Source organism: Platalea leucorodia, assembly GCF_965183815.1.
Source record: "Platalea leucorodia genome assembly, chromosome: 27".
Lineage (NCBI taxonomy): Eukaryota > Metazoa > Chordata > Aves > Pelecaniformes > Threskiornithidae > Platalea > Platalea leucorodia.
This window is the reverse complement of record NC_138849.1, coordinates 51,095-116,205: the sequence shown is the minus strand read 5'-3', so window position 1 is coordinate 116,205 and position 65,111 is coordinate 51,095. Positions and strand designations below refer to the sequence as shown.

The 65,111-nt window shown below is 62.9% G+C and overlaps 9 protein-coding genes across 14 annotated transcripts in view; 4 read left to right on the top strand and 5 right to left on the bottom strand.

Annotated features, from left to right (window-relative positions):
* The window catches only part of LOC309600982 (uncharacterized protein), a gene marked incomplete at its 5' end in the record, with an annotated part of 16,394 nt that extends 15,598 nt beyond the window's left edge, over nt 1-796 (top strand). Inside the window, 2 exons of the mRNA XM_082333719.1 lie at nt 100-183; nt 422-796. Coding sequence (XP_082189845.1) covers nt 100-183; nt 422-468 — 131 coding nt within the window. The 3' untranslated portion in view covers nt 469-796. The remainder of the gene's footprint in view (nt 1-99; nt 184-421) is intronic.
* Nucleotides 797-11,713: 10,917 nt separating this feature from the next.
* Nucleotides 11,714-15,347, top strand: LOC309600998 (zinc finger and SCAN domain-containing protein 23-like). 2 transcript variants are annotated; one of them, XM_082333740.1, is made up of 3 exons: nt 11,714-12,157; nt 12,466-12,655; nt 13,607-15,347. In XM_082333740.1, exons 1-3 carry the CDS (start codon nt 11,774-11,776, stop codon nt 14,380-14,382), a joined length of 1,350 nt encoding a protein of 449 aa, XP_082189866.1. In that variant the 5' UTR covers nt 11,714-11,773; the 3' UTR covers nt 14,383-15,347. The 2 variants fall into 2 exon arrangements, with proteins under 2 accessions (XP_082189866.1, XP_082189865.1); XM_082333739.1 differs by having other exon boundaries at nt 13,604-15,347.
* A 2,509-nt stretch (nt 15,348-17,856) lies between these two features.
* Nucleotides 17,857-23,234, bottom strand: LOC309600995 (natterin-3-like). 2 transcript variants are annotated; one of them, XM_082333736.1, is made up of 6 exons: nt 22,502-23,234; nt 21,807-21,871; nt 21,446-21,570; nt 21,148-21,200; nt 20,661-20,772; nt 17,858-19,444 (listed from the first exon to the last, which is right to left on the bottom strand). In XM_082333736.1, exons 4-6 carry the CDS (start codon nt 21,160-21,162, stop codon nt 18,435-18,437), a joined length of 1,137 nt encoding a protein of 378 aa, XP_082189862.1. In that variant the 5' UTR covers nt 21,163-21,200; nt 21,446-21,570; nt 21,807-21,871; nt 22,502-23,234; the 3' UTR covers nt 17,858-18,434. The 2 variants fall into 2 exon arrangements, with proteins under 2 accessions (XP_082189861.1, XP_082189862.1); XM_082333735.1 differs by lacking the exon at nt 21,807-21,871 and having other exon boundaries at nt 17,857-19,444.
* Nucleotides 23,235-23,435: 201 nt separating this feature from the next.
* Nucleotides 23,436-29,748, bottom strand: CHMP2A (charged multivesicular body protein 2A). Its single transcript, XM_082333743.1, has 6 exons — nt 29,644-29,748; nt 27,731-27,912; nt 25,862-26,041; nt 25,181-25,311; nt 24,417-24,478; nt 23,436-23,802 (listed from the first exon to the last, which is right to left on the bottom strand). Exons 2-6 carry the CDS (start codon nt 27,896-27,898, stop codon nt 23,681-23,683), a joined length of 663 nt encoding a protein of 220 aa, XP_082189869.1. The 5' UTR covers nt 27,899-27,912; nt 29,644-29,748; the 3' UTR covers nt 23,436-23,680.
* Nucleotides 29,749-31,708: 1,960 nt separating this feature from the next.
* Nucleotides 31,709-38,918, bottom strand: UBE2M (ubiquitin conjugating enzyme E2 M). Its single transcript, XM_082333744.1, has 6 exons — nt 38,121-38,918; nt 36,042-36,136; nt 35,562-35,600; nt 34,674-34,777; nt 34,362-34,425; nt 31,709-32,011 (listed from the first exon to the last, which is right to left on the bottom strand). The coding sequence occupies exons 1-6, from the start codon at nt 38,227-38,229 to the stop codon at nt 31,871-31,873; spliced, it is 552 nt and encodes a 183-aa protein (XP_082189870.1). The 5' UTR covers nt 38,230-38,918; the 3' UTR covers nt 31,709-31,870.
* Nucleotides 38,919-39,416: 498 nt separating this feature from the next.
* On the bottom strand, nt 39,417-51,118 carry TRIM28 (tripartite motif containing 28). 4 transcript variants are annotated; one of them, XM_082333734.1, is made up of 18 exons: nt 49,734-51,117; nt 48,414-48,526; nt 48,179-48,311; nt 47,802-47,937; nt 46,607-46,723; nt 46,380-46,494; nt 46,149-46,295; nt 45,080-45,194; nt 44,510-44,610; nt 44,144-44,402; nt 44,024-44,066; nt 43,550-43,612; nt 42,721-42,922; nt 42,398-42,639; nt 40,927-41,035; nt 40,773-40,847; nt 40,542-40,676; nt 39,417-39,730 (listed from the first exon to the last, which is right to left on the bottom strand). In XM_082333734.1, the coding sequence occupies exons 1-18, from the start codon at nt 49,933-49,935 to the stop codon at nt 39,560-39,562; spliced, it is 2,478 nt and encodes an 825-aa protein (XP_082189860.1). In that variant the 5' UTR covers nt 49,936-51,117; the 3' UTR covers nt 39,417-39,559. The 4 variants fall into 4 exon arrangements, with proteins under 4 accessions (XP_082189860.1, XP_082189857.1, XP_082189858.1 ...); XM_082333731.1 differs by having other exon boundaries at nt 42,398-42,922; nt 49,734-51,118; XM_082333732.1 differs by having other exon boundaries at nt 42,398-42,922; nt 44,024-44,063; nt 49,734-51,118.
* Nucleotides 51,119-53,170: 2,052 nt separating this feature from the next.
* Nucleotides 53,171-55,500, top strand: MZF1 (myeloid zinc finger 1). The gene is made up of 2 exons (XM_082333741.1): nt 53,171-53,702; nt 54,894-55,500. The coding sequence occupies exons 1-2, from the start codon at nt 53,585-53,587 to the stop codon at nt 55,484-55,486; spliced, it is 711 nt and encodes a 236-aa protein (XP_082189867.1). The 5' UTR covers nt 53,171-53,584; the 3' UTR covers nt 55,487-55,500.
* Nucleotides 55,501-55,774: 274 nt separating this feature from the next.
* Nucleotides 55,775-57,898, top strand: LOC309601000 (uncharacterized protein). The gene is made up of 3 exons (XM_082333742.1): nt 55,775-55,906; nt 56,786-56,846; nt 57,314-57,898. Exons 1-3 carry the CDS (start codon nt 55,865-55,867, stop codon nt 57,895-57,897), a joined length of 687 nt encoding a protein of 228 aa, XP_082189868.1. The 5' UTR covers nt 55,775-55,864; the 3' UTR covers nt 57,898.
* Nucleotides 57,899-59,443: 1,545 nt separating this feature from the next.
* On the bottom strand, nt 59,444-64,623 carry ZBTB45 (zinc finger and BTB domain containing 45). Its single transcript, XM_082333738.1, has 3 exons — nt 64,570-64,623; nt 62,322-63,383; nt 59,444-59,809 (listed from the first exon to the last, which is right to left on the bottom strand). The coding sequence occupies exons 2-3, from the start codon at nt 63,325-63,327 to the stop codon at nt 59,451-59,453; spliced, it is 1,365 nt and encodes a 454-aa protein (XP_082189864.1). The 5' UTR covers nt 63,328-63,383; nt 64,570-64,623; the 3' UTR covers nt 59,444-59,450.
* Between the last annotated feature and the right edge of the window lie 488 nt (nt 64,624-65,111).

Sequence of the window (65,111 nt, the reverse complement as noted above, 5' to 3'; positions counted from 1 at the left end):
CAGGACATGGTGGGGATGGTCCAGGGCTTGGCTTTACCCCGCCTTGGCCCTGTGGGACGCAGTGCTCCTCCTCACCACCATCTGCTTGCTTTCTCCCAGGGCTGGGAGTCTCCGTCAGCCTGGCCTTTGCGGTCCTCTCCCTCCTGGCTCTGGCTCTGGGCATCCATCTCCTCCTGCAGATCGGTAAGAGAACCACCGGTCTCAGTGCGTGGTGCCTGTTAACTGTGCCGCCCATCAGGGATTCACGGGTGCACGTGCTAAAATTGAGCAAGATTAGGAGGCACTAAGTGAGCTTTGGGCCATCTGGGGGGGCTTTGGAAGCCCCCACCAAGGCATGGAGCTGTGTGCACCTCATGGAGGCTCCTCTCTGCAGAGATGGTCCAACAACACCTATGGATCCATCACTATGTCTTGCTTGCAGGAAAGCGAGTCCAGATGGCCAGGTTGAAGAGCTTCATGCCCTGGTAGAAGACCACGGCATTTCACAAGTGCTGCGAAGGAAGAAATGTTCAGGAGCCCTCGCGGTTGGAGGATGTGTTGCCAGACCAGGGAAATGCTCCAAGGTGCTGGGGGTTCCGTGGCAAGGACCACGGTGAATTGTCAGTTCCCCGTGGCTGTGGCAGGGGGGGTGTCCCCTGACCTAATACCACCTGCACTGCACCTCCAACCACTGCAAGCAGCTCTTCAGCATCCTGGGGACCCAACTTCTTCACCTACAGCCCCAGAGACACAGCCCTCAGCCAAAACATGCTGCCCGAGCTGCTTGCAGGAGAAGAGTTTGCTCCAGCTGTGAACATCGTGGTGGCTCTTGGGCATAAATTAATTAAAAAGGTCCATTAATTAAAAAGGTGTTTTGCCTCTGATTGTTGGCCCTTTGCATTGGTCTCTGAACATCTCATAGATGCTTCATCCTCCACCAAATGGAGGTAGGAGCCTGAGTCCTGTGCAAGCCTCAGCTGTAGACCTCACTTCCCATGGTTGGAGCCCATCAAGACATTGCCCAAAGGCACGTCCAGCACCGGGACCTGTTGCCAGCAGTTCCCAAGTATGAGAGAGGATAAATCTGGCAGGCCTTCCCATCAGGAAGGTCCACCAAAGGTCCCATCGGATCCACCAGACATTCAAGAAGGACTAATGGGTGAAGGGAAAGGGGAAAGCTTGTGTTTGGTCTTGTGTCACCCACCCCCTGTCTGGAGGAAGGGAGGCAGAGGGCGTGTCAGGTCATTGGAGAGGGGTGATGGAGACATCTCGGCATGGCTTTGCCCCATCCCACCTCTCAGCTGCATCTAACCCTTCAGCCAGCAACCAGAAAGGCTTCAATTTGCATTTCAGAGCTCCCTTGCACCCTTCTACCCCACAAAACCCAGCAGACCTCATCCTGCCCTCACCACTGCCTCAGCTACACCACAGCCCCAGTGACCCCCCATCCATCTCTGCTGCCCCACCACATTGCTTTTTTTCTCCTGGTTTGGCTGCTGCTGCCACTTCCACCCACAAAGCAGAACAAATTAAAAGAAAAAAAAAAAAAAAAGCCCCAGGTGAAATCTGTTCACTCACAGGAAACATCAAGCCCAGAAAACCTCACAATGAAATATGACACAGCTCATGGTAACCACCAACCTCTCATCAGATAACGTGGCACATGAAGAAGCCCAGAGCTGTTTTCTCCTCCTTTGCCGCATAGGAAGGAAAGCAGAAGAAAGGAAAGAGATTATTTTTTTTTTTTTTGGCCCAGAAGAGATCTGCCCCACTACTTCCAGTGCTTGGCTTCCAGCTGCACCAGGTTTTATCCCCAAAAATGTACCCCTCTAGATGGAGGGGTGGGCAGGCAGATGGATGGAGGGCACAGAGACAGGTTGGGTTAGGAGAGAGATGACTCATAGACTGGCATGACCACCACAGGAACATAGGGAAGGGAAATGGAGGGATGGTCCGATAGATGTAGGGTTAGGTTAGATGTTTTGAACCCAACCTCTAGGTAGAAAATGTAGTCCAAGGGACTGGAGAAGAGGATGGCCAGTGGGAAGGTGTCTGCCCCCTACACCAGGACCCCCAAGTGGATACCAGCTGGACAAACATCAAAACTAAACCCAAGCTATAATTCAAATCAGAAAGAGCACCTTCAGGAGAGCAGGTTTCCACCAGGCATTGATTCCAAGCAAGCTCCCAAGCCCCAGGCGCAGCACAGCCCACCCACAGGACCTTCAAACCACGCTCCCCTTCCTTACCGTTCAACAGGGAGTTCTCCAAGCTGATAAAAAAGGGGATTAGCAGATAAAAGAAGCATTTTCCATCCCACCTGGGCTTCTTCCTCTCCTATCTTAGGGCAACACAGCACGAGTTTGGACGCACAATTGCTTCACTCAACCATTTATTGAGGGCAGCAGGTTCTGCCTGGTGTTAACAGCAACACGGACAAGGTATGCCCACCCCTGCAGCTGATGCTGCCCAAGGCTAATGGGTGGTGCCACCTTTGGATTCAGAGGAGGAACTATCTTGATTCTCCATAATGACTCTGATGACTGACTTGGCAGCATTGGACATGGTGGCCGTGACCCGCACATTGCCAGCAAACACCGTGGCAGCCTCCTGGCAGGCGCCAAGCTTGACTCGGTGGAACATGGTGTCCTTGTCAGTGCTGGAAGGTTGACCACTATACATCCTGGTGTAGAGGTCCTCCAAGGGGCCGAGGTGGGCTTTTTTCAGGGAGATCTCCATGGCAAGCACCATGTAGAAAATATTGTAGTCGAAGGGGTTGGAGAAGAGGATGGCCAAGGTGAAGGTGTCCGCCTCGTACACCAGGAGCCCCACACACCCCTGAAAACGGACCACCGAGTTGGTGAACTGGCAACTCTCCGTGGCACCCGGCAGGATCCTGGGGTTGGGCGGCATGGAGCTATAGCCGCTGAAGCAGTAGCTCCTGGAAGGAGAGCACAGGTGAGGAGGAAAAGGGATGGAGAGACCACTTGGGCTTAGGAGGGAGATGGTTCAAGCATTGGGAGATGGTCTCACCACTGGGAAGTGGTCCAGCCACTGGGAGATGGTCCAGCTTGGACCTTCTGCCTGAATCCTGGGGGAGGTCTCCTCTGGAAAGGGGTCTTCCACCCTCTGCCCTCTCCTCATGGCATTACCTGGGGTTGTACAAGGTGACATCCTCGGTTTTGTTGGTGATCTGGATCTCCACATTCCGCTCAAAGCATTGCCACACCAAATTCCCATTCATCTCCAAATGTCTTCTCCAGAGCTCCAGGCAGCTCTCCGGTGGGAAGAAGGTTTTGGAGCAGAAAAATCAAGCTGCTGTCAAGAAAAACGACTTTCTGATAACGCCTGTGCAAAGTCCTCCTTGGATTTGATGATCCTTAGGGGTCCATATCTCAAGATATTCAAAGTCCTTGCCCGGGCAGGGTGTGCTTGTGTCAATATTATAACATGACGGTGCTGGATCCAAGGAAAAGGCATTTTTTGGATACCCGGTGCTGCTCTTGCGATCACAGGAGGAAAACTGCAAGGGAGGACGACACACATGTGAACATTGACAAATACTTGGGCAGGAGGTGAATATTAATGCAAATATTTCTTTTCTGTCAGCTGGGCACCTTATCTCTGCTGCATCTCCTGGCACGGGCAATAAATGCCTCAAGGTCCTCTGAGACAAATCCTCTTGCAGGTGATGAGGGGGTGGGGAGCATCGGGAGGAGGGCAGTCCTCTCTTCATGGCGGTTCTTCCTGGTGTTCGGCCTTGGCAGAGCCCTTCACCATCCCAGAGGAGATATTACAGGGCCATCAGTCTTACTTCAGCCCCTGGGAAAGGAACGAATCCTCCTGGGGGCTATCGCAAGCCAAATGAAGCATGTGATTGGGAAAAGCCAGCACAGAGTCACCGAGGGCAAATCGCGCTTGACAAACCTGATCGCCTTCTACGACAAAGTGACCTGCTCAGTTGATGTGGGGCGAGCGGTGGACATTGTTTACCTGGGTTCCTCCAAGGCTTTCAATGCAGTTTCTCACAGCCTCCTCCTAGAGAAACCGAGGCGTTACGGTCTAGATAAGTGGTCCGTGCGGTGGTTGGGGAGCTGGCCACCAGAGAGTGGTGGTAAAGAGCCCCTTTTCAAACTGGCAACCTGTCACAAGTGGGGTCCCCCAGGGATCGATATTGGGCCCAGCGCTGTTTCCTGTCTTCATAAGTGATCTGCATAACGGGATCAAGTGTAGCCTGATGAAGTCTGACGATGATACCAAGCTGAGCAGGGAAGCGGACGCTTCGGAAGGGAGAGCCACCCTGCAGGCAAACCTGGATAGGCTGGAAGAGTGGGCTAACAAGAACTTTATGAAGTTCAACCAAGACAAATGTAAGGCCTTGCACCTGGGAAAACATAATCCAGGAGTGCAGCACAGGCTGGGATCTACCCGGCGGGGGAGCAGCTCTGTGGAAAGGGACCTGGGGGTCCTGGTGGACAAGCTCAATAGGAGCAGACAGCGTGCTGCTGCGGCAAAGCAAGCCAACGGGATGCTGGGTTGCATCAACAAGGGCATCACCAGCAGAGATAACGAAGTCATTATCCCACTCTACTCAGCGCTTGTCAGGCCACACCTGGAATACTGTGTTTACTTTTGGTCCCCGCTATACAAAAAAGACGTGGACAGGCTGGAGAGGGTCCACAGAAGGGCCACCAAGATGATCCAAGGACTGGGAAGCCTGCCAGAAGAGGAAAGGCTGAGAGACCTGGGCTTGGTCAGCCTTGAGAAAAGAAGGCTTAGGGAAGACCTTATCGCCACATTCCAGTATTTAATGGGTGGCTACAAAGACGATTTTACGAGGAGTCACACGGAAAAGATGAGGGGTAATGGGTACAAGTTACTCCTGGGGAGATTCTGAATGGACACAACAGTAAAATTTTTCACAGCGAGAACAATCAGCCGTTGGCATCATCTCCCCAGAGAAGTGGTGGATTCCCCAATATTGGACACTTCTAAGATTCGGCTGGACAGGGTGCTGGGCCACCTTGTCTAAACTATGCTTTTGCCAAGAAAGGTTGGACTAGATGATCCCTGAGGTCCCTTCCAACCTGGTATTCTATGATTCTATGATCCCTGGGGAATTTGAGGCAGGCAGGCAGGTGACAAAACGTCCCCAGCTGGAAAGCTCGGGTATTTCCAGGTGCCTCCATGATGCTGCAAGAGCCTTCTCCACCCCTTAGGTAGAGCCAGGGCAGGTGGATGCAGAAGCTTGAGGTCTGCTTTTGAGGTCCAAGCTTGGAGACCCCAAGTGCATGGACAAAACTTCACCTTCCCTCTCTCCAACCCAAGAAATAAGTCCATTGAGTCCTGGGTGACTTTGGCCCCAAAAGCCATCTGACCCCCAGCCATCCCTCCAGTGCTCACAGATGACCAGAGCCCATGGCAGTATTTATTCGCACAAGAGCAAAGCTACTTCTCCTGCAGACGGCGTACAGCCTTGAAAAACTCCATTAACAAATCCTCCCCGGTGGGCTGATGTACAAAAATAGGAATCGGTAGGTCTATCGCTGCAAAAAAGAAGTCTTGACACGCCGCATGCTTCGCAGTAGCCCAGCCACAGCAGCACGGACAACAGATCCACGCCTGGTCCCACCAGCTTCACAGCAGAAAAAGCCCCCTGGGAAAATCGGCCCCGCAGGAGGGGATGGAGAAGAAAACCTGAGCCATCCTGAGGAGCTCTGAGTGGCCAGACAGGCTGCAGGAGCTGCCGAAGAAACGCACCCATTTCTGGTGGGTCTGGAGGGCACCAAAGTCACTGCCACTCCTGCAGTCCTTCAAGAAGGTGGTCAGGTAGCAAAATTGGTCGAAGCACTTGCTGTCATCCACCATGACCCCGTGGTCTGCCAGGTACTTGATGCACACCTCCACCTCCGCCCACGTTGGTGGTGCCCGTAGCTGCATCCACTGGAAACGGAAAAGCTCCCCAAACGGCCCCATCTGAGCATCCAGGTAGTCGAGGAATGCCACGTAGAGGGTCTGGACATGGCGGCAGAAGGTGTCGCACTCTCCAACCCTCCTGGCCCCCCGCTGCTCCGCCAGCAGCTCCCTCACCCGCAGTGACACGAAGCCATGGGCTTTGCGCTCCAGGAGGGTGCGGCGGACGGAGGAGAGGACGCCCAGCACCTCACAGGGTGAGTTGTCCTTTCTTGCCAAGGTCCTGAGGTGCATGTCAAAGACGGCCACCTGCGAAGCCATGTGCTGTAGGTAGATCTCACTGAAGTTGTCCTCGAAAAAGGTCCGGATGGCGAAGCGGGGGTGGCTGAGGGAGAGGAAGAAGGACTTCAAGGCTGGGAAGACTTGCAGCAAGCGGGTGATGGCCGGCAGCAGGAGCAACCAGGGCACCCTGGCATGGTGGAGCAGCCGCCGGTACTCCCTCTTGGCAAACTCCAAGAAGTCCTTGAGCGGTTCGGCGTAGACGGCGTAGGCAGAGACATAGGTGTAAATCTTCCAGACAAGGGACTGCAGGTCCACCTCCAGACTGTCTGCTGCGTGCTGGATGCAGTTGCTGAGGAGGTGCGCGGGGCAGTCGGTGGCAATGAAGACCCCTTCCAGCAGCTCCCGCAAGCCAGACGCCTCAGCTGGACCCTGGGTGCAGCACCCCAGCCCCCCCAGCATGGCGTTGGGGCTCTCACCTACAATGGCCACACACCGCTGCCGCAGCCCGTGACTCTCTAAGGCCTCCCATGCCAGCGCGGTGGCACTGGGGGCCGGTTCACCCAGCTGGGGCTCCACACCGATCACCCTGCTCTGCACACCACCCCGCTTCCAGTCGAAATAGCGGATCTGGATGGGGAAAGGGGTCCCCGCCTCGCCCGCACCCAGGGCCACCCCGCAATAGGGGACACCGTCCAGCGGGTCCGCCCCACAGTCCAACGTGAAGGGGGCCAGCGCCTCGTCCAGCCTCGCCTCCGTCTTGATTTGCAAGCCCAAGACATCTAAGACGGGGTCAGGCGTTTTGGGCAAGCCGGGCGAGCCAGCCAGCGGCTCACCGCAGTCCTAGAGCACAGCAGCGGCAAAGCCCAAAGGGGTTTCGGCAGCGGCAGCGGTGGCGGCGGCAGCATCAAAGGGCTGGAAGTCGGCGGGGAGGAAGCAGCCCGGCAGCTCGGCCGCCGAGGCATCCCCCAGCACGTTCCTTTTGTGTTTCATGGACTGGACGTGGGCCTCCAGGTCGAGCGAGCCCTTGTTGGCCACAGAGACGTAGGTGCCCTCCTGGCACACCAAACATTCGGCCTCCCATCTCTCCCGGCCCATGCGGAAGCAGGGATACTTTGCCTGGAGCTCGTCGGTGAACTTGCATTTCCGTTTCGGCATGGTACGAGGCAGAAGGTGCTCGGCCTGGGCGGGAAACCAGAGGAGAGGGAAAATTTGAACAATTTTTACGCTGTGCCAAGGATGCAAATATCCCAGAGGAGCTCCTCTCCCGTCTCCTACCTGTCACCCGGGTGGGGATGCTCGGATGCGCAGCAGCACCGTAAATGAATCCCAGATCCTGAAAAAGCCCGAACGTAAGAGCCTGTCCTGCAAGAGCCGTCCCTGAACAGGCGCGGGGTGCGGGAAGCTGGGGCGAAGCGGGGGAGCGTGGCTCAGTGCTCGCGATGTTCCTCCTGAAACGGGGAGCACGGCTCACAGCCCATAATACTGCCCCCCAAAATGGAGCCAGTGCTCATGATATTCCCCCCAAAATGGGAAGCACGGCTCAGTGCTCATGATATTCCCCTCCAAAATGGGGAGCATGGCTCAGTGCACACAATAAAAGGAAAAAAGAGGGGGAAAAATAAGAAAAAAAGGGGGAAAAGAAGGCGAGAAGGGGGGGAAGAAAGAAAATAGGAGGAAAATAAGGAAAACAGGGGGGAAAGAATAAAAATGGGGGAAAGGGGAAGAAAATGGGAAAAGAAAGAAGGGGGAAGAAGGAAAATAAGGGGAAAAAAAGAAGGAAGCAGGAAAAGAAGTAAAGAAGGGGGAAAAGAAATAAAATGGGGGAAAAGAAGAAAAATAGGGGGAAAAGAAGGGGGAAAAGAAATAAAATAGGGGGAAAAGAAGAAAAGTAGGGGGAAAAAAAGAAAAATAGGGGGAAAAGAAGAAAAATAGGGGGAAAAGAAGAAAAATAAGGGGAAAAGAAGGAAGGAAGCAGGAAAAGAAGGGGGGGAAGAAATAAAACAGGAAAAAAGAGGGAAAATTGGGGGGGGAGGAGGGAGAAAGTGGAAAAGAAGGAAAGAAGGGAGAAAAGAAAATGGGAAAAGAGGGAAAAGAAGAAAAATAGGGAGAAAGGAAGGCAGGCTGTGGGAAAAGAGTAAAAACGGGGGGGGGGGGGCAGAAAGAAGGGGGAAAGAAGGAAAATCGGGAGGGAGGAGAGGAGCAAAGAGGAGAGGGAAGGGGGGAGGGGGCCGCGGCGCTGCCACCCCCGGCCCCGGGCACCTCCCGGGGGTCCCGGCGGTGGGGGGCGAGGCCCCGGCCCCGGCCCGATCCGGCCCGGTGCTGGCGGGGGTGGGCACCCCGCGGCCAGCACCCAGCACCCGGGGGGGGGGGCACCCCCTGTGCAGCACCCAGGGGTGGGGGCAACCCCCGTCCAGCACCCAGCACCCGGGGGGGGCACCCCCTGTGCAGCACCCAGGACTCAGGGGTGGGGGGCATCCCCCATGCAGCACCCAGGGGTGGGGGGCACCCCTTATGCAGCACCCAGCAGTGGGGGGCATCCCCAATGCAGCACCCAGGGGTGGGGGGCACCCCCCGTCCAGCACCCAGGAGTGGGGGGCACCCCCATGCAGCACCCAGCACCCGGGGGTGGGGGCACCCCCATGCAGCACCCATCCCCCACGGCACATCTCTCCCCCCCCCGTGCAGCGCCGAGCGCCCCGCGCCCCCCCCCCCCCCCAGGCGAGTGCTGGGAGGGGGCGTGTCCTCCCGGCCCCGATCCCGCCCACCCGCCCTCTTCCCCTCGCCCATTGGTCCCGCCGCGCTGTCACTCCCGCCGCAGGGGAGGCGGGCCCGGGGCGCCGGCTCGAGGGGGCGGGGGTGTCTGAGCGTGATTGACAGCGCCGTCGCCCAATGGGGCCCTAAGGCGGGGGTTTCCCTCGCTGCCCCTCCCCCCCCCCCCGGCGGCCGAGAGGGGCCGGGGGAGGGGGCGAAGGGGGGTGCGGAGGGCAACGGAAAGGGGGGGGCAAAAGGGGGGGTCATGGGGGGTGATGGGGTGCGCGGGGCGGGGGGGCGGGGGGGAGGTGACATTTCGGGGGTGCAATGGGGTGCGCAAGGGGGGGTGCACAGTTTGGGGGGTGCAATGGGGTGCACGGGGGTGTGTGCACATTTTGGGGGTGCAATGGGGTGCACGGGGAAGGGGTGCACGGGGGGAGGTGACATTTTGGGGGTGCAACGGGGTGCACGGGGGGTGCACAGTTTGGGGGGTGCAATGGGGTGCACGGGGCGGGGGTGCACGGGACAGGGGCGACATTTTGGGGGTGCAATGTGGTGCGCAAGGGGAGGGTGCCCGGGGGGGTGCACATTTTGGGGGTGCAATGGGGGGGGGGGTGCACTGTTTGGGGGGTGCAATGGGGTGCACGGGACGGGGGTGCACCGGGGGAGGTGACATTTTGGGGGTGCAATGGGGTGCGCAAGGGGGGGTGCACATTTTGGGGGTGCACATTTTGGGGGTGCAACGGGGTGCACAGTTTGGGGGGTGCAATGGGGTGCACGGGGGTGTGTGCACATTTTGGGGGTGCAATGGGGTGCACGGGGAAGGGGTGCACGGGGGGAGGTGACATTTTGGGGGTGCATGGGGCGGGGGTGACATTTTGGGGGTGCAATGGGGTGCACGCGGGGGGTGTGCACAGTTTGGGGGTGTCAGGATGCACATGGGGGGGGTTAACCCTTTCCCCGCCGGCTCCGGGCTGCGGAGGGTTAAAGCCGGTCCCGGCGCTGAGTGACGGCGGCGACGGCCACGCGCGGGGGGGGAGGGGGGACACCGGGGGGGGCGCGGGGCCGGGCCCGGCCGCTCCGGCCCTTTGTGTCGGCGAGCGGGGAGCGGCGGGGCTGCGGCACCGGGACCCCAGGTCCGGGGGGGGCTGCGGGGCCGGGGGGGGGGGTGCAAAGAAAGGGGGGCTTTGCGTGGTGCTGGGGGCTTTGCATGGTGCTGGGGGGGCTTTGCAAGGCCGGGGGGGCTTTGCATGGTGCTGGGGGGGTGTTGCAAGGCCGGGGAGGGCTTTGCATGGTGCTGGGGGGTGTTGCATGGCCGGGGGGGGAGCTTTGCAAGGCCGGGGGGGCTTTGCATGGTGCTGGGGGGTGTTGCAAGGCCGGGGGGGGCTTTGCAAGGCCGGGGGGGCTTTGCATGGTGCTGGGGGGTGTTGCAAGGCCGGGGGGGCTTTGCATGGTGCTGGGGGGTGTTGCAAGGCTGGGGCGGGGGTTGCAAGGCCGGGGGGTGTTGCAAGGCTGGGGGGGCTTTGCATGGTGCTGCGGGGGGGTTGCAATGCCGGGGCGGGGGTTGCAAGGCCGGGGGGTGTTGCATGGTCCTGGGGCGGGGAGGGTGGGGGCCTTGCATGGTCTTGGGGGTGTTGCAAGGCCGCGGGGGGAGCGGTGCTTTGCAAAGCTCCCGGGGCTTTTGCAAAGACTGGGGGAGGGCACTTTGCAAGGCCGTGGGGGGGTCGGATTGCAAGGGCGGCCGGGGGGAGTATTGCAAGGCTGGGGGGGGGGGGGTTTGCAAGGTCCCTGGAGCTTTTGCAAGGCTGGATGGGGGGGGCTTTGCAAAGCTGGGGGTTCAGGGGGTGGGGACGCATATTGCAAGGGTCTGGGGGCTTTGCAAGCTGGGGGGGTGGGCGTGTTGCATGGTTGGGGGGGGATTGCAAGGTGGGGGGGTCTTTGCGAGTTTCCCAGAGCTTTGCAAGGTGGGTGGGGGGCACATTGCAAGGCCTGGGGGGCTTTGAAAGGCCTGGAGCTGGGGGGAGGCTTTGCAAAGGCCGGAGGGGGGAGTTGCAAGGCGGGGGGGGGGCATATTGCATGCTGCTGGGGGCAGTTTGCAAAGCTGGGGGTCCGGGGGGGGGATGGGACGCATCAGAAGGAGCTGGGGGTTTTGCAAGCTGGGGGATGGGGAGGGGGTATTGCATGGGCCTGGGGGGGGGATGCAAAGCTGGGGGGGGAACGTGGCTTTGCAGGCTTTGGGGGACTGTTGCAGGGCTGGGCGGGGGGGGATGCGCTGCAATACCCGGGGGCTTTGCAAGAGCCTGGGGGCTTCGAAAGTCGGGGGGGGGGGGATATTGCATGGGCCTGGGGGGGATTTGCAAAGCTGGGGGGGATTTGCAAAGCTGGAGGGTCTCTGCAAGGGGCGGGGGGGCACATTGCATGGGCCTGGGGGAGCTCTGCAAGGGGGGGACACATTGCATGGGCCTGGGGGGGCTCTGCGGGGCTGGGGGGGGCCCATTGCATGGGCCTGGGGGGGGGGGGCTCTGCAAGGCTGGGGGGGGGCAATTGCATGGGCCTGGGGGGGTTACAAAGCTGGGGGCCTGGACTGGGGGGGGGTCTTTGCAAAGCCATGCCCTGCTCTCTGCCCCCCCCGCAGAGCCCACCCCACCGGCTGCTTTGCAAAGCCCCCCCCCCATCACAGCCCCCCGGGAGATTTGGGGGGGGCCACACAGCAGCGCCGGAGCCAAGCAGCATGGAGACCCCAACAACGCGACCCCGCTGGCGGCTACAACCGGAGGGGGGCCGCCAGCGTCCCCCGGCCCCCCGGCCCCCCTCGCCGTGCCCGGAGGAGGACACAGAGGGGTCCCCGATGGCCTTGGAGTGGGTGGCCGAGAGACGCCGCTGGCCCCGGGGGGAGTGGGCACGGCGGTTGGTACCAGCGCTGCACGGCGGCGGTGCCGGCATGGAGATGCGTCGCTTGCGTTTCCGGCAATTCCGGTACCAGGAGGCGTCGGGACCGCGGGATGTTTGTCGGAGGTTACGGGAGCTGTCGCAGGGTTGGCTACGGCCGGAGGTGAGGAGCAAGGAGCAGATCATGGAGTTGCTGGTGCTGGAGCAATTCCTCAGCATCCTTCCCGAGGAAATCCAGAGCTGGGTCTGGGTCCGACATCCCGAATCCTGCGCCCAAGCCATCGCCTTGGCTGAGAGCTTCCAGTTGGGACAGGGAGATCCCGATGGGATTTGGGAGCAGCAGGTGAGAGCAGCGGCCGGATCCTGCCCCAGGAGGGGGTTTGCAAGGAGCTCCCACCCTCAAAAAGGAGCTCCCCCCCAAAACTGGGCACAACCCCCCCATTCCTGCATTGCTTCCGAGCTCATTCCCATGGGACACCCCCAAAACCAACCCTGGAAAAGCAGGAGGGATGGGGGTCCCGGGCACCCAACTCCCCTCTGCAGCCCCTGGGGGTCCTGGGCACCCAACTCCCCTCTGCAGCCCCCGGGGGTCCGGGGCACCCAACTCCCCTCTGCAGCCCCTGGGTGCCCCTTTCTCCTTGGGTCCCCCAGGTGACGGTGCGTGTGAAGGTGGAGGAGGTGGCCCCAGGGGACGCGGAGGACCCCGAAGCGGCGGGGGAGCCACCGAGCCCCCCATCAGAGTCCCCCCAGCTCCCCTCTGGGGACGGCTGGCGGGAGGAGGTGGCCCGGGGCAAGGTCAAGTTTGTCCCCGAGGAAGAGGAGCGGCGCCTGCAGGAGACAGGTAACGGGGCTGAAGGAAGGAGATCCTTCACACCCACCCACCCCCCAAAAAAAGGGGTGAAGGAGCTGCTGTAGGAGCCAGGGGGCTTGGAGGTGGTGGGGTGTCTCCTGCGATGGGCTTGGCCCCACCTGGTTCCCCCCACAGATGCTCCCATGGTGTCATTGCTCTTTTTTGGGGGGGTTTTGTTGCTCTTGGTGGAGGATGAGTGAGAGCGAAGGGGGGGGGGGGGAAGGGCCAAAAATGAGGTCTTGGTGTTGGGAAAACTCTTGGGGTATTGAGAAAGAAGAAAGATGTGACCCCAAGAAGGATCCAGATGGAGATGCCTGCAGTGGTGCCACCACATGGGACCTCGAGCCCTGTTGCGGTGTGAGAAGAAAGGTCTCCTTGGGCTCGAAAGCCAAACTGGAGCGAGAAGAAGGGCTGGGAGACCTATGTGAGATGTCCATGCCAGCATGGGAAGCTGGAAGACGGCCATCTCCTGAGTTGCGGAGAAGTTGGAGAAGGATGGAGATCTTGGAGCGAAGATCATGAGCGTCCGTAGAGAGCTCTTGTTCTCCCCGTTTGTCCTCTGGAAACCACGAGCCCCAAAATCTTGTTCCCTTCCTCCAGCATCGGCTTCTCCTTCACGGCGATGCTGCAAACGCTGCTTTGAGGAGTTGTGGTGGTTTGGGGATGGTGGTTGGACATGGTGGGCTCCTCTCCAGGTCCTCCTGCAGCCGTCCTTGCCTGTTGGACCGGCTGGGCTCCTCTGCTGAGGTGGCCTCATCTTCATCCCCGTCCCAGCACAGCCTGGTGGCCATCCATGGATGGATTTGGCATTTGGCTCAATGGTGGGAGCTGGACCATCTCCACCATTGCTGGAGGAGATCAAGGGCGGTGGGGTCAGAGGAGAACGGTGGTGTCCTCCACTGAGAACCAACTCATGAAGCATCTTCTCCTCCCCCCCAGCAGGTCCCACCGTGGTGAGCAGAGACCCGGAGGCGTCCATTTTGCAACAGCAAGACCCCCCGCACCCACCCAGCACCCTCCAGGGCATCCCGGCAGTCGGGACCCCCGCCCGGAGAGGGCCCCACCGGCGCCAGATCCCACAGGATCCCACCACCTTCCCACAGCCCCTCGCCCAGGCTGCGCCCGGACCGGCGGAGGACACCAGGAGCCCGGAGAAGCCCTGGGTGAAGCGGGAGCCGTCGGCACAGGGGAAGGACCGTCCGTACCCCTGCGGCGAGTGCGGCAAGAGCTTCGGCCGGTTGACCCACCTGAAGACCCACCAGCGAACCCACACGGGGGTGAAGCCCTACGCCTGCGGGGCTTGCGGCAAGAGCTTCGGCCACCTCTCCACCCTCACCACCCACCAACGGTTGCACACGGGTGAGCGTCCCTACGCCTGCGGCTCCTGCGGCAAGACCTTCACCAACCCGTCGGACCTCAACAAGCACCAACGGTCGCACACGGGCGAACGACCCTACCCCTGCACCGCCTGCGGCAAACGCTTCAGCCAACAGTCCAACCTCACCATGCACCAACGGAGCCACACCGAGGAGCGCCCCTACCCCTGCGCCGCCTGCGGCAAGAGCTTCAAGTACTTGGCAGACCTGACGGTGCACGAGCGCTCGCACACGGGCGAGAGACCCTTCCCCTGTCCCCACTGCGGGAAGAGCTTCAGCAACAAGTCCTCCCTCGCCCGGCACACGCGCATCCACGCCCGGGCGGCTGCCAGGGACAAGTGATGGGGTTTGGTGGTGGGGAGGATGAGGAGGGCGGCACTGCTTCATCCTGGTGGTGGAGGTGGTGATGGGTGACCACCTGGAGGGACGGTTGAGGTTGGGTGGGTGAGGTGGAGCTGGTGGCTGCCCCGGATGGCCGGCGCTGGTTTCCTTGCCAGCCGGAACCACGCGGTTGTTGGGGATGGATCAGGCAGCCTGGAGGAGATGCAACATGGCTGGGGGTAAAGACAAGGTGGTGACTGATGTCCCCCATGAGCCTGGTGGCTCCAGGATGCAGCTCCTGGTCCTAGAGGAGATGGTGGGATGCTGAGCTGGTGCTTGATGTCTTCCATGAGCCTGGTGGCTCCAGGATGCAGCTCCTGGTCCTAGAGGAGATGGTGGGATGCTGAGCTGGTGCTTGATGTCCTCCACGAGCCTGGTGGCTCCAGGATGGCGTCCCAAAGGAGATGTAACACGGACAGGGATGAAGACGAACTGGTGCTTGATGTCTTCCATGAGCCTGGTGGCTCCAGGATGCAGCTCCTGGTCCCAGAGGAGATGCAGTATGGATGGTGGGATGCTGAGCTGGTGACTGATGTCCTCCACGAGCCTGGTGGCTCCAGGACAGTGTCCCAAAGGAGATGTAACACGGACGGGGATGAAGACGCACTGGTGCTTGATGTCCTCCATGAACCTGGTGGCTTCGGGCACGTCCATCCCCCCTCCACCCTGACCCCGCCGCCGGGACGCCCCATCTCCCCTCCAATTGCAACTCACCTCCCCCCCGCCCTTTTTGGTATTTATTCATCGCGGCGAGCGCCGTCCCCTCCCCTCATCCCCACGCGCCGGGCCTTAAATTTCGGAGACCGACCTACCTCACCGGCCGCTTGCCAGGATGCCCGGGGCTCGACACGGGCGCCGGGGTGGCTCGGGCAGCCCTTCGCCGCTCTGCTTCCCTCGTCCCGGCGGGTTCGCCCCCCAATTTTGGCCCTCCCCCCTTTGCTGTAATGAGTTTTAGCCACCTCGGCGCTCCTTTGTGGTTTTTTTTCTTGCGGCGTGCGTGGGGCGAGAGCATTTGATGGGGGAGGTTGCAACCCAAACGCATCCCGGGGCTGTTTTGCAGCCTGGCGCGCGCAGCGGTGGGACCTCGCAGCGCCGCTTGCAGCTGTGCCCCACGCTGCGGCGCTGCATGTCGCGCTTGCAGCGATGCAAGGGGGGTCGTGGCTCTTGCCATGCGCCGTGCTGTTCCTGCTGCAGCTGCAACGGGGCACTGCAGCTGCAGATGTGCCTCCAGTGCACCGTGCACAGCCTTGCACTGCATTTTGTTGTCCACGGCCCAGTGCGTTGTGCTTGCGCTGCAGTGTTGCATTTGCATTGCAGCGCCAGGTTTCCACTGCAGCGTTGCATTTGCATTGCAGTGTAACACTTGCACTGCAGCGTTGCATTTGCATTGCAATGCCAGGCTTGCACTGCAGCATTGCATTTGCATTGCAGAGCCAAGCTTGCACTGCAGCATTACATTTGCACTGCAGCACCAGGCTTGCACTGCAGCGCCAAGCTTGCACTGCAGCGTTGCATTTGCACTGCAGCACCAAGCTTGCACTGCAGCATCGCATTTGCATTGCAGTGTAGTGCTTACACTACAGCGCTGCATATGCATTGCAGCACTAGGCTTGCGCTGCAGCATTGCATTTGCACTGCAGCACCAAGCTTGCACTGCAGTGTAGCATTTGCACTGCAGCATTGCATTTGCATTGAAGTGCCAGGCTTGCACTGTAGCTTAGCACCTGCACTGTAGCTTAGCACCTGCACTGCAGCGTTGCATTTGCATTGCAGCACCAGGCTTGCGCTACAATGCAACCCTCTAAATGCAGCGCATAGTTTGCCCTGCAGCACCGAGCTTGCAGTGCGGCGCAACGCGGGCCATCCTGCGCCCGCCTTGCACTGCAGCACAGCATGTGCGCTGCGGCGCGGGCACGTGAAGCGCAGCGTAGGGTTTGCAGCGCGGCGGGGGGGTTGCAATCCAGCGGCTCGTCTGTGCTGCAGCCGGTCGCTTCGCAGTGCGCTGCAGCGTGTGCAGTGCCCTGCAGCGACTGCATTGCGGTGCTTGCAGTGCAGCACGTTGCATCGCAGTGCGGTGCTTGCAATGCATTGCACCCCCCCCCCAAGCAACCTGGGGTCTCCCAAATCTCTGCCCCCCCCCCCCGGCCTTCGGGGACCCCCCAAATTCCTCCTGGACGCCCCCAACCGTCCGGGGAGCCGCCCCCGCCCCTCCCGGGAGCTCCTCCCCCCCCCCGCCTCGGCGCCCAGTGGGCGGGGCGGCCGCCCTGCCCGCCCACCGATTGGTCGGCTCCGCTGTCACTCCTGCCTTGGCGGGAAAGTGGGGGGGGGAGGGCGAGGAGGAGTTTAACCCCTTCGGGGCCGAGGGGGGGCTTTGGTCCACCCTCATCCTGAGATGATGCCACCTTCAAGGGTGTCCTCCAAGGACACAGCCCCCACCATCATCTCAAGATGATGCCACCTCCATGTGCATCCTCCATCATCATCCTCAGATGATGCCACCTCCATGAGCCTCCTCCAAGGAACGGCCGCCACCATCATCTTCAGATGATGCCACCTCCATGACCGTCCCCCACCATCATCCTCAGATGATGCTACCCTCCATGAGCCTCCTCCAAGGACACAGCCTGCACCCTCATCCTGAGATGGTGCCACCTCCTTGACTGTCCCCCACCATCATCCTGAGATGATGCCACCTCCATGTGCATCCTCCAAGGACACAGCCCCCACCATCATCTGAGATGGTGCCACCTCCATGTGCATCCTCCACCATCATCCTGAGATGACACCACCTCCATGAGCCCCCTCCAAGGAACAGCTCCCACCATCATCCTCAGATGATGCCACCTCCATGTGCGTCCTCCACCATCATCCCGAGACGATGCCACCTCCATGACTGTCCCCCACCATCATCCTCAGATGATGCCACCTCCATGCGTCCTCCACCATCATCCTGAGACGATGCCACCCGCATGAGCCACCTCCATGACCATTCCCCACCACCATCCTGAGATGACACCACCTCCATGAGCACACTAGCTCCCCCCCCCCCAAGGACGCAGTCCCCACCATCATCTCGAGATGATGCCACCTCCACGAGCACCTCAGTTTCCTACTCCGCCCCACCAGCGAGTGGGCCGGGGCTGGGCAAGAGGTTGGGAAGGGACACAGCTGGGACAGCTGACCCGGAGCGATCAAAGGGATACTCCATCCCATGTGACGTCATGACAGCCAATAAAACGGTGCAAGGGGGTTCGGGGGAGGTAGCCATTGCTTGGAGGCCGGTTGGGCATGGGTCTACTTGTGGGTGGGGGCAAGCGGTTGCCTTCGTATCCCTTATTTTGGGTTTTTTTCCTTCTTCCTCACCCCTTTTCTTATTAAATTACATTCTGGGAACGTTCTAATGAACCACACACCTCAATTTGTTTGCTCTGCAAGCATTTTTTTTTTCATGAACCACAAGAGGAAGACAACCCGGGCGTCGCGGCAAGAAATGACATCCACGGAGCTCTGGGTGGAGAGGGGCTCCTGGACGGGCGGCTGCTCTGCCGGGTCAGAGAGAGGCGCTCGATGAAGGGTTTGGTGGGAAAAAGGAAAAATAGAGACTGCGAGAAACGCGTTTTTCTGCATCCTGCGCTGCTGCTGCCCCGTTTGGGGGCGAGAGGGAGGTTATTGGGGAAAAAAATAGACACTGCAGACTGTAAAAATAGCCTTTTTCTGTACTCCATGTTGTTGCTGCGTCTTTTTGGGGAGAGATGGAGGTTATTTTGGAGAAAATAGAAAACGCAGACAGAAAAAACCCACGTTTTTCTGCACTCCACATTGTTGCCGTGGCATTTTGGAGGGATGAAGGTTATGCCATGAAAGCAGAAAATATGGAAGGCAAAATAAATGCATTTTTCTGCATTCCAGGTTGCTGCCATCCCATTTCGGGGTGAGACGGTAGTTATTTGGGGGGAAAAAAAAAAGAAAAAGTAGATTGCAAGAAGCAGATACACCGATCCACCTCGCCGCCCCTACGCCTGGCACGGTGGGATGTCAGCGATGGGCCAGCACTCCTTGACGCCGGCCCTGACACCCACCACCGCCCGGCTACGAGCCCACCCCGTCACGGCCACACGATGCGGTTGACCGTCGCCAAAATCACGGATCAGCCGCGCGGTGAAGGGGACGTGGACGTCCAACCGGCGTCCCTCCAGGGCCACCTCGCACACCGTCCGGGGCTGCACCTCCTTCTCCACCACGTGGCTATGGACGATGTACTCACTGGTGCTGGCTCCCCCCACCCAGGGGATGCTGGTGACGTTGGTGACCTCCCAGCCCATCCCACTGAAGACCAAGCGGCCGGCTCGCAACACCCCACGGATGGTGGCGAAGACCCTCTGGTCCATCTGCCAGTCGTGCTCCATCTCAGTGGCCTCCTCCAAGGTGACAGCTTTACGCACCCCTCGGCAGCCCTCGTTCCTCACCGTCGTCTTCATCAGGGTGACGTCCTCCCCGTGCTCCACCACCCCACTCATGTTGTAGCGGACATCAGAGATGGTGACATCTGCCGGGCCCTTCTTGACCACCAAGACTTGGTACCACTTGTACCAAACCTCCTCACCATCCACCATCATGAAGGCAGCCCTGTGCACTTTGGAGACCTTGCCCAAGCCATAGCGGTTCCTCCCAATGAAGACATCAGTGGATGAGCAGCCCTCCACGGCGTTTTCGGGTACGTTGCCGAAGGAGTCGTCCACCCAACCCAGCGCCTCGAAGTCTCCCATGTTGACCAACACCTTGAACCTGTGGGTGTTCCGCTCCCATTCTCCATAGGGGAAGAAGCAGAAGGGACCTCGGTCGGGGACGTAGGCACCGATGTTGCAGCCAAGCGTCGTCGTTGAGCAGACATACTCCATCCTCTTGGCGTAGTCGTTCCAGTTGGAGACGGCATCGGCGGGCAGCTTGCCTTCAAAAGCCACCCACTTGAGGTATGAAGGTGGCTCTTCATCCCGCTTCCTCCGGGGAAAGCTCCAGCCAGAGGCTACGGGGAGAAAATGGGGGATTTTGGTGAAATGAGACGCCTCCACCCTGCCCCACCATCTCAAAGCTACCGGAGCAACATCTTGCAGAGCCCCTCCTTGTTGGGGAAGCTGCCGGCGCGCAACGCCCCGCCCTCACCCTAGCATGGATGGCCAAGAAAATGGTAAGACAGACATCTCAACCAACCCTTCTTAAATTTTGGGGGGCAAAATGGAGGGCAATCCTGCTTCAAATCAGTAGAGCAGAGACCTTCACGCGTTGGAGGATGAGACCGTGTACGGGGTTTAAGTGGCAAGGTTTTGGGTTGGTGGGGGCTGCAGCAGTGGCCTCTGGGACAAGAGTCATGGAGCTGCCCCCCGTTGGACACAGCTGGGGCCAGCTGGCTTCTAAATGGAACCACAGCTGGCCAAAGCTGAGCCCATCAGCGACGCTGGTGGTGCTCCTCTGATAACGTATTTAAGAAAGACTAAAAACAACTGTGAGAGAGAGGAGTGAGAAAATGGGAGAGAAACAATCCTGCAGACACCAAAGTTGGTGAAGAAGGAGGGCGAGGAGCTGCTCCAGGCGCCGGAGAAGAGGTTCCCCTATAGCCCTTGGAGAGCCCACACTGGAGCGGGTCCATCCTGAAGGACTGCAGCCGGTGGAGGGGAGCGGGTCCATCCTGAAGGACTGCAGCCCGTGGAGGGGAGCGGGTCCATCCTGAAGGACTGCAGCCCGTGGAGGGGAGCGGGTCCATCCTGAAGGACTGCAGCCCATGGAGAGCCCAGGCTGGAGCAGGTTGAACCTGAAGGACTGCAGCCCATGGGAAGGACCCACGTTGGAGCAGTTCATGAAGGACTGGATCCCGTAGGTGTTACGAAGTGACCACAACCCCCATTCCCCTACGCCGCTCAGGGTGGGGAGAAGAAGGTAGAAGAGTCAGGAGCGAAGGTGAGGCTGGAAAGAAGCTGGGGGAGGCGGTGTTTCTAGTTTTGTCTGTTTCTCACCATCCTACTCTATTTTTAATTACCAATAAATTAAATTAATGTCCTCCAAGTCGAGTCTGTTTTGCCCATGACGGTAACGGGTGCATGATCTCCCTGACTTTACCTCAACCCACGAGCTTTTTTGTCTTATTTTCTGCACGTTCCAGCCAAGGAAGGGGAGAGAGAGCGGCTGGGTGGGCGTGGGCCAGCCAGCCAAGGGCCAAGATCAACCCACCAGAGAGCAAGACTCACCTGGGGGCTGCAGAGGTCTCCTTCCCATCACTCCCACCAGCGCGGTTTCAGCAGCTCCGTCGGCCCCGCTGCTTCCTCGGCCGAGGAAGAGGAAGACGGCGGTGAGGAACAGCTGTGGGAAAGACCAGGGGAGGTGTCACCCCTCCGAGCACCCCAACGGTGACTCCTGGCCAGGAGTCGGGTTGTGGCCGTATCCCGACGTCCCTTTGTCCGTCTGGTTTTTGGGGTAAAATCCCGCCTGGCCAGGACGCGGCTTTAATTTTTAACCAGCCCAGAGGGGAAAGGCTGGGAAAAGGGAGAGACTGGGAAATGCAACACAGCACCCACTCATAATAACTCTCTTTTTTTTTTATTACATTTATTTTATTATTTTATTTGATTTTTTACATAATTATTTTCTAGGAGCTAGGAAGCATCCCCTTTTTAGCCCTGAAGCAGTTAAAAATCCCCCAAATAACCCCAAACCGTGCCCCAGAAAGCGCCATACCTCACGTGTTGGCATCCCGCCGGCCACCTCCAGAGACTGCGATCTAAAAATGGCTGTTCAATAAAGAAACGTATTCATTTTGGCAGCCCCACGGCCACATCCTCCCCCCGACCCGGCAAATCGGCCCCAACGATCCCTTGTTTGCTGCTACTGGGCTCCTAAATTCCCCAGCTCCACATTTTGGGGCTAAAAGTAACCGGTTTGGGGTCTGCTGGATATTTTACCCACGAGCCGTGGGCTCGATGTAAATCCCAGCTGGTGTTTGCCCACATTCACCGCCCCACGCCGCGTTCCCTACCTCGCCTCTGCTCCCATTTGGACGTAAATCCCTTTTTTTGGGGTGTTTTCGGTCCTTTTTGGGTCACTTCTAGACCGGAGCGGTGTTTTCTAGCACAGCTGAGCTCGGCCGGGGATTCGTGAGCCCTGGAAAAGGCCAAAGTCTGAACGGGAAGAGAAAGTGCAAATAAATGCGAAACACAAAAAAAAAAAAAAGGGGAAGGACAACTATTATCGGAAATTTAGCTATTTTTCTGCTTTTTGCAGAAATCTAGCATTACTTTTTTTTTTTTCAATCAGAAAAAACGTATTATTGACACCCAAAAAGCACCCGCAAACAGCACGAAAAACCCATCGCCAGGCACCCGGGAGGTTCAGCTCACCTCAAACCGCCGCTAAGAAATCGGTATTTTGGGAAAAATCACATCAATCCCTATTTTTCTCCACGCTGAGAAAAAAAAAATCCCCTTTTTTTAAAAAATAATCGACATTTTCTGCTTCAAACCTGCAAATCAAAGTGACTTAGAGCCAACTCAGATCACCCACGCGGCTCTAGGACACGCAAAAAATCAGCCACCAGCCCCAAAATCCGCACGGGTGCTAAATTTGGGGCTTTCCCCCCCAAAAAAGGGAAGTTTTTGCAGCGAGGACCCAGCAGTTTGGGGAGGTTTTGCCCCAAAACGGGGGGTGGTGGCCGTGCCCACGTGGCGTTTTCTGCTCTGCCCCCAAAATCCCGGTTTTTAGCGTGGAAATGGGATGGCCGGTGGTTTGGCGTCGGGCGGGACCCAGGCACCCAACCCAGCCCCTCCCCCCCGCCCCCAAACCAGGGAGGGACCCAGGCGTCCTGCACCCCAATCCAACCCCCCCTCCTTCCCAGTATCCAGAGCCCCAAACCAGTCCCCAAACTGGGAAGGAACCCAAGCATCCCGGACCCCCACTCCAAAAGGACCCAGGTGTCTGGGACCCCAAACTGACCCCCCCACCCCCACCCAGGCGTCCGGACCCACCCTCCCCCACCCCAGTGAACCCAGCCACCAGTGAACCCCCCCCTCCCTCCCCAGTGCTCCCAGTTCCTTACTGGGTGGCACTGGGCGCCCCCTCCCCAGGAAGCAGCCGGGGGGAGGCAGCAGGTACCAACATGCGGCCTTTATTGCCCCAGTTCAACTGCCCCGGGGGTGCGGGGGGGGCAAATACCCCCAAAAAGGGGCAAATACCCAGGGGGGGGAGTGCAAATACCCCAAGAGGGGGCAAATAATGCAAAGAAGGGGGCAAAGAGCTCCCGGGGGGGGCAAATACCATGAGAGGGGGGCAAATACCCCAAGAGAGAGTCAATAACCCAGATAAAGGGGGCAAATACCCCCGGGGGGGCAATAACCCAGATAAAGGGGGCAATAACCCAGATAAAGGGGGCAAATACCCCCAGGGGAGCAATAACCCAGATAAAGGGGGCAATAACCCAGATAAAGGGGGCAAATACCCCCGGGGGGGCAATAACCCAGATAAAGGGGGCAATAACCCAGATAAAGGGGGCAAATACCCCCAGGGGGGCAATAACCCAGATAAAGGGGGCAATAACCCAGATAAAGGGGGCAAATACCCCCGGGGGAGCAATAACCCAGATAAAGGGGGCAAATACCCCTGGGAGGGGGCAAATACACCCGGGGGGGGCAAATGACACAGAAGAGGGGGGCAAATATCCCAAGAGGGGGGCAAATGCCCCAGAAAAGGGGGGCAAATAACCCCAGACGGGGGCAAATACCCCCGAGGGAGGGGCAAATAACTCCAGAGGGGGGCAAATACCCCCGAGGGAGGGGCAAATAACCCCCAGGGGAGGAGCCGAGGTCCTGTAGTGTGTCTGAGATGCCCCCCCCGACCCAGAGAGGGTTGGGCAGGGTCAAAGGTCACTGGGGTCAGCCCCAGGGAGGTCACAGGTCACCAGAGGTCAAGGCTGGAGGTCAAAGGTCAGCCATAGGGGCACGAGTCACCAAGAGGTCACGCAGGGATCGGGGGGGGGGGGGGGGGGTTGCTGTTGGCCACGGTCGAAGGTCACCGCTGGGGTCAGGGCGGTGAGTGGAGGTCGCATGGGGTCGGAGGTCACCGTAGGGCAGCTCCGGGGTCGCAGGTCATGGAGGTCAAGCCTGGGGTCGCAGGGCGCAGGGGGGTCAACCCCGGGGTCGCAGAGCAGCAGGGGTCAACGCCGGGGTCGCAGGGTGCCGGGGAGGGGTCAAGTTGAGGGTCAGGGGTCGGAGGTCAGGGGTCAGTCCCGGCGCAGGTTCTTGAGCCGCTCCTCCAGGTCGGCGTCGGCGTCGGCCAGCGCGGCCGCGGCCTCGGGTGCCCGCCCCTCCCCCGCTGCCAGCGACCCTCCAGGCGGGGGCAGGGCTGGGGGCAAAGGGCAGAGGTCAGGGGGGTGCCGCCCTCTGTCACCCCCCTCCAAATGCCCCCCAGGCCCCTGAAATACCCCCCCAGGCACCCCAAATACCCTCCCAGACCCCCACCCATGCCCTAAATCTCTCTCCACACCCCCCCCAGGCCCCCTAAATACCCCCGGGCCCCCCCAGATGCCCCCCAGCCCTGTAGCTACCACCCATTACCCCCCCAGATCCCCCAAATCCCCCCCCGAGACCCTTGAAATACCCCCCTACCCTCAAAATTGCCCTCCCCCGCTTCCCCAGTGCCCCCCAGGGCCCCTTAAATACCCCCCAAATGCCCCTCAGCCCCTTAACTACCACCCCCGTGCCCCCCCAAATGCCCCCCCCAGCCCAGTATCTACCACCCACTGCCCCCCCAGCCCCCCCTAAATCCCCCCCAGACCCCTCAAATCCCCCCTACCTCCAAAATGTCCCCCCCAGCTCCCAAAACGCCCCCCCTCCGGCTCCCCAACACCCCCCAGGGCCCCTTAAATACCCCCAAAATGCCCCCCAGATGTTCAACTCCCCCCCAGGCCCCCCAAAATACCCCCCTCGCCCCCCAAGTTGCCCCCCAGCCCCACTCACTGGCCAGCTCGTCGGTGAGGTTCAGTCCCAGCTCATCCAGCACCTGTGACACCACCGCATCGCTGCGGGGGACAAAGAGGTCAGAGGTCACGCCAGGACCCCCCCAGTGTCCCCTGACCCCCCCCCCCAGTGTCCCCTGACCTGCTCTGTCCCCACCCAGGGCGTCCCCACATGTCCCCACCTTCCCGTCCCCTCGTGCCCCACCACGTCCCCATGTCCTCGCCCCACCACGTCGCTCTCTTCCACGTCCTCCGTGTCCCCATATCCCCATTCCACCACGTCCCCGCTCCTGTCTGTCCCCCACGGCCCCCACCCCATGGCCCTGTCCCCCACGGCCCCCAAATCCCCGTCTCCATGACCCCGATGTCCCTGTCCCACCACGTCCCCTTCTCACGTCTTCCTCCGTGACCCCCCATGTCCTCAACCCCACCACGTCCTCCTCCCATCACGTCCTGCCCTATGTCCCCACCGTGTCCCCACCCCACCGCATCCCTGTCCCCACCAGGTCTACGTCCCATCAGGACCCTCCCTTTCTGTCCCCCCGCACTCCCACGTCCATGAACCAAACGTCCTTGTCCCCCCGTGTCCCATTCCACCATGTTCTCCTTTCCCCTGTCCCCATGTGTCCCCAGTCCCTATCTCCCACATCCCCGTCTCCTCCGTCCTTGTCCCACCACGTCCTTCTCCCACGCATCCCCCCCGTGTCCCCCACCCCCGTGTCCCCGTCCCCCACAACTCTGCCCCACCACATCCCTGTCCCCCACCTCTCCTCCTCATCGTCCTCATCCCCCATAGCGTCATCGATGGCGTCGTTCATCAGCTCCTCTTTCATGTCCATAATCTCCGCCTGCTTCTCAAACTCCATCATGATCTTCTGGATCTGCGGCAGCTTCAGCTGGGGGGACACGAGAACGCGGCACGTGGCACGCAGGGACACGGGGATGTCCCCATGGCCACTTCATGGTGGCTACAGCCTTGGGGATGTCCCCACGGCCACCCCGGGTGGTTTGTGGTGGCTATGTTCTTGGGGACATCCCTATGCCCACCTCAAGTGGTTTCTGGTGGCCACAGACTTAGGGACATCCCCTGGGGCAGCTTATGGTCACGGACATCTTCACGGCCACCCCAAGCAGCTTGTGGTGGCCATGGCCACAGGGGTGTTCCCCTCAAGCAGCTGGTGGTAGCCATGGTCCTGGCGACATCTTCATGGGCAGCCCAGGGCAACCTGTGGTGGCCACAGCCTTGGGGTCTCCCCTGGGGCAGCTTGTGGTGGCCACAGTCTTTGGGATGTCCTCATAGCCACTGGCAGCTGATGGTGGCCACGCTCTCAAGGACATCCCCATGGCCACCCCAGGGCAGCTCAGGGTGGTCACAGCCTTGGGAAAATCCCCATGGGAGCATCTCACAGTGGCCACGGCCTTAGGGACATCGCCACGGGCACCCACCTGCCGGTTCATGGTGGCCATGGCCTTGGTGACGCCCTTCATGGCCTGGGCCATGGAGTTGTTGGACTTGAGGGTCTGGATCTTGAGGGACACGGCCTGGACATTGGCCCTCATGGTGATGAACTTCTTCACGTAGCGTCGCGTCCGCACCAGGTCCTTCGCCATAATCTTCACCGCGTCCTGAAGGCCGGGGGGGGACATCGAGTGCCCATGAGGTCCCCCAAGAGGCCTAGGGGTCCCCCAGGGCCCGCTATGGTCCCCACCACCATCTCAACAGTCTCCTGGTCCCCTTGTACCCACTGTGGTCACTTGGGGACTTCCACGGTGTCCCCCGCAGTCCCCACCATGTCCCCTGGTCCTCTCCATGCATCCATGTCCCACCATGGTCCCTGGTCTCCCCCCAGCATTCAAGTCCCCTCCATGGTCCCCGGATCGCCACTGTGGTCCCCCAGTCACACCACTGTCCTCCAGGTCCCCTCCACGTCCCCCAGTCCCACCATGGTGCCCTGGTCCCCCCCCAAAGTGTCCCAATCCCCTCCATGTCCTCACTGTGGTCTCCTCCAAGAGTCCTGGACCCCTCTGCGTCCCCTGGTCCCCTCCATGTCCCCTGGTCCCCGCCGCGTCCCCTGGTCCCCTCCCGTGGCCCCTGGTCCCCTCCCGTGGCCCCTGGTCCTCCCCCATGTCCTCTGGTCCCCTCTGCAGTGTCCTGACGCCCTTCACAACCCCATGTCCCCTCTGCGTCCCCAGGTCCCCTCCATGTCCCCCAGTCCCACCATGGTCCCCTGGTCCCCCCCCAAAGTGTCCCAATCCCCTCCATGTCATCACCATGGTCCTCTCCAAGAGTCCTGGACCCCTCCGTGCCCCTGGTCCCCTCTGCATCCCCTGGTCCCCTCCGTGTCCCCGGTCCCTTCCATGTCTCTTGGTCCCCTCCGTGTCCCCTGGTCCCTTCCACATCCCCTGGTCCCCTCTGCAGTGTCCTGACGCCCTTCACATCCCTGTGTCCCCTCTGCGTCCCCAGGTCCCCTCCATGTCCCCCAGTCCCCACTGCAGCCCCTGGTCCCCACCGTGTCCCCTGGTCCCCACCGTGTCCCCTGGTCCCCTCTGCAGTGTCCTGACGCCCTTCACATCCCCGTGTCCCCTCCGTGTCCCCTGGCCCCCTCCATGGCCCGTGGTCTCCTCCGTGTCCCCTGGTCCTCCCCTGCGTCCCCTGGTCCCCTCTGCAGTGTCCTGACGCCCTTCACATCCCCGTGTCCCCTCTGCGTCCCCAGGTCCCCTCCATGTCCCCCAGTCCCCACTGCAGCCCCTGGTCCCCACCGTGTCCCCTGGTCCCCTCTGCAGTGTCCTGACGCCCTTCACATCCCTGTGTCCCCTCTGCGTCCCCAGGTCCCCTCCATGTCCCCCAGTCCCCACCGTGTCCCCTGGTCCCCTCCGTGTCCCCTGGTCCCCACCGTGTCCCCTGGTCCCCTCTGCAGTGTCCTGACGCCCTTCACATCCCCATGTCCCCTCCGTGTCCCCTGGCCCCCTCCATGGCCCGTGGTCTCCTCCGTGTCCCCTGGTCCTCCCCTGCGTCCCCTGGTCCCCTCTGCAGTGTCCTGACGCCCTTCACATCCCCGTGTCCCCTCTGCGTCCCCTGGGCCCCTCTCCATCCCCCTGTCCCCTCTGCATTCTCCTGTCCCCACCGTGTCCCCCGGTCCCCACACAGTCCCCTGGAGCCCTCTGCATCCCTTGGTCCCCAGCTAGTGCCCCGCACTGCTCCGTGTCCCCTCGTCCCCACCGCGTCCCCTTGTCCCCTCCGTATTCTCCCATTCCCACTACAGTCTCGCGACGCCCTCCGTGTCCCCTCCGTGTCCCCCGCTGGTGTCCCCTCACCATCTGGCCCTGCTTGGCCATCTTCTTGATGTCGACGATGATCTTCTTCTCCTGCGCTTCCAGTTTCTGGCGCTCGCGGTCGAGCTCCCGCATGGCGCGGGTCAGCGCCCGCTGGTTCTGCCGCAGCAGCTCCTCCGGCGTCTTGCGGCGCCCGAACAGCAGGTCCATGGTGGCAGCGGCGCCTGGGGACGGGGACGGGGCACAAATGGGAGGGCACAGCCATGGGGGACATGGATATGGGGGACGTAGGGACATGGTGGGACACGGGGACATGGGGGGACACGGGTATGGGCACATGGGGACACGGGGAGACACAGATATGGGGACATAGGGACATGGTGGGACATGGGGACATGGGGGGACATGGGGGGACACAGGTATGGGGCACATGGGGACATGGGGAGACACAGATATGGGGACACAGGGACATGGTGGGACACAGGGACATGGGGGGACACAGATGTGGGAGACATGGGGACATGGTGGGACATAGGGACATGGGGGGACATGGATATGGGGGATATGGGGGACATGGGGGGACACGGATATGGGGGATATGGGGGGCAGGGACGAGGTGACATGGACACGGGGGATGTGGCCGTTATGGGGACACGGGGGACACGGATATGGGGGCATGGGCAGGGGGGCACGTGGCCATGGAGGGGAGGTGGGCACGGGGGGACACAGGCGCAGGGGGACACGGGGGGACGGGGGGGACACGGGGGGACAGGGGGGGACACGGGGAGGGGGACACGGCCACGTCACGAGGGCGAGTGGGGTCTGCCCCCGAGCACCCCCGCCCCCACTGACACCCCGGGGGCATTTAGTACGCCCCTAGGGGCATCTATTACCCCCCCGGGGGCATTTACTACCCCCCCAAAGCCACTGACACCCCCACAGGGGCATTTATTACCCCCCCAGGGACATGTATTACCCCCCCGGGGGCATCTATTGCCCCCCAGGGCCACAAATACACCCCAGGAGCATTTATTACCCCCCAAGGGGCATCTGTTGCTCCCCAGGGCCACAAATACCCCCCCAGGGGCATTTAGTACCCCCCAAGGGGCATCTATTACCCCCCAGGGCAACAAATACCCCCCCAGGGGCATTTATTGCCCCCCCCCAAAGCCACTGACAACTCCCAGGGGCATTTATTACCCCCCCAGGGGCATTTATTACCCCCCCAGGGGCATCTGTCACCCCCCCCGGGGCACAAATACCCCCCCGGGGCATTTATTACCCCCCCCGGGCCCAGCTGCCCCCCACCCCCACCCCGCAGCTGATTTACCCCCTAAGCCCCGCCCCACTGCCCCCAGGCCCCGCCCCTTCGCCATGGCAACAGGGAGCCCAACCAATCGCCAAGCGAGGAGGACGCTCCGCCCCCCCGTCCCCTGCCTCTCTGTGGTTCGTCGCCTCCCAGAGCGTCCCCACGAGTCCTCCCGCCGCCAGCTCTGTGGTGCAGGCCTAGAGCGCCCTCCCCCGCCCGCCGGGCCTTCTGCACGGCCTAGGCTGCTCTCTATGGTCTCGGGGGCCCCTCCCGCCCCCGGAGGACCCATGACTCTATGGTCTCCCCCGGCGGCGGACCCACCCCGGGAGTCCCTTCTAGCCTCCTCTGAGGTCCGGGGGCCTCTCTATGGTCCCGGGCCCCGCTCACTTCCCCCGGTACCGGCCGCTCTGCCCCGCTCCTCTCTGTGGTATTACCGGTACCAGGCTCCTCTAGACCCCACCCTGGCTCTATGGCCCTCCCGGTACCGGGCCCCTCTGCCACGCCCCCCCTCCCCGCCTCAGCTCTATGATCCCCGCTCCCGGGCCCCTCTGCTCCCGCCCCCCGCTCTATGGTTCCCCGGTACGGGGCCCCTCTGGCCCCCCCCGCCGCTCTCTATGACCCCCGGTGGGCTGTCCCAGCCCCTCACCCCGATCCTTCCGCGTCTCCCGGTCTGTCCCGCGCACTTCCGCAAACCTCGTGACGTCACCCGGGCGTCAGTCACGTAATAGGGAGGCCGGGCGCCACGGCCCCGCCCTCCCGGTGGTGAACCAGCGAGAAGAAGCGGCTAGAGCGGCCACTTCCTTTAGGGGGGGGCGGGACTGGGGGCATAGAGAGGGACGGCCAGAGCGGCTCCGCGGGAGTGAGGGCGGCCCCTAGCGGGGCGGGGGTACTGGGGGCTGACTGGGGAGCACTGGGGCAGAGAAGGGGCACTGGGACATAGCGGGCTGGAGGCTGGGGGTGACTGGGATATACTGGGAAGGACATAAGGGCATACTGGGGGGAACTGGGGCACAGTGGGGAAAACTGGGATAAACTGGGGGGCACTGGGTGACACTGGGGGGGAGGAAGCACTGCACATCGCACCAACTGGAGCATACTGGGTGGAACTGGGCTATACTGGGGCCACTGGGACAAGGAACTGGGGCACCTGGGGAGCCAGAGAACATACTGGGGGGCACTGGGATGAGAAAACGGGGCTTTACTGGGAAGCACTGGATGTACTGGGGGAAAAGTGGAGCAGACTGGGAGCACTGGGAGACACTGGGCCAAGCGGGGGTAACTGGGAGGCAGTGGGGGAGCTGATACTGGGCATACTGGGGGGCACTGGGACAGGGGAAACTGTGCATACTGGGAACCTGGGACCAGAAACTGGGTATACTGGGCACACTGGGAGCCCCAGGGCAGGGAGCTGGGTGTACTGGGCACACTGGGACTGGGAACTGGGCACACTGGGAACTGGGGGGAAGGGAACTAGGCATACTGGGCACAGTAGGGTTGGAAACTGGTTGTACTGGGAGTCCTGGGACAGGGAACTGGGCACACCAAGATGGGTAACTGGGCATACTGGGAACCAGGATACTGGGAGTCCTAGCACCAGGAGCTAGGTAAACAGGCACACTGGGATTGGGACCTGGGCATACTGGGAGCCCTGGGGCAGGGAACTGGGAATACTGGGCACACATAGATTGGGAACGGCGCATACTGGGAGCCCTGGGGCAGGGAACTGGGCAGACTGGGATTGGGAACTGGCCATACTGGGAGCCATGGGGCAGGGAACTGGGCAGACTGGGAGCCCTGGGATTGGGAACTGGGCATACTGGGGCAGAGAACTGGGCACACTGTGAGCTGTGGGGCAGGGAACTGGGCAGACTGGGATTGGGAACTGGGCATACTGGGAGCGCTGGGGCAGGGAACTGGGCACACTGTGAGCCGTGGGGCAGGGAACTGGGCAGACTGGGAGCCGTGGGGCAGGGAACTGGGCAGACTGGGAACTGGGCACAGTGGGAGCCTTGGGGCAGGGAACTGGGCAGACTGGGAGCCCTGGGGCAGGGAACTGGGCACACTGTGAGCCGTGGGGCAGGGAACTGGGCAGACTGGGAGCCCTGGGGCATGCAATTGGGCAGACTGGGACTGGGAACTGGGCACAGTGGGAGCCTTGGGGCAGGGAACTGGGCAGACTGGGAGCCGTGGGGCAGGGAACTGGGCAGACTGGGAACTGGGCGCAGTGGGAGCCTTGGGGCAGGGAACTGGGCATACTGGGACTGGGAACTGGGCAGACTGTGAGCTGTGGGGCAGGGAACTGGGCACACTGTGAGCCGTGGGGCAGGGAACTGGGCAGACTGGGAGCCCTGGGGCATGCAATTGGGCAGACTGGGACTGGGAACTGGGCACAGTGGGAGCCTTGGGGCAGGGAACTGGGCAGACTGGGAGCCGTGGGGCAGGGAACTGGGCAGACTGTGAGCTGTGGGGCAGGGAACTGGGCAGACTGGGAGCCCTGGGGCATGCAATTGGGCAGACTGGGATTGGGAACTGGGCACAGTGGGAGCCTTGGGGCAGGGAACTGGGCAGACTGGGAACCATGAGACAGCTAACTGGACACCCCCCCCCCCTCCCCCAAGCTGGAAACCGGGTGCACCAACCCCCCACCCCAGTTTAACCAGTAAGACCAGTAAGGAAGCAATAACTGGGGGCTCCGCCGCTCGTTACCGTCGCCCTTTAATCACCCACAAGAGCAGCGCGGGGGGGGGGGGGGGGGGGGGAGAGAAAAGAAAGGGGGGGGCCCCCCCCGCCCCCCGGGGGGGCAATAAATAGGGGGGGGCGGGGCAGGGGGGGTGGGGGAGGGGGGGAGGGGCGGGGCGGGGGAGGGGCGGGGGCTACTTGAGGCAGCGCTCGAAGTAGGTGGCCCCCACGTAGCCCCCCCGCAGCGAGCGCTGGACGTTCTGCTCGAAGAGGCGCCGGTTGCTCTGCAGCACCTCCGCCGCCTCCTTGTTCAGGGGGTCCTCGGGGTTCGGCTCCTGGGGGGGGGCGGGGGACCCCAATTTATTCGGGGGGGGGACCCCAATTTATGGGGGGACCCCAATTTATTCGAGGGACCCCCAATTTATTCGGGGGACCCCCAATTTATTAAGGGGGGGGCACCCTTTAGCCCCCCCCCCCCCCCGCGCCGATCCTTTGGGCAGCCCGGGGGGGGGGGGTGTGTGTGTGAGCGGTGCCCCCCCCAGTTGTCTTATTGCCCCCCCAATACCCCTTAGTGCCCCCCCAAGACCCCCTGGGGCTCCCTATTGCCCCCCCAAGACCCCTTAGTGCCCCCCCAATACCCCCTGGGGCTCCCTATTGCCCCACCCCCACCCCTTAATGCCCCCCAATAACCCCCAGGACTCCCTAATGCCCCCCTCCTTAATGCCCCCCCCAAGAGGCCCCCCTACTCCTTAATGCCCCCCAAGACCCCTTAATGCCCCCCAATACCCCCTGGGGCTCCTTAGTGCCCCCCCCCACCCCTTAATGCCCCCCCAAGACCCTCCAGGACTCCTTAATGCCCCCCCATTCTCCCTAATGCCCCCCTAAGACTCCTTAATGCCCCCCCCAATAACCCCCAGGATTCCCTATTGCGGCCCCCCACTCCTTAATGCCCCCCCATAACCCCCCCTACTCCTTAATGCCCCCCCAAGACTCCTTAATGCCCCCCCGTCACCCCCCCTACTCCTTAATGCCCCCCCCAAGACTCCTTAATGCCCCCCAATACCCCCCAGGACTCCCTAATGCCCCCCCCCACTCCCCAATGCCCCCCATATACCCCCCCTACTCCTTAATGCCCCCCCCCAGACTCCTTAATGCCCCCCAATACCCCCCAGGACTCCCTAATGCCCCCCCCCACTCCCTAATGCCCCCCATATACCCCCCCTACTCCTTAATGCCCCCCCCAGACTCCTTAATGCCCCCCAATACCCCCCAGGACTCCCTAATGCCCCCCCCAAATCCCCCGGGACTCCTTAATGCCCCCCCCCCCCGGACACCCTAATACCCCCCCGGCGCACCCCAATACCTGCCCTTGGTACCCCAACAACTGCCCCCGACACCCCCTGATACCCCCCGACACCCCCCAAGCCCCCCCCCGCGCCCTCTGACACCCCAATACCCCCCGATACGCCCCAAAACCCCCTTAATGCCCCCCCCGGCAGGGAACGGCCCCGTCACCCCACCCCGTGGGGGACTCCCAGGTGGCACTGGGGTCGGGGACAGTCTGGGGTGGCCCAGGGCCACCCAGTGTCCCCACAAAGGGACCAGGTGTCCCCATGGGGTGTCCCCGGGCCACCTCAGGGTGTCCCCGGGCCACCAAAGGCCACCTCAGGGTGTCTCTGGGTGCCCCTTTGGGGTGACCTGGCATCACCAGGTGGCCCCAAAAGGTGTCCCAAGGCCACCAGGTGCCACCTCAGGGTGTCCCAAGGCCATCGGGTGCACCCAGGAGATGTCCCAAGGCCACTGGGTACCACCTTGGGGTCTCCCAAGGCCACCAAGGGCCCCTAGGACATGTCCCAGGGCCACCAAGTGCCACCTCAAGGTGTCCCAAGGCCATCGGGTGCACCCAGAAGGTGTCCCAAGGCCACTGGCTACCACCTTGGGGTCTCCCAAGGCCACCAAGGGCCCCTAGGATATGTCCCAGGGCCACCAGCTGCCACCTCAGGGTGTCCCAAGGCCATCAGGTGTCCCTAGGACATGTCCCGGGGCTACCAGGTACCACCTCAAGGTGTCCCAAGGCCATCAGTTGCCATCTCAGGGTGTCCCAAGGTCACCAAGTGCCCCTAGGACATGTCCCAGGGCCACCAGCTGCCACCTCAGGGTGTCCCAAAGCCATGAGGTGCCCCTAGGACACGTCCCGGGGCTACCAGGTGCCACCTCAGGGTGTCCCAAGGCCATCAGTTGCCATCCCAGGGTGTCCCAAGGTCACCAAGTGCCCCTAGGACATGTCCCAAGGCTACCAGGTGCCACCTTGAGGTGTCCCAAGGCCAGCAGGTGCACCCAGGAGATGTCCCATGGCCACCAGGTGCCACCTCAGGGTATCCCAAGGCCAACAAGGGCCCCTAGGACATGTTCCAGGGCCACCAGCTGCCACCTCAGGGTGTCCCAAGGCCATCAGATGCCCCTAGGACATGTCCCAGGGCCACCAGGTGCCACCTCAAGGTGTCCCAAGGCCATCAGTTGCCATCTCAGGGTGTCCCAAGGTCACCAAGTGCCCCTAGGACATGTCCCAGGGCCACCAGCTGCCACCTCAGGGTGTCCCAAGGCCATTGGGTGCACTCAGGAGGTGTCCCAAGGCCACGATGGGTGCCCCCCACCCACAGGCGCGTGCCCCCCAGCGGTACTCACCAGGAAGAGGTACTGCAGGCCGTAGATGATGGAGTTTATCGTCAGGACGGGCTTCCAGTCCTCTCTGGGGACAGAGCCGGGCATCAGGGGGGCCACCAGGGCCACCACAGAGGTGGCCATGGTCACCCCAAGGTGACCGTGGCCACCCCGTGCCCACACTCGAGGCGCACGGGGCAACCGTTTGCCCCCTCGTCCCACCCTGCCGGGTCTCTGGGGGCAGATGGGGACCCGGATCCAGCTGTGGCCACCCCAGATGTGGCTGTGGCCACCCTGGAGGTGACAGTGGCCACCCTGGAGGTGACAGTGGCCCACCTGAGGATGTTGAGGCAGACGTTGCCCTCCAGGTCGATGTTGGGGTGATAAACCATCGTCTCACACTTCACCTTCGGCGGGTCGTGGGGGTAGCCCTGGCCGACCTGGGGGTGGGGCACAGTGTCACGGCTCAGCCCCTCCATGGCCACCGGCCACGTCTTGGTGGCCACCAGCCCCTACCCCAATCCACAGTGTGGACATCTGATTCCTTGCTGTGTCTTGGTGGTCACTGGTCTCACAATGGTGGCCACCAGCCCCTGGACCCTACCCCCAACCTGCAGTGGGGACATGTGGCTGTTTGTCATGTCTTGGTGGCCACAGGTCACGTCCTGGTAGCCACCGATTTTTCATCCCCACCTCAAACCACACAGTAGACGCAGACAAAGATCACATCCGAGTGGCCACCAAACCCCAGGTCCCATTTTCAGCCCACAGAGACGGACACATGGCCATTTTGGTGGCCACCAAATAAATCCCCCCACCCCACCTCCAATATATAGAGTGGACACATGGCCACTAGTCACATCATGGTGGCCACCAGCCCCTATGCTGACCCACAGGGCGGACACTTGGCTACCAGTCACATCTTGGTGGCCACCAACCCCTGGTCCCAGTCCCAACCTCCACAGTGGCCACAAATCACGGTTGGTCATATTCTGGCGGCCACAGGTCACGAGGTTTCAGTGGCCACCTGCCTCCCCCTCCCACCCACAGGCCAAGCTCATGACTACGGGTCCCACCCTGGTGGCTGCAGGTCCCACTTTGGTGGCCACCACCCCACAGCTGCCACCCCCAGCCCCTGGGGCAGCCATGTGGCCACCGGTCCCATCTTGATGGCCCCGGGATGGGCGTTGGTGGCCACGGAATTCCCCGCGGTGCAGGACCAACCTTAAAACTGAAGACGAATTTCCCTCCCTTGTAGAAGCCCTGTGGGAGAGACAGACGTCACCGGGGATGGGGACACGGGGGGGGGACACAAGGGACAAGGAGGGGACACGGGGAGAGGGGGGACACCAGGGGGACCCCAAGGGACAAGCGGGGACAAAGAGGGGGACGGGGGGAGGATGGGCAAGAGCCAGAGGGAAAGGGGGGGGGGCACAGGGGAACCCCAAGGGACAGGGAGGGGACACGGGTGACAGAGGGGGACGGGGGTCCCAGCGGGGACACGAGGACATTGCAGGGATGGATGGGGACCCCAAAATGGGGGGGGACAGGGGGAAGAGCCAGGGGATGGGGGGGGGAGCCAGGAGGACACAGAGGGACAGGAGGGGACAAAGGGACCGGGGTGGGACACAGGAGCCCAGGGGTGGGATGGGGGGGACCCAAGAGGGTGACAAGGGGACAGGGGGGGTGACAGGGGGACCCCACCTCGTCGGGGCAGATGAGGAGGCGGAAGTGCAGGAGGTCGTCCTGGTCGGAGAAATCGATCTCGCACGTCTTGGGCAGGTTCAGCTCGTTGATGTCTGCAGGGGGGGGACACGCGGGGACACAGGTGACACGCGGGGACACGGGTGACACGCGGGGACACGGACACGAGTCAGGGGGACATTGACACGGGGCTGCGGCCACCCCGAGCCCACCCTCCAAGCCAGGACATCCCAGGCCCAGTGTGGTGGACCTACTGGGACCAGTGTGCCCTCCCCAGTATCCTCCAGTAGGCCCTACCGACTGGGTGCTACTGGGAGCAGTGTCATTTCCCCCCCAGCCATATTCCCAGTGGGGCCCTACTGGAACCAGTGTCCCCCTGCATGCATGGAGCTGCACTGGGACCAGAGCTTCACCCCATGTGCCCCCCACCAGGGCCTTACTGGGACCAGCCTGTGTCCCCTGCCAGGGCTCTACTGGGACCAGTATGTTCCCCCCCGCTGGGGCCCTGCTGGGACCAATACATTCCCCCCACCAGGGCCCTACTAGGACTAGCCCATTCCTCCCACCAGGGCCTTACTGGGACCAGTATGTTCCTCCCACCAGGGCCTTACTAGGACCAGCCCATACCCCCCACCAGGGCCTTATTAGGACCAGTACGTTCCCCTCACCGGGGCCTTACTGGGACCAGTACGTTGTCCCCCGCCTAGGACCTTACTGGGACAGCTTGTGTCCCCCACTGGGGCCTTACTGGGACCAGTACATTCCTCCCACCGGGGCCCTACTGGGCCCAGCCCATTTGCCCTACTCGGACCAGCCCATGCCCCCTCCCAGGCCCCTACTGGGACCAGTATGTTGCCCCCCACCTGGGGCCCTACTGGGACCAGCCCATGCCCCCCACCAGGGCCTTACTGAGCCCAGCCCATTTGCCCTACTGGCACCAGCCCATTCCTCCTACCAGGGCCTTACTGGGACCAGTATGTTCCCCCCACAGGGGCCCTACTGGGACCAGCCCGTGTCCCCTCCTGGGCCCTTACTGGGCCCAGCCCATTTGCGCGACTAGGACCAGCCTGTATCCCCCACCAAGGCCCTACTGGGACCAGCCCATGCCCCCCATCGGGGCCTTACTGGGACCAGCCCGTGTCCCCCCACCGGGGCCCTGCCAGGCCCAGCCCATTTGCCCTACTGGGACCAGCCTGTGTCCCCCACTGGGGCCTTACTGGGACCAGACCATACCCCCCACCAGGGCCTTACAGGGACCAGTACTTTCCCCCCACTGGGGCCTTACTGGGCCCAGTCCGTGTCCCCCACCGGGGCCTTACTGGGACCCGCCCATGTCCCCCACTAGGCCCCTACTGGGCCCAGCCCATTTGCCCTACTGGGACCAGCCTCTGTCCCACACCAGGGCCTTACTGGGACCAGCCTGTGTCCCCCCCGGGCCTTACTGGGCCCAGCCCATACCCCCCATCGGGGCCTTACTGGGACCAGTACTTTCCCCCCACTGGGGCCCTACTGGGCCCAGCCCATTTGCCCTCCTGGGCCCAGCCCGTGTTCCCCACTGGGGCCTTACTGGGACCAGTACGTTCCCCCACCAGGGTCCTACTGGGCCCAGCCTGTCCCCCACCGGGGCCTTACTGGGCCCAGTACTTTCCCCCCACCGGGGCTTTACTGGGCCCAGCCCATTTACCCTACTGGGCCCAGCCCGTGTTCCCCACCGGGGCCTTACTGGGCCCAGTACTTTCCCCCCACTGGGGCCTTACTGGGCCCAGTACTTTCCCCCCACTGGGGCCTTACTGGGCCCAGTCCGTGTCCCCCACTGGGGCCTTACTGGGCCCAGCCCGTGTTCCCCACCGGGGCCTTACTGGGCCCAGTACTTTCCCCCCACCGGGCCTTACTGGGCCCGGCCCGCGCCCCCCGCTCAGGCCCCGCCGCCCCCGGCCCCCCCGGGCCTCGCCAGGCCCCGGCCCCCCCCAACGCCCGGAGCCCACCCCGCTCCCCGCGCCGAGGCCGGGCCGGTGCCGGCGGGGACCGGGGAAGGGGAGAGCGGGGGTCGGGAAGCCGCCAGGCCCCGGGACCGGTCACCTTTCTGGATACGGAGCTGGGCGGCCGAGGCCTTTTTGCTGGTGCCCTTGGTGCCGCCCGCCGATTCCTCCTCCTTCTTCTGTTGCTTTAACGAGAAGAGCTTGATCATCCTGCCGGGCCGAACCGGGCGGGGACCGGCGGGCGGGGGCCGGGCCGGGCCCGGCGGTGGCGGGAGCCGGGCGGGGGGCCCCCCCCCGACGGGGAGGAGGGGGCGGGCGAACGGCGCAGGCGGCAACGGGAGCCCGGAGCGGGGAAGCGGCGGCGGCTCTGAGGCGATGGAGGAAAGGGGGGGGGGGGGGGGTAAGAGAAGAGGGAGATCGGCGACGGCCGGCGCCGCTCGGCAACTTCCGGAAACGCTTCGGGGTTGTCCGGAAAGAGGCTTCGGGACTTTCCGGAAGGATCGGAGGAGACTTCGGAACCTTTCGGGACTTTCCGGAAAGGACTCGGGCCGGCGCCGAACGCGCTTCGGCTTCTTCCGGAAGGAGAACGACTCGTTCCGGGGTCTGCCCCCCCCCGCCGCCGCTTCGGCTCTTTCCGGAGGCGCTTCGGCTCTTTCCGGAAAGCGGGGGGGGGGGTGGGTTCGATGCGTTCCGCCCCGCCTCGGCTCTCTCCGGAAAGGGCCGAGTGTTGCCGAGCTCTTCCCCGAGCCGTGTCGGCTCTTTCCGGAAGTTCGGCGGGTTCGGCTCTTTCCGGAGAGAAGCGACGGGTTTCTCCGAAAAGAGGGCGAGCTGGCTGCCTTCGGCTCCCCTTCGGCTCCTTTCGGAAACGCTTCGGCTCTTTCCGGAATACCTCGGCTCTTTCCGGCAGCTCACTCGCCTCCCCGCTCCCTTCGTGTCTCACCGGAAAACGTCGGCTCTTTCCGGAAGTCTCCCCGCACACACCCCCCCCCGCCAAACTCGGCTCTTTCCGGAAGGCTTCGGCTCTTTCCGGAAGGCTTCGGCTCTTTCCGGATTCCTCCCTACTTCCACCAGCCAATCCCGCGCAGGGGGAGGAGCTTAAGGCACTGGCCCAGCCCTACAGCCTTTTACTTTACCCCAATGGGCGCCGCCATCTTTCTCATGGGCGCCGCCATCTTTATTGGGGGCACGTGGAAGGAGGCGCCCTACTGGGACCAGTTCCCCTCCATACTGGGACCAGTCCCTCCCCTCTCAGTATGGCCAGCACCAACCCTTCCAGCTTCAGCCCAGTAGCTCCCAGTCCAGCACCAGTTTAGCCCCTCGCCAGCCGCTCCATCCGCACCGGGGGGGGCGAAGACGGGGGGCACAAGGAGGAGACAAAATGGCGGGGCCCCGAGAGGAGGGAGAGGATGGCTTTATTTCTGGGGGACACTCACGGGGGGGACGAGGGCAGCGGCTGGCGGGGGGGGACGGGGACACCGCCACGTCCTTCCTCACCGTCCTCGGGGTCAACGGGGAGGGGATCGGGCCCCGTTGCCACCGTCAGGGCCCCAGGGGGCCGGCGCGGGGGGGCAGGGAGCCTTCGGCCTCATCCAGGGGGATGGCGGGCTCGAGGAGGAGAGCGGAGGAGAATTTGCGATCGCCGAAGGCGGCGCTGAGCCGGGCTTCGAAGAAGCGTTGGAGGCCCAGGATGGACTGAACGTCCGCCTTGTCCTGGGGAGGGGGAAAACGGGGGTGAGGGGGGGAAACACAGGGGGGACGAAAAACCGGGGGGGGGATGGGGGGGAAGGGAAGGAGGAAAAACAGTGGGGGAGGAGGGGGAAAAAACGGTGGGGAACAGGAGGGAAAAATGGGGGAGGGGAAACGGGGGGAGGGGGGAAACACGGGGGGAGGGGGAAAAACGGGGGGAGGAGGGGGAAAAAACGGGGGGAACAGGAGGGAAAAATGGGGGAGGGGGGAAACACGGGGGGGAGGAGGAAAAACGGGGGGGCAGGAGGAAAAACGGAGTGGGGGACGAGGAAAAACGGGGGGGGGAATGAGGAAAAACGGGGGGGGGAACGAGGAAAAACGGGGGGGGGAACGAGGAAAAACGGGGGGGGGAACGAGGAAAAACGGGGGGAGGAGGACGAGGAAAAACGGGGGGAGGACGAGGAAAAACGGGGGGGAGGACGAGGAAAAACGGGGGGGGAGGACGAGGAAAAACGGGGGGGGAGGACGAGGAAAAACGGGGGGGGAGGACGAGGAAAAACGGGGGGGGGAGGACGAGGAAAAACGGGGGGGGGGAGGACGAGGAAAAACGGGGGGGGGGGAGGACGAGGAAAAACGGGGGGGGGGGAGGACGAGGAAAAACGGGGGGGGGAGGACGAGGAAAAACGGGGGGGGGGAGGACGAGGAAAAACGGGGGGGGGGGGGAGGACAAGGAAAAACGGGGGGGGGAGGAGGAGGAGGAGGAGGAAAAACAGGGGGGGAGGGGGGTCTGGATCCCCCCCGGCGCCCCCAAAACCCGCCCGGGGGCGCGGCGCACCTCGGTGAGGCGGTTGAACTGCCGGATCATCCTCCAGACGTCGCGGGCGAACTCCTCGGGGCAGCGGTAGTGGGGGGTGAGCTTCTCCTGCAGCTTGGCGCGGATGAGGGTCAGGTCGATGGCGTCGTGGCCGTCCTGGGGAGGGATCCCGGCGGGGGTGAGGGATCCCGGGGGGGGCGAGGGATCCCCCACCCCCCCTTGGATGCCCTACCCCCGTGCGGCAGGACTCACCGGGGAGCTGGAGAGGCGGTGGAGGGGCCGGCAGGGCTCGTGGCAGAGCAGCTCCAGCAGCACGTACTCACATTTCTGCAGGGATTTAAAGGGATCCCCTTGATCCCTTCGTGCACCACCGGATCCGCCCCGATCACTCCCTCCCCCTACGTACCTGCTGGTCCAGGAGGCAGAGTTTGTGGGGCGGCCGCTCCTCGAAGCCGTCGGCGAGGGCCTCGCTGGGGGGCGGCAGGTCCTGGCACAGCAGACACCTCCACTCGGGGCTGCGGGATCGGGCGAGGGGATCGGGTGAGGGGATCGGGCGGTCCCCCCGCCCCCTCCTCTCCCAGCTTGTTCATTGCAGCGCAGGCAGAGCTCCCCCCCGGGGACTGGGGTCCAGAGCTCCCCAGGCGCTGGGACCAAGGGGGTGGGGGCAGCCGTGGGGGTCGGGGGCAGCAGATCCCACAGGGGGATTCCCACACAGGTCAGGGCCAGGCAGTAAAAGGATCAAGTGGGGGGGGGGGGGGTCCGCGATGGAGGGGAGATACCAGCTCCCCAGGGATCAAAGAGGTCCCAACTGATCCAAGACCGATGCGCGACTCTCCCCACGGGCCAGGGCAGTAGATCCCCAAGGGATCTGGGTTGCCGTGTAGGTCCCCAGGTGGACTGAGGACCTACAAGAGATCCAGGAGGGCCAGGGATGGAGGAGTAGAGCACCATGGGGCTCAGACCCCGCAGGTTCCCCCAGGATTTGGGATCAAGAGGTAGATCCCAATGCAGATGAGGGCCAGGAGATCCCAGAGGATCTGGGCTTGAGAGGTGGATCGCTCCACGGATGACAGAAAGCAGACCCCCAGGGCTCTGTGGTCAACAGCTGGACCTCCAACAAGGATGGAGACAGGATCTCTGGGGATCGTGGGACAGTCCCTGCGTGGAGCTGAGCTGGCCCGGTCCACGGGGTTGGAAGATCCCCAGAAGAAAAAAAAAAAACAAAAAAACAAAACAAAACAGCAAATCCTGGGGATCCAGTAGCAACCAGGGACTGGAAAACCTGGGTGGCAGCCACTTCCTTGGAGGAAGGACCAGTGGATCCCAAAAGACGCCAAGAGATCCCAAGGGAGAGCTGTGGACTAGGGTCAAGCGGCTCCCAAAGCTCCAGCACTGGCCAAGGACCTCTGGGGTGGGGCAGAACTGGATCTGGGGTGAGGGGGGGCAGATCGATCCCAGAGGCCAGTGATCACTCAGGGAATCCAGTGGCACCAGCAGATTCCCCCCAAGGAATCAGGAGGGGTAGAAGTAATTCCACCCCCATCCTGGGACAAGGAAGCAGCAGATCCTATGGGAGATGAGTAGATCCTGTCAGACATCAGCAGACCCCAAAGATCTGGTGGCTCTGGGCGATCCCTGAAGATCTGGGGAGCAGCAGATCCCCAAGATCCTCCACGACACTGTGGGGCAGTAACCCCCAGCAAGGGGGATCCCAGGGAAGAGCAGTAGATCCTGGGGGATCTAGCAGTGCCAGAGGAGCCCCAAGGGGAGGATGAAGCGGCGACCCTCAGGGACGGGAGATCAGCGGATCCCAGGGACGCAGGGGGAGGTGACCGGGGGCAGCGGATTCCAGGCTGCCCAGTGGATCCCAGGCATACCTGGGGACCTCCTGGAGGGCGGGGAGGTGACAGTCGAGGTGGTAGCAGTGCTCGCAACGGTCACACATCACCACGGCGCCGGCCCGGCAGCAGACGCGGCAACAGGAGACCCTGGGGCCGGCGGGGGCAGATCCCAGCCCCAAGGAGGATCCGGGGGGTCCCGGCACCCCGGGGGGCTCGGGGAGCAACGCCACCGGTTTGGTGTCCTGGGCGTCCCCGATGGCCGCCTCCTGCTGCTCCTCCTGCGAGGGGAAGGGGGAAGAGAGAGAGGGGTGAGACAGACGGACAGGGAGGGAGGGGGGGACGGACAGAGGGACACCCACCTTGATGGTGAGGGGGACGGGGGGCTGCGGCTGCGCCCCCCGCTCGATGACGATGAGGCTGAAGTCCTCGGCCGAGGTGCCGGGGAAGACGCGGAAGACGGGGGGCTGCGCCGCCCCTGACAGATCCAGGTCCAGCCGCTCCAGGCTGACCCGCGGCACCTTGCGGAGGAGGGCGGTCACCGGACCCCCGGGGGGGCGGCTCCTGGGGGACACAAGGGGAGGTCAGGATTTAGGGGGCCCCTCTCAACCCCCTTGGGTTTGGGGTGCTGGTAGCCACTGGTCCCTTCAGGATGGGGGTGCCAACTGCCACCCTGCAGCACAAAGGGGACAAGGGGGGACCCCAGCCACCCCCTGGCGCGGGGGGACAAGAGGAGGGGACCCCAGGAGCAGAGTGACAAGGCGCAGGGGAGCGTTGGGTACAGGGTGACGAGAGGGGGGGTCCTGATCACCCCCTGGCACACAGGGACCCAGCCACTCCCTGGTAGAGGGGACAAGAAGGGGGGGGACACCCTAGGAACAGAGTGACAGGGGACAGGGACATTCCAGATGAGGGACCCTCAGGAAGGGGGTGACAAGGGATGGGATTGGCGGGGGGGGGGGGACGGGACGGGGCTCGCAGCTGCCCCTGGACAGAGGTGACAAGGGACAGGGGGGTCCCAGTCACCTGCGGGTACCGGGGGACAGGGGCAGGGGCTGTCCCAGTTGTCCCCAGGCCCAAGGGACAGGGTCACCCCAGGCCCGGGGCTCCACCTTCCGCCCCCTCAACTCGCTGTCGCAATGGAGGTGCCCTAACTCCCCCCTCCCCCCGCCACCGAGCCCTCGTCGTTACCGCTTAATGAGCAGCTTCTTAACGAACTTCTCCTCCTCCCCGGGAGGATTAACGGGTTTTCTCCTGTATAACGAGGTCGATCAGGGCACCTCGGGGTCCCTGGGGAGCCCCCCAAGCCCCAAAATTGTTCTTCTCCCAACTGGGAGACCCCCTGGGACGGAGCCCCACTACCCCAGGGGCGATGACGGGGACACGGTGGCCCTGTCCTCCGTGCCTGGGTATGGAGCGACGGGGGACGTGGGGGACTGTGGCCACCTCTGGGGGATAAGGGTGGGGGGGAACCCTGGGTGAGGGGGTGTCCCTGCCACCCCCTGGACACGGGGTGACAAGGGACAGGGTCCCTGGTGCGGGGTGACAAGGAAAGGAGGTCTCAAGTACGGGGTGACACAGGACAACTATGGCGGGGGGGTTCAAAGGGTGACAAAGGCCAGCAGATCCCCGGGGACAAGGGACAAGGGGTTCCGCCACACTCACCTCTTCACTCCTGTGACAGCGGCTTCGGGGGAGCCGTTGGCTGCTGAGAAAAACCCTCATCAGGGGCCTTCCTCCCCTCCCTCATCCTCCTCCCACCCCGTGTCACCCTTCGCCACTCACCGAGCTCAGCACCCGCGGCCCCGGGGCTCTCGGCCGTCTGCGGGTAAAGGCGAGGAGGGGACAGGTTGGGACAGCCCAGTCCCTCGTCCCCCGGGGGACACTGAAGCAGGGTGGGCATCCCCAGCCCCCCGTCACCGCTCTGCGGGGCGCCGGGGGTCCCCTGCCCCTCCTCAGCCCCCGTTTGGGGTCCCACTGGGGGCTGCAGGAGGGGGCCGGGGGCGTATTGCCCTTTGCTCACCACCATGGCTTGCAGGGGGCCCTGGAGAAGAGAAATTGGGGGGGGATCCATTACCAGGGGGGCACCCATGGGTGCGGGGACCCCCCTCCCAAAAAAAAAACGCACCCTCCTCACCCTCCCGGAGGTACCTGCGAGGCGCCCGCGGCCGGGCTGGGGCCACGGGGGCTGGTGGCTCGCGGCTGGGGGCTGAGGGCCGGCGGGGGGAGGCTCCGCTCCGAGATGATGGTGCCTGCAAGGCGGGGGGAGGGGTGTCTGGAGGGGATCTCGGGGGGTTTGGGGGTGGAGGGGGGGGGTCTCAGGAAGCTCTGGGGGGATTTGGGGGGGATCTGGGGGTGTCAGGAAGGGCTGGGAGGGATTTTTGGGAAGGTCTGGGGGGATTTGGGGGGGGCTAGGGGGTGTCAGGAAGGGCTGGGGGGCCCTGGGGGGGATCCTGGGGGGGGCTGGTGGTGTCAGGAGGGGATTTGGGGGGGTTTGGGTGTGCGGGGGGGGGGGGGTCTCAGGAAGCTCTGCAGGGATTTTGGGGGGATTTGGGGAGGGCTGGGGCTTTCAGGAAGGTTTGGGGGGGGCTGGGGGGGATCTTGGGGGGGGGCTGGGGGTGTCTGGAGGGGATTTTGGGGGGTTTGGGGGTGCAGGGGGGGGTCTCAGGAAGCTCTGCAGGGATTTTGGGGGGATTTTGGATACCCTCCCCGCAGGCTCACCGAAGCTCTCGGCACTCTTGGTCCAGGCGTTGAGATCCCACTGGAATTTCATGTCACCCTGCGGCTCCACGGGGTCCACGATCATCTTGAGGGCACGGTGGAGCTGGAAGCAGATCTGGGGGGCACGGGGGGGGCTCGTCACAACCTGGGGACCTCGAGGGGGACGCGTGTGACAGCATCCTGGGGTGGCTGTCACAACACAGGGACCCCAAGTGGGCACGTGGCAGCCCCCCGAGACACCCATCGTATCGTAGGGACCCCGAGGGGATGCATGGCAGCACCCCGGGGACACTTGTCACATCACAGGGACCCAGAGGACACACGTGGCAGCGCCCCAGGGACACTTGTCACATCACAAGGACCCCGAGGGGACACGTGGCAGCACCCCGGGGACACTTGTCACATCATAGGGACCCCAAGGGGACACATGGCAGCACCCTGAGGGCACCTGTCACATCGTGGTGACCCAAAGGGGACACATGACAGCGCTCTGGTGCGCCCATCGTGCCACCAGGACCCCGAGGGGACGTGCAGCAGCACCCATCACACGACAGGGACTGCAATGGGACCCACTGCGGCACCCGTGATGTCACAGGGACCCCAAGGGGACCTGATGCCGTCACCCTGCTGGCACCCATCACGTCACAGGGACTCTGAGCCCCTGGCAGGGGGGTTCCCATTACAGCATGGGGACTCGCAGGGGACCCAGCATGTCCCAGGGACCCCACTGCAGCACCCTGGGGACACGGACGGGGAGGCAGCGGGGGACACTGGGCACCCTGGGGAGGCTGAGGGGGAGCTGGGGGCAAACCACTCCTCAGGACATCGTCTTCCGACCCCGCTTCGCCCCACATCCCCCCAAAACAGGGGACCCAGAGGAAAGCAGATCCCAAGACGCAGCACAGCCTGGGACTTGGCTTCGCTCTCCAGCACCCACTTTTCCACCGGTCCCCGAAAGCAGAGTCACGGCGACAGCGGGGTCCCCAACTACCCATCCCGAGGGGTTCCCTGCCCAAGGTGAGGGGTTTAGGGGGGTCTGCGAGGGGGTTTCAGCCCCTCGACATCTCACCAGCTTCTTGGAGAGCAGCAGAGCGGTGCTGTTGTCGCTCTCCAGGGCCCAGGAGGCGAAGCGGAGGATGTGCTCCTGGTGCCGCTGCAGCTTGGTCATGGCCCAGTGCTGCCGCTCCAGCTTCTCCTGCTGCCCCTCCGTCACCCTCTGCGAGGAAAGGGGACAATGCCACCTCAGGGCAGAGGGACGGTGACACGGGACGCGTTGGCACCGCGTCACCACCCGGCTCACCTGAGCGTCGCTCACCAGCACCTTGCCGCGCTTGTTGAGCTCCTTCATGATCTGGAGGATGGCCATCTTCACGTCCACCTGCACCCGCTTCTGCACGTCCGTTACCTGGCGGATGCTGCCGGCAGAGAAGGGAAGGGGTGAGGGGGGTAAATGCCCCCGTCAGGGGCAGATAATTCCCCTGGGGGGGCAGATAATTCCCCCCGGGGGGGATCAGGTGGGGCACGTACAAGCTGCGCACTTCCTTGGTGGAGCGCTGCAGGCTGGCGTGTTTGTCGCCCAGGCGCTTCACCAGCGTCGCCAGCATCTTGCGCTGGTTCCTCACCGCGTCCTCCAGAAACTGGTACCTGCAGCAGGGGAGAAAAGGGGGTCGCAACGGGGCTGGGGGGGGGCTGCGAGGCCCAAAACGCCCCGATGGGGGCAGCCCCCCACACCAGCGACCCATGGGGGGGGCCCCAAAATAGCCCCCACGGAGACCCCCCCCGACTCCCGGAGCCACTGGAGAAAGGAACCAACTTGAATGAGTTAACCCGCTCAACGCTTATCTAACTTCCTCGTTAATTTGTTAGCCATTAACAATCAAATTAATTTGGGTTAAGGAGGTGGCCGAGCTAACAAACTTGTCAGCCACAAAACTGAAATTTAAAAAAAAAAGCCACTAAATTAGTTATTTGCTTCAACTGAATTAGATCTTACGCATCAAAAATGCTTTTAATGTCACGAATCAATCAGGTAGGTAATCTAACTAGATATCTGCTCAGATAATCAGATAATGAATCAAATTAGTTATCGATTCAACCAGGAAATTTAACCAGGCTCAGAGCAAAACCAGTCTATTTAAAAAAACCAAAAAACCAAAAAAACCCCAATTAAAAATCGGTTAAAAATCAAGCGAATTAAAATAACTAAGAAGGTAATTAATTTTTCATGACTAGCAAACTAGGTATCTGCAATTCCAAAACCTAAAAGCAATTTAAGCCCTGCAAACCAACCAGCCCGCTAATTAACAAAGTAACTAATCAGATAACGTACGTATTTGCTTAAAAACAAAAATTAACCAAAATTAACCCTCGGTCAACCCCTTCAGCAGTTGCCCAATTAATAACTAATGAGCTTCATTGTTAAAATCAATAACTAATTAATGAGAATAATTAGCCACAGGCTAACTTCAGTTCTTTTTCAACAACTTATCAGTTTAATTAGTTATCTGCTTTCTTAGATATTCATTAAAAACATTTCAGGTGCTGTGGGGCCTCGCCGATAAGGCGCAGAGGTGACCTTTTCAGTCGATAAATAAAATTCAGTTATCCAACTTGCCCCAAACCACTATTTTTAAGGGATAACGAGCAGGATAACCGATTGGAGCGATAATTAGCCACGAAAAACCAATTTTTATTAAATTAATTACTGCCAGCGCCCACTCACTGGTGGTCCTTGTGCGCGTTGAGCTGGCAGTCGCGGCAGGTGAGCGTGTCGCACGTGTCGCAGAAGAGCACCAGCGGCTCGTGCTTGTGTACGGAGCAGTACACGGTGCGCTCCTTCTCCTTCGCCTTGCCGCTGCCTGCGGGAAACGTGGTGTGACGTCACCGTGACGTCACGGTGACGTCACCGGCACCCAGTGGGACCTGCTGGCGGAGGAGGCATCTCTGTGGGACAGGCACGGCCGCAGTGGCACCTCCGGATGCGCCCAGGGATGGGCTGGCCACAAGGTCACCGCCTCAGAAAGGACGGCGACAGCGCGGTGACAAGGACGGTGACAGCGCGGTGACAAGGACGGCGACAGCGCGGTGACAAGGACGGACCTGCGGCCCGGACGGTGTGGTCCTTGGTGTACTTGACCCGCTGGTGGGCTTCCACGCAGGTCTCGCAGAGCGGCTCCGAGCACTCCACGCAGTAGCTGGTGGCCGGCGCGTTGTCCTCGCAGCTGGTGCAGCACTGGGGGACAAGAAACATGGCGTGGGGACACCGGGCTCGCAGAGCCGCGAGGAGCTCGCTTCACCCTAATTAATCGTTAATTAAGCATTAACGATGCATTACCTGACTTGATCCCTGGCTGGTGGCAGCCGTCTCGGTCCCGCTGTCCCTCAGAAAGTAGTTCTCCACAATGTCCTTCAGGTGACACTGGTGTTTGCAGATGGGGCAGTCGACCACTGCGGGGAGGGGAGCGGTGAGGGGGTGTCGGGGGGGTCCCAGGGTCACCCCAAACCCCGGTCACCACCGTTTGTCACTAGAGAGTCCCCTTGTGGACCCACACGGTGCCTCGTGCCTGCCAAAACCGCGCCGGCTCGTTAGCAGGGCGGGCCGCTAACGTGCTTCAGCAAAGAAGAAAGAAACCAGAAGATCCTGGGTCCTGACGGCGACATGCGGATCTTGGAGACCCCCAAAACCAGAGCCCCACCACGGCCCTGGGGCTGTCTCCGATGTCGTCGCAGAGGGGACAGCGTCTCAGGGGATCCCTGCTCCCGAAGCAGGTCCAGCATGGATCCAGGTCGCCTTTTTCCAGCCAAACCGCCGGGGTAAGGAAGTTTCATCCACCGCAAACCTCCACGGCCCCTGCCTCTCGCTCAGCTCCATCATCCACCTTCACAGCAGGCGCTGATTTACCCTCCCTCCTCCTCCTCGCCTCGGGAGGCGGCACAGCGACGGTTGAGATGCCATCACCCGCAGACAGCGGGGAGAGGATGTGGCGCTTTTGATCTCTCCAGAAGCCTCCCCGCCGAGGTGGAGGAGTGCGGAGACGGCGACGAGGAGCCGCGACGGCGGCAACCGCTGGCAACGGGGTCAGAACACCCCCTCCCGGGGTGGGACAACCCCGTGGCAGGAAGGATCCAGGCATCCCAGTGGGGTCAGAGCAGCCGTAGGGGCAGCTGGGGGCTGCCCAGTGTGACAAACTTAGGGGGGGAGGAGGCCACCGAGCACAGGAGGCTTGTGCAGACCCCACGGGCCACCCCACATCCAGACGGAGCCCCGCACAGGGAGCCCCGGGGGAAGCCGAGGGTGTCGACAGCACCCCAGCCGCTTCACCCCCGGCTCCGCTTGCACCCCTCAGCAGGGCTCCGGTCCCACACTGCCTTCACAGGCACCCAGGCCCACCCTGATCCCTCTTCACACCCTCGCGGGGCTCGTTGTGCCACCCTACCTGTCCGTACCCCCTTCCCCGGCCTTGTACACACACACACGCCCCCCCCGCCTTGCACGGCTCCCGGGCCCGTTGACACAACCCTCCCTCCCCTTTACAGCCTTGCACGACCCCTCCTTTAGCTGAGCCTCAGACGGTCCTTCCCCCCGTAGGGCTCCCTCGCCCCCGGTTAACACACGTCCCCCGTTAAGACGCCCTCGCCCCCCGCCTCGCCTCACCTGGCCCATCCGCGGTAGGAGCGGCGGCAGGGCCCGGTGCGGCCCGCAAACACTCCCGGCAAACCGAGTGGAGACAGGGCAGCAACCGCGGTTCCCTCTCGGCCCTCAGCCGCTCCCGGCAGACACCGCAACGCTCCAGCAGATCCAGAGAATCCGGTTGTTTCCCGGCGGGACCGCCCGCCTCCACCGCCGGGCCCGACATGGCGGCCGCTGCCCCCCTCAGTCCCCTCACCGGGGGGACCCGCGAGCCCCCGCCGGCTGCGCGCGCAGGGACCGCCCACCTCCTCCGGGAGCAGCCAATCAGCGCCCGTCGTGCGCCGAGGGGGGCGGGGGGCTCGTCGGGATTGACAGAGCGGGAAGGCAATGGGAGGCGCAGGCGGGTGGGGAAGGCGGGACAGGAGCGAGAGAGGGGCGGGAAGGAGCCGCCGGCACGTGAGCAGTGCGGGGGCGGAGTTAAAGAGGACGGACCAATCAGCTCACTCAGTGGGTGGGGTCCACACCTTATTAAGCCAATAGGCAGCTGGAGAGCGCGGACTGACAGCCCGTGGATCCAATCCGCTTCTTCAAAGCGCTCCGCCCCCAGGGTGGGAGGGCGAATGTGGTCTGCAATCCGAAAGGGCGAGCAGGCGCTGGACCAACCAGCGGTCGCATCACCTCAGGGAAGGCGGTGGCTTTTAAGATGGACGTTGCGCTCAGCCAATCGGCATCCCCACTCCTCGGGGAGGCGGGGAAGAAGCTCTGATCGACAGCTCAGCGAACCAATCATCTTTGCAAGTACCTCAGCATCCCTAGAGCGGGACCGGAGTCGCTCCGGTTCGGCCGCGGTGGGCGAGGGCCCCGGGGGAGGGAGGGGGCTCCGGCCCAGCGGGGTCTCAGGGCAAGACTGGGATGGGGGAACGATGTGGGCAGGGTATCGATGGCAGCCTAGGGCTGGGCCTGGGTGTGGGCCCAGAGCGGGACGTGGGCCTGGCCTTGGGCTGGTCCTGGATGTGGCCCCGGGCTTGGGTCTGGGTGTGGGTGCAGGCCTGGGGCAAAGCCTGGACATCAGCTGGGGCCGAGGCCCAACCTGGGCTGTCAGCCCGGGGCTGGGGAGGCTCAGCCCAGGCGCTGGGCAAGGACCTGCTCCAGGGCTGGTCTTGGGCCTGGGTTGAGGCCCGGGTTTAGGGCTGGTTGTGGGCAAGAGCCTAAGGCCAGAACCTGACTTTAGGTTGTGGTGTGAGCCAGGCCTGGGCCCAAGACCCAAAATCACCGCCCTCCCTCAGAGCTCACCCTCAACCATGCCAGGACCAGCCCGGACAGCCCCGATTCGGCTCCCTCAGCCCCTTGTCCTGCCCCGGCGACCCCATCCAACACCCCCGTGCTACCCCCGAGCCTCCCGTGCTTCCCTCCACCCGCCCATCTCATTCTGCCCCATGGTTTTGCTTCTCAGTCCATTTAACGCCCGATTTCCCCCCCAGAGGAGAAGCCTGGGAGTCTCCAAAGGGACTTTGAGGTCCCCAGAGCCATGTGCAAGTGAGTAAAAACACCTTAAAAATACTTAACCTCACTACTGGAGATGATGACTTAAAGCTGATGCTGGGTGAAAGTTGTTGGGGGTCACACAAGTCTTTGGGGGGGCCCAGGGTGGCGGATTGGGGGCAAACTGGGCCAAACTGGGGCTCCCCTCACTACCCGTGGGGGTAAATAGATCCCATTCCCTCCCAAAAGCACCCAAATTTTGGCCTGTTTAATGACCCACTGGTAGGATTGGGGGGAGCCCCGAAACCGAGGGGGTGCCTGGGCCCACCCTGACACAGGATGGGGTCTGTCTGAACCCCTTCCCCCATTCCTAGTTTGGGGGGGTTTCCCACTCCCCCATTCCCAGTTTGGGTGCTGCTCCCCTCCCCTACTCCCAGTTTGGGGGGTTCCCCCCAGCCAGACCCCTCTTGCCATTTTTGGGGGGAGGGCTATTCCCCCCCCAACATTCCCAGTTTGGGGACGATTCCCAGTTCCCCATTCCCGGTTTGCAAGTTTATCACCCTCCCCCATTCCCAGTTTGGGAAGGGTTTCCCCCCTTCCCCACTCCCAGTTTGGGAGCGATTCCCAATTCCCCATTCCCAGTTTGCAGGTTTATCTCCCTCCCCCATTCCCAGTTTGGAGGTGATTCTCAATTCCCCGTTCCCAGTTTGCAGGTTTATCTCCCTCCCCCACTCCCAGTTTGGGAGCGATTCCCAATTCTCCATTCCCAGTTTGCAGGTTTATCTCCCTCCCCCATTCCCAGTTCGAGGGGGGTTTCCTCTCCTCCATTCCCAGTTTGGGCAGGGTTTCCCCCCTTCCCCACTCCCAGTTTGGGGTGGAGGTGGGTCCCTCTTCACCCCCCACCCCCACCCCCGTTCCCAGTTTGGGAGCCTCTCTCCCAGTTTGGGGGCTCCCTGCCCGTTCCCCATTCCCAGTCCATGGAGGGGGGGGGTGGTGTCTCCCCCTCCCCACCCCACCATGGGGTCCCAGTGGGGCTGTGTCACCCGTGGGGGTCCCCACCCCGCACCAGTGGGGATGTGGCACCCAACTGGGAGCTACTGGGGGAAGATGGGGGACACCTATGGGTGCTGAGCTTCTGCGTCACCTCCCGCCCTGGGGTGGGGACGCCCACGGGGGTGTCCCCGGCATGGTGACACCCCTCCTAGGTGTCCCCAGGGTGGTGGCACGTCTCAGGGAGGGGGACATTGCCCTCCTGGGTGTCCCTGGCACCCAGGTGGGGTGGGGAAACCCACGACAGGGCCCCACTACCTACCCCACGCGGGGGGGGGGCGGGGCCCCCCGGCACCGCCCCTCCGGTACCGCCCGTCCCCGTCCCCCCCCCCCGTTCGTCCCCCCCGGTGCCGCCCTCGGCTCCCTCCGGTCCCTCCCCGGTGCCTCCGGTCCCCCCGGTGCGGGCGGGGCGCGCCCCCCCTCTGCCCCCCCTTTTCCGCCGCTCCCGCCAGCTCGGCCCGACTCGGGGCAGGGCCCGCCTGAGGTACTGGGAGCGGGTTGGGGCACTGGGAGCGATGGGGGGGAACTGGGAGCACTGGGGAGGGACTGGGAGCGCTAAGGGGGGGACTAGGAGAGCTGGGGAGGCTGCGGGGATGGACACGGCGGGGGGCACCAGGGGGTTACTGGGCGTGCTGGGGGGGTACTGGGAGCACTGGGGAGGGACTGGGAGCATTAAGTGGGGACTGGGGAGGCTGGGGGGGTGAACCCTGGGGGGCACCAGGGGGCTACTGGGAGTACTGGGGGGCAGAACTGGGAGCACTGGGGAGGGACTGGGAGCTCTAAGGGGGGTACTAGGAGAGCTGGGGAGGCTGCGGGGGTGGTCATGGGGGGGCACCAGGGGGTGTACTGGGAATGCTGGGGGGGTACTGGGAGCACTGGGGGGCAGAACTGGGAGCACTGGGGAGGGACTGGGAGCACTAAGTGGAGACTGGGAGGACTGGGGAAGGTGGCAGGGTGAACACTGGGGGGCACCAGGGGATTACTGGGAGTGCTGGGGGTGTACTGGGAGCACTGGGGGGCAGAACTGGGAGCACTAAGGGGGGACTGGGAGTGCTGGGGGGGAGAACTGGGACCACCGAGGAGGCCAGCAAAGGGGTTACCAGGGTCAGTGGGTGTTACTGGGAGTGCTGCAGGAGGGTTACTGGGAGCACTAGGAGCCCTGGGGCAGAGTTACTGGGAACACTGGGAAGGTCAACTGGGGGAAACCAGGAGCGCTGGGATGTTACTGGGAACACGTGGGAGGCACTGGGGGTTACTGGGAACACTGTGAGGAGTCACAGGAAGCACTGGGAGTTACTGGGAGTACGGGGGTGGGTCCTGGGAGAGCACTGAGGTTACTGGGAATGCTGGGAGGGCACTGGGGGGCACTGGGAGCACTGGCTGACGGTGGTGTCCCCGCAGGCGCCATGTTCCTGGCCGAGGGCCCCTGGGCGCTGGCGGCCCCGGGACAGCGTCCCCCCGGTGAGCACCCCGTGTCCCCTCCTGTCCCCTCCTGTCCCCCAATGTCCCCCCGGGTCCCCTCCTGTCCCCTCCTGTCCCCCCATGTCCCCTGGGTCCCCCCATGTCCCTCTCAAGGTCCCCCTGGGTCCCCTCCTGTCCTCCTCCATGTCCCCAGGTCCCCCAATGTCCCCTGCGTCCCCCCAGGTCCCCTCGGGTCCCCCCCAGGTCCCCTCCTGTCCCCCTCCATGTCCCCACATCCCCCAATGTCCCCTGGGCCCCCTCAATGTCCCCTGCAGGTCCCCTGGTCCCCCTCAAGGTCCCCCCATGTCCCCTCGGGTCCCCCCAGGTCCCTTCCTGTCCCTTTCCATGTCCCCGGGTCTCCCAATGTCCCCTGGGTCCCCCTGGGTCCCCCTCAAGGTCCCCCCATGTCACCTCGCGTCCCCCCGGGTCCCCTCCTGTCCCCCCCAATGTCCCCAGGTCCCCCAATGTCCCCTGGGTCCCCCCGTGTCCCTCAGCGTCCCCTGGGATCCCCTGGTGCCCCCCCCCCCCGTTTCTGTGTCCCCCCCGGTCCCTCCACATCCCCTTGGTGTCCCTTTGTGTCCCCACCACGTCCCCCGCGTGTCCTCAGGTCTCTCAAAGTCCCCTCATGTCATCGTGTCCCCACCTCCGTGTCCCCATGTATCTCCCCCGTGTCACTCCCAATGTCCCCCGTGTCCCTTCACGTGTCCTCCCGTGTCCCCGTGTCACTCCCAATGTCCCCCATGTCCCTTCACGTGTCCCTCATGTCACTCCGTGTGTCCCCACATCCTCGTGTCACTCCACACATCCCCCATGTCACTCCAGATGTCCCCCATGTCACACTGTGTCCCCCCATGTCCCCGTGTCACTCCAAATGTCCCCCATGTCCCTCTGCATGTCCCCCACGTCCCTCTGCATGTCCCCCACATCACACTGCCTGTCCCTGGCATGTCCCCACGTCACACCACGCGTCCCCCACGTCCCCATCTCACTCCAAATGTCCCCATGTCACTGCGTGTGTGTCCCTGTGTCACTTCAAATGTCCCCATCTCTGTGTGTCCCTCTGTGTCCCCCGTGGCCCTCCGCGTGTCCCCTATGTCACACCGCGTGTCCCTCACGTGTCCCCCATGTCCCTCCACGTGTCCCCAGCGTCCCCACGCCCCGTCCCCCCCTCACTCCCCTCTCTCCCCACAGCCCCCAGCCCCGCCGCCGCTCCGCCACCGCCACCACCCGCCACCGCCGCCGCCTGCCCGCAGCGCTCCGGCCCCACCGCCCCGCCGGCGCCCGGAGCCCACCGCTGCGCCGACTGCGGTAAGACCTTCGGCACCCGCTCCCGGCTGGCGGTGCACCGGCGGGTGCACACCGGTGAACGCCCCTTCGCCTGCGCCCACTGCGGCAAACGCTTCAGCCAGAGCTCGGCGCTGGGCCTGCACCGACGCCTCCACACCGGCGAGCGGCCCCACGCCTGCGCCGACTGCGGCAAAGCCTTCGCCGTGCCCTCGCACCTGGTGGTGCACCGGCGGGTGCACACCGGCGAACGCCCCTTCGCCTGCGCCCACTGCGGCAAACGCTTCAGCCAGAGCTCGGCGCTGGCGCTGCACCGACGCAGTCACACCGGCGAGAGGCCCCACGCCTGCGCCGACTGCGGCAAAGCCTTCGCCGTCGCTTCCCACCTGGCCGCTCACCGCCGCATCCACACCGGCGAGAAGCCCTTCCCCTGCCCACGCTGCGGCAAGCGCTTCCGCCAGCGCTCCGGCCTCGTCACCCACCAGCGGGGACACAAGTAGCCCTTGGGGACACCGAAACGGGCGCCGGGTGTCACCGAATTCACCGCCAGCAGCCCCAAAGGACCCCAAGGTACGGACATCGGGAATCCCCTTAACTCTGCCCGTCACCACGGGGACCTCGGGGAGCCACCGCCAGCGCCCCGGCCTCATCACCCGCCAACGGGGACACAAGTAGCCCTTGGGGACACCGAAACGGGCGCCGGGTGTCACCGAATTCACCGCCAGCAGCCCCAAAGGACCCCAAGGTACGGACATCGGGAATCCCCTTAACTCTGCCCGTCACCACGGGGACCTCGGGGAGCCACCGCCAGCGCCCCGGCCTCATCACCCGCCAACGGGGACACAAGTAGCCCTTGGGGACACCGAAACGGGCGCCGGATGTCACCGAATTCACCGCCAGCAGCCCCAAAGGACCCCAAGGTACGGACATCGGGAATCCCCTTAACTCTGCCCGTCACCATGGGGACCTCGGGGAGCCACCGCCAGCGCCCCGGCCTCGTCACCCGCCAGCGGGGACCCGAGTCACCCCGGGGACCCCCGAATTCATTTCCGGACCCCCCGCTCCAGCTCCAGACCCCAAATTTGGCTCTGGACGCCCCCCTGCAGCCTCTGGGACCTGGAGGCCCCCCTGTCCCCTTAGCTCTGCCCCTCGGGCCCCCGCAGCTCTTGGGAGACACAGGGGTGAGGACCCAAAATGGGGTAAAAACCTGCCGAAATGGGCAAAACCGCCCCTCCCCCCCCAAATATAATGCAGCCCCCCCCCCCCCCGGGGTAAGGCGGCGCGGAGGGGGTTAACACCATCGAGTTGCGGTCCTCCGAGCGGCGCGGAGCGGCCCCTAGCGGTACCCGAGCGCTTCCGGGGGCGCGGGGCGGCGGCGGCTCCGCGGCGATTGGGTGGGGGGTGGGGGGGGTGGAGGACACGGGGACACCGGGACCGGGGACACCGGGACCGGCCCGGAGCCCCCCCAGGCTCCCCGGTGCTGCCCCCCTTCGCTGTCCCCCCCCACCTCCGTTTCCGGTGCCCCCTCCCGTGCTCCCCCCGTTCCCGGGACACCCCCCCAGGGAGACCCCGATATCGTCCCGCCCCCCCATGCTCACCCCTTTTGGGGTCCCCCACCCCCGGTCCGGAGGCCCCCCCGCGTCCACCCTCGGTGCCCCCCCAAGATCCTCCCCTTGTCCCCCCTCCATCTCTGTCCCCCCACCCACGCGGGTGCCTCCCCCCAGCCCTGGCAGAGGGTGCCCCCCACCCCTGGGTCCTCTTTTGGGGGGTGCTGACCCCCACCCCGTGTCTCTCTGCAGGCCATGGAGCAGCCAGAGGAGCCACCCGGCGACTGGGACACGGTCCCCGACACCCACAGAGGTGAGCCCTGCCTGGGAGGGGGTGCAGGGGGACAGGGCAAAGCATCATGGGACAGCGGAGGGGTCCAACACTGACCAAAGCAGGTCCATCTCCTCCAGGTTCCTCATGGCTCCTCCCAGTGAAGTCTGAGGACCTCCAAGGATGGAGACCCACCACGTCCCTGGGTCTCTTCCCCAGCTCCATCCCACCAGGGTGGGGAGGGACACGGGACCTTGCTCCAACCCAACCCCAACCCAGGTCCATCCTTGACCTCCGTGTTCCTCCTGGCCATCTCCAAATGAGACCTGGGTCTGAGGGGGCTTGGGAGGCAATTTGGGAGATCCGGGGGGCAGCGAGGCAGATCGAGGGGCGATTTGGGAGATCTGAGGTGATTTGGGAATTCCAGGGATCAAATTGGGATACCGAGGGCGATTAAGAAGCTCAGGGAGGGCAATTAGGGATCCCCACCCACCTCCATGTCCCCACAGGCACCGCGAAGTCCCCAGAGATGGACACCCCCGAGAGCCTGGTGACGTCACCGCCGCTGCCCCCGTCACCCGCCCTGGGCTGGCCCTGGGGGCTGCCCCCCACGCCCCCCCCGACTACCCGGAAACCCTACAAGTGCACCGAATGCGGCAAGGCGTTCGGGCAGAGCTCGCACCTGATGCGGCACCTGGGCACCCACACGGGCGAGAAACCCTACAAGTGCGGCGCCTGCGCCAAGAGCTTCACCCAGAACTCCAACCTCCTGCAGCACCAGCGCACCCACACCGGTGAGAAACCCTACGAGTGCGGCGCCTGCGGCAAACGTTTCGGCTGGAGCTCCAACCTCAGCCAGCATCGCCGTCTCCACAGTGGCCAGAAGCCCTTCCAGTGCGGCCAGTGTGGCAAATGCTTCGGCGAGAGCGCCCGTCTGCTCGAGCACCAGCGCACCCACACCGGCGAGAAGCCCTACCGCTGTCCCGATTGCCCCAAGACCTTCAGCCGCGGCTCCCACCTCGCTCGCCACCGCCGCCTCCACGCAGCTGAGCGGGGACCTGGTCCGGCACTGGCGGTGCATCGGGGTCTCTGAGGGGCTCCCCAAGGAGAGGGGAGGAGGTGGTGGAGCAGATGGTGGTGCTTCTTTGGTGACCACGGGGACGTGGTTTGACCTGCCGGTGCCCGTCGTCAACAGAAGGATTCATGGAGGATCCGTGACGCGGTCAATGGCTGCTACAGCCCTTCTGTGGTGGCCACGGGGATGTGGTTTGGCCTCGTTGGCGCCCATCATCAATACAAAGACTTCAGGAAGATCCATGATGTGGCCAGTGGCTATTACAGCTGTTCTGTGGTGGCCACGTGACCGTGGTTTGGCCCTATCGGCACCCACCATCAACACAGACTTCAGGAGGAGCCACGACATGGCCAGTGGTGGCCACGGGGACGTAGTTTGGCCCCATTGGTGCTCACCGTCAATGTAAAGCCTTGGGGAGGACCCATGATGTGGCCAGTGACTCTATGGCCCTTCTGTGGTGGCCACGGGGACATGGTTTGGGTCCATCAATGCCCATTGTTGGCTTGTGGGGAACCCGTGTAGGCAAAACCACAGGACTGGGGACAAACGTGGACACAGAGACTTGGGGAGGACTCATGATGTGGCCGACGGCTACCACAGCCCTTCTGTGGTAGCCATGAGGATGTGGTTTGGCCTTTTTGGTGTCCGTCAGCAATGCAAAGACTTGGGAAGGGTCCATGACACAGCCAATGGCTACTACAGCTCTTCTGTGGTAGCCACGGGGATGTGGTTTAGCCCCACCGGTGCCCATTGGCAACACAAAGGCTTGGGGAGGGCCCACGACATGGCCAATGGGGATGTGGGTTTGCCCCACTGGTGCCTCCCACTGGCTCGTGGAGAAGCCACGTGGGCAAAAAGAGATGGCATTGGGGCTGAAGGTGGACGCAAAGACTCGGGGAGGACCCATGACAGGGCCCAATGGCTACTACAGCTCGTCTGTGGTGGCCATGGGGTTGTAGTTTGGTCCTGTTGGCACCCGTTGTCATCACAAAGACTTGGGGAGGTTCCATGACGTGGCCAATGGCTACCACAGCCCTTCCATGGTGGCCACGGGGACATAGTTTGGTCCCGTTGGCACCCGTTGTCATCACAAAGACTTGGGGAGGTCCCGTGACGTGGCCAATGCCTACTGTTGCCCTTCCGTGGTGGCCACGTGCCCACGGTTAGCACCCACCGTTCAGTAGGTGAGATGTTACGTGGGCAAGCAGTGAGGAGGGGGGGAATTTTTAGGGAAAAAAATCGCAATAATGGCACTAAAACGGTCCTTAAAACCCGCGTGTTGATTTTCACCACCCACCGGTGCCACCAAGTCTGTTTAACCGCCCCCGCCGCCGTGGTTTGGGGGGACAGAAACCACGTCACCAGGAGGGGACAAGCGGGACGGACCCCATCTCCCTCTGTCTGTCCGTCCAGGGCATGAAATCCATGTCTGGGGTGGGGTCAAAGTCCTCCAGGTTTCACCCCACGGTGCTCAAACAGCCCCAGGAGCTCATCCACAGGCACAGGGGAGCCCCAAAACCCACCCCCGAGGCAGTTTGGGGGTGACAGAGACCCCCCCCCCCGGGGCACCCTCACGCTGTGTGAGCGGGGCCGGCACCCGCAGCCTCAGCACCTGGCCACGTTGCCAGCCCAGCTTCAGGTGGCGGCGGTGGCCCCGGCGGTGGCCCCGGTGGTGGCACGGGGTGGGTGGCAGCGGCGTGGCGTTCGAGGAGGGTGCGGTGGGAGAAGCCCTTGGTGCAGAGGCGGCACTGGAAGCGCTCGGGGCGGTGGGTGCGCATGTGGACGTTGAGGGAGCTCTTCTGGGTGAAGCGTTTGCAGCAGACGCCGCACTGGAAGGCGCGGACGCCCGTGTGGGTCACCATGTGCTTCAGCAGGTAGTCACGGAGTGAGAAGGAGCGCCAGCAGATGGAGCACTGGTGGGGCTTCTCACCTACAGAGAGACAACCGTGGGTCAACTGGGATCAATATGGGTCAACGCGGATCGATACGGGTCAACGCAGATCAATATAGGTCAACATGGATCAATATAGGTCAACATGGATCAACATGGGTCAACATGGATCGATACAGGTCAGCACGGATCAACATGGATCAACGTGGGTCAACATGGATCAACGTGGGTCAACATGGATCAACGTGGGTCAACACGGATCAATATGTGTCAACACGGATCAGCATGGATCAACATGAATCGATATGGGTCAACATGGGTCACCATGGATCGACGTGGGTCACCATGGATCAATATGGGTCAACATGGATCAATGTGGGTCAACATGGATCGATACAGGTCAACATGGATCAATGTGGGTCAACACGGATCAACATGGGTCAACACGGATCAACATGGGTCAACATGGGTCAATACAGCTCCTCATGGATCAACATGGAAGCAACACAGGTTGACAGGGGTCAACATGGATCAATACAGGTCAACGTGGATCAACATGGAGCACCACAAGTTAATGGGTCAACACAGGTCAACACGGAGTGACATGGCTCAACATGAGTCAACATAGATCGACACAAGTCGATGGATCACCATGGGTGAAAAGAGTAACGTGCATCGATGAGGGTCAACACAGGTCAACATGGATCAACACAGGTCATCGTGGGTCAACATGGGTACCATGGAGTGACACGGGTGAACAGGGACCAACATAGGTCAACACAGATCAATGTGGGTCAACACGGTTCCCCAGGTGAACATGGATTAACATGGATCAACACAGGTTGACATGGGTCAACAGATCAACATGGGTCAACGTGGTTGCACAGGTGAACATGGATCAACATGGGTCAGCAGATCAACACAGGTCAATGTGGAGCAACACAGATCAACACGGGTCAGCATGGATCCACAGGTGAACATGGATCAACATGGGTCAACCCAGGTCAACATGGGTCAGCAGATCAACCTGAGTCAAAATGGAGCAACACAGGTCAACATGGGTGAACACGGAATGACACGGGACATCATGGATCAACACAGGTCTACATGGGTCAAAATGGAGCAACACAGAGTGACATGGGGCAACAGGGGTCAACATGGATCTACACAGGTCAACATGGGTCAACGGGGATCAAGAGCAACACGGGTTAACGTGGGGCAACACGGGTCAACATGGGGCAACAAACATGGATCAACACGTGATCAGCATGGGCCACCACAGACTGATGTGGGTCACCACAGAGTGACACGGCTCAACACTGATGACATGGAGCAACGCGTGTCAACATGGAGCAACACGGAGCAATGTGTCAACGTGGATTGGCGTGGAGCGACACGGGTCAACACGTGATCAACATGGGTCACCACAGATTGGCGTGGGTCACCACAGAGTGATGTGGGTCACCACACAGTGACACGGGTCAACACAGGTCAACACGTGATCAACATGGGTCACCACAGAGTGATGTGGGTCACCACACAGTGACACGGGTCAACACAGGTCAACACGTGATCAACATGGGTCACCACAGAGTGATGTGGGTCACCACACAGTGACACGGGTCAACACAGGTCAACACGTGATCAACATGGGTCACCACAGATTGGCGTGGGTCACCACACAGTGACATGGGTCACCACAGAGTGACACGGGTCAACACTGATGACATGGAGCAACGCGTGTCAACATGGAGCAACACAGAGCAACGTGTCAACATGGATTGGCATGGAGTGACACGGGTCAACACGTGATCAACATGGGTCACCACAGATTGGCGTGGGTCACCACAGAGGGATGTGGGTCACCACAGAGTGACACGGGTCAACACAGGGTGACACAGGTCAACGTTGATGACATGGAGCAACACAGAGCAACACGTGTCAACATGGAGCAACACAGAGCAATGTGTCAACGTGGATTGGCGTGGAGCGACACGGGTCAACACAGGTCAACACGTGATCAACATGGGTCACCACAGAGTGATGTGGGTCACCACACAGTGACACGGGTCACCACAGGGTGACACAGGTCAACACTGATGACATGGAGCAAGGCATGTCAACATGGAGCAACACGGAGCAACGTGTGTCAACATGGATTGGCGTGGAGCGACACGGGTCAACACGTGATCAACATGGGTCACCACAGATTGGCATGGGTCACCACTGATCAACGTGGGTCACCACAGAGTGACACGGGTCAACACAGGGTGACGCAGGTCAACACTGATGACATGGAGCAACGCGTGTCAACATGGAGCAACACGGAGCAACGTGTGTCAACGTGGGTCCCCACCCCCCCCATCCCCGCTCCCTCCCTGCGCCACCCCCACCCCCCCCGTCCTTGTTCCCCCAACATCTCCCCCCCCTTCCGCGGCCCCACCTCCCCCCGCCCTCCCCGTCCCCACCGTGTCCCCCACGAGGGAGCCGGCTGAGCCCCGCGGCCCCGCCATGGCCCCGCCGTGGCCCCGCCGCGGCGGCGGCCCCTCACCGGAGTGGATGAACATGTGTTTGGTGTAGTTCTTGCGGGAGCTGAAGGTCTTCTGGCAGTGGCCGCACTGGTAGGAGGGCTCGGGGCAACGCGACGGACCGGGCTGGGGCGCCTCGGTGGCCGGGTGGCCACCCGCCCCGCTCAGCCCCACCTCCGCTCCCCCCTCGTAGAGCGGCGGCGGTGGCGCCACGAAACCAAAACCGTTGCCCCCCGTCGCCGCTTTGGCGCTGAACGCCGGCGCCCGGCCCAGCGCCTCCAGGCTGCAGTCGGGCCCGAACTTGGCGCCCTCCTCGCCGGGCCACGGCGGCAGGAAGGCGTCGGCGAAGACCTCGGGAGCGCCGAAAAACGGCGGCTCCTCGGCGGTGAAGGGTGGAGGGGCGAAGCCTTCCTCACCAGCACCGCCGGCGGCGCCCCCTCCTTCCTCCTCCTCTTCTTCCTCCTCCTTGACCGGCAGCTGGAGCCGCAGCGGCTGACGCTGCTTGCGGCTGTGACAACTCGGCGCCGGTTCGGTTGAACTGAAGCGGACGTCGGGCTCCGCCGGCGCCGGTACCGGCAGGGACTTGTGGCGGGGGTCGGCGGACGCCAGGCCGGCCTCGGGGCGGGCCGGGCGGGCGGGGGGCAGCGCCTTGGGCCCCCGACTCTGGGAGATGATCTGGGTGCATTCGTCAATGACCGTCTTGATCTGGAGGATGGAGGCGGCGGTGAGGATCTGGAGAGCTTCCGACTGGGCCACCACCAAGCAACCGCTGTACATGAACTCCACCAGCTGGCGTACGGCTCCGCTGGGGACAACGGGTGGCACCTCGATGGCCGAGTGACCCAAGAGCAATTTGTCGTGGAAGAAGGGGCTGCCGGCGGCCAGGACGCAGCGGTGGGCTCGGAGGGTGGCCTCGCGGATGCGAACCGTCACGTCACAGAAGTGACCGCCCAAGCGTTGGCCGTTGAGGGTCTCCAGCAGCGAACGGCTGAAGTTCTGGAGGTGGATGTAGTGGACCGCCTCCGCCATGGCCGCGGGGCCGGGCGCCGGCGGGGCCCCGCGTCGTCGGTGAGGTCAGGAGATACCTGAGGGAAGAGCAACGGGGTTTGGGGACATCGTATGAGGTGTCACCAAGGGTTGGGGACATCAACGTGGTGTGGAGAAGCCACCTTACGGGATGTCACCAGGAGCTCAGGACATCAACGTGGTGTGGAGAAGCCACCTTATGGGATGTCACCAAGGGTTGGGGACATCAACGTGGTGTGGAGAAGCCACCTTATGGGATGTCACCAAGGGTTGGGGACATCAACGTGGTGTGGAGAAGCCACCTTATGGGATGTCACCAGGAGCTGGGGACATCAACATGGTGTGGAGAAGACACCAGGGCATCACCAGGGTCTGGGGACACCTTATGGGATGTCACCATGGACTGGGGACACCAACGTGGTGTGGAGATACCACCAGGGCGTCAGCAGGAGCTGGGGACACCACTGAGGACATCTCCAGGGGCATTAAGGACACAGCTGGGGACATCACCGTGGTGTGGAGAAGCCACCTTATGGGATGTCACCATGGGCTGGGGACATCAACATGGGATGGAGAAGCCACCAGGACGTCACCAGGAGCTGGGGACACCGCTGAGGACATCTCCAGGGGGGTAAGGACACAGGGGGACATGGGCTGGGGACATCAGCGTGGTGTGGAGAAGCCACCAGCGTGTCACCAGGGTCTGGGGACACCTTATGGGATGTCACCATGGGTTGGGGACACCAACGTGGTGTGGAGATGCCCGTGTGACACCACCAGGGGCTGGGGACACCCTGTGTGACGTCACCGGGAGCCAGGGACACCCTGTGTGACATCACCAGGGGCTGGGGCTGTGGTTGGGGACGTTGACAGGGGCTGGGGACACCCTGTGTGACGTCACTGGGGGCTGGGGACACCCTGTGTGACGTCACCGGGGGCTTGGGCTGTGGTTGGGGACGTTGACAGGGGCTGGGGACACCCTGTGTGACGTCACCGGGGGCCGGGGACACCCTGTGGGGCGTCACCCGGGGCTGGGGACAGCGAGGCGGGTGGGGAAGCCGCCAGGACGTCACCAGGCGCCCCGTGGGACGTCAGGGGGTGCTGGGGACAGCGCTGCTGACATCACGGGGGCTCGGGGACAGCTCGCGGGACGTCACCGGGGTGTGGCGACACCTCGGGGCCCCCCCTCCCCCCCCCCAGGACCCAGGCGGCGGCGGGGCGGGGCGGGGGCGGGGCCGCACTCACCTCCGCGCCCGCCGGAACCGCCGCCGGCCCCCGCACCCGGAAGCGCCTCCGCCGCCGCTTCCGGCAGCCCCGGCGCGTCACTTCCGGGGGGGGCGCCGGAGGGGAAGTGAGCGGGAACCATAGAGAGGGAGCCGGCGCGGTCCTCCCGCCGCCCCCCGCACCATAGAGACGGGGCGGGAGCGGCCCCGCCCCTTGCGGGGGCCTCTGCAGGGCCGCGGGCCCCTATAGACCCCATAGGGGCCCCCATAGTGCTACGGTACCCTATAGACCCCATAGGGACCCCCATAGTGCTACGATACCCTATAGACCCCATAGGGACCCCCATAGGGACCCCCATAGTGCTATGATACCCTATAGACTCCATAGGGACCCCCATAGTGCTACGGTACCCTATAGACCCCCATAGGGACCCCCATAGGGACCCCCATAGTGCTATAATACCCTAGAGACGCCATAGGGACCCCCATAGGGGCCCCCATAGTGCTACGGTACCCTATAGACCCCATAGGGACCCCCATAGTGCTATAATACCCTATAGACCC

Excerpts from the sequence above, each read along its gene's own strand:
- LOC309601000 (XM_082333742.1), top strand. The coding sequence starts at position 55,865 with ATGTCACCGAATTCACCGCCAGCAGCCCCAAAGGACCCCAAG. Across the intron at positions 55,907-56,785 it reads CAGCCCCAAAGGACCCCAAG|GCCATGGAGCAGCCAGAGGA; the intron begins GTACGGACATCG and ends GTCTCTCTGCAG. Across the intron at positions 56,847-57,313 it reads GGTCCCCGACACCCACAGAG|GCACCGCGAAGTCCCCAGAG; the intron begins GTGAGCCCTGCC and ends ATGTCCCCACAG.
- LOC309600998 (XM_082333739.1), top strand. The coding sequence starts at position 11,774 with ATGGCCTTGGAGTGGGTGGCCGAGAGACGCCGCTGGCCCCGGGGGGAG. Across the intron at positions 12,158-12,465 it reads ATGGGATTTGGGAGCAGCAG|GTGACGGTGCGTGTGAAGGT; the intron begins GTGAGAGCAGCG and ends TGGGTCCCCCAG. Across the intron at positions 12,656-13,603 it reads GCGGCGCCTGCAGGAGACAG|CAGGTCCCACCGTGGTGAGC; the intron begins GTAACGGGGCTG and ends CCTCCCCCCCAG.
- ZBTB45 (XM_082333738.1), bottom strand. The coding sequence starts at position 63,327 with ATGGCGGAGGCGGTCCACTACATCCACCTCCAGAACTTCAGCCGTTCG. Across the intron at positions 59,810-62,321 it reads ACACATGTTCATCCACTCCG|GTGAGAAGCCCCACCAGTGC; the intron begins GTGAGGGGCCGC and ends GTCTCTCTGTAG.
- TRIM28 (XM_082333731.1), bottom strand. The coding sequence starts at position 49,935 with ATGTCGGGCCCGGCGGTGGAGGCGGGCGGTCCCGCCGGGAAACAACCG. Across the intron at positions 46,296-46,379 it reads TGCTGGTGAGCGACGCTCAG|AGGGTGACGGAGGGGCAGCA; the intron begins GTGAGCCGGGTG and ends CTTTCCTCGCAG. Across the intron at positions 40,677-40,772 it reads ACCGCCTCTCCAGCTCCCCG|GACGGCCACGACGCCATCGA; the intron begins GTGAGTCCTGCC and ends ATCCCTCCCCAG.
- UBE2M (XM_082333744.1), bottom strand. The coding sequence starts at position 38,229 with ATGATCAAGCTCTTCTCGTTAAAGCAACAGAAGAAGGAGGAGGAATCG. Across the intron at positions 35,601-36,041 it reads TCCTCATCTGCCCCGACGAG|GGCTTCTACAAGGGAGGGAA; the intron begins GTGGGGTCCCCC and ends TCTCTCCCACAG. Across the intron at positions 34,426-34,673 it reads GTCTGCCTCAACATCCTCAG|AGAGGACTGGAAGCCCGTCC; the intron begins GTGGGCCACTGT and ends CTCTGTCCCCAG.
- LOC309600995 (XM_082333735.1), bottom strand. The coding sequence starts at position 22,722 with ATGGTATTTGCCCCCCCCGGGAGCTCTTTGCCCCCTTCTTTGCATTAT. Across the intron at positions 21,201-21,445 it reads CAAATGGGAGCAGAGGCGAG|CCATTTTTAGATCGCAGTCT; the intron begins GTAGGGAACGCG and ends TTTATTGAACAG. Across the intron at positions 20,773-21,147 it reads GCGGGATGCCAACACGTGAG|CTGTTCCTCACCGCCGTCTT; the intron begins GTATGGCGCTTT and ends TCTTTCCCACAG.
- MZF1 (XM_082333741.1), top strand. The coding sequence starts at position 53,585 with ATGCTGGGAGGGCACTGGGGGGCACTGGGAGCACTGGCTGACGGTGGT. Across the intron at positions 53,703-54,893 it reads CCCGGGACAGCGTCCCCCCG|CCCCCAGCCCCGCCGCCGCT; the intron begins GTGAGCACCCCG and ends CTCTCCCCACAG.
- CHMP2A (XM_082333743.1), bottom strand. The coding sequence starts at position 27,898 with ATGGACCTGCTGTTCGGGCGCCGCAAGACGCCGGAGGAGCTGCTGCGG. Across the intron at positions 26,042-27,730 it reads TGGCCAAGCAGGGCCAGATG|GACGCGGTGAAGATTATGGC; the intron begins GTGAGGGGACAC and ends CCCGGCCTTCAG. Across the intron at positions 25,312-25,861 it reads TGGCCACCATGAACCGGCAG|CTGAAGCTGCCGCAGATCCA; the intron begins GTGGGTGCCCGT and ends GTGTCCCCCCAG.